This window comes from Salvelinus namaycush, chromosome 3, assembly GCF_016432855.1.
Source record: "Salvelinus namaycush isolate Seneca chromosome 3, SaNama_1.0, whole genome shotgun sequence".
Classification (NCBI taxonomy): domain Eukaryota; kingdom Metazoa; phylum Chordata; class Actinopteri; order Salmoniformes; family Salmonidae; genus Salvelinus; species Salvelinus namaycush.
Window position 1 is genome coordinate 11761412 of NC_052309.1, and position 67745 is coordinate 11829156.

The 67745-nt window shown below is 43.8% G+C and overlaps 2 protein-coding genes and 1 long non-coding RNA gene across 3 annotated transcripts; 1 reads left to right on the plus strand and 2 right to left on the minus strand.

Moving 5' to 3' along the window:
• Nucleotides 1-681: 681 nt before the first annotated feature.
• LOC120044945 (fructose-1,6-bisphosphatase 1-like) lies at nt 682-20851 on the minus strand. Its single transcript, XM_038989695.1, has 7 exons — nt 20560-20851; nt 18740-18902; nt 18569-18661; nt 2514-2654; nt 1972-2109; nt 1675-1794; nt 682-1473 (listed from the first exon to the last, which is right to left on the minus strand). The coding sequence occupies exons 1-7, from the start codon at nt 20727-20729 to the stop codon at nt 1285-1287; spliced, it is 1014 nt and encodes a 337-aa protein (XP_038845623.1). The 5' UTR covers nt 20730-20851; the 3' UTR covers nt 682-1284.
• A 138-nt stretch (nt 20852-20989) lies between these two features.
• LOC120044946 lies at nt 20990-27165 on the plus strand. Its single transcript, XR_005476602.1, has 3 exons — nt 20990-21057; nt 24048-24294; nt 25780-27165. It is a non-coding gene; the product is annotated as an uncharacterized LOC120044946 (long non-coding RNA).
• LOC120044944 (thrombospondin-4-B-like) lies at nt 22780-39457 on the minus strand. The gene is made up of 22 exons (XM_038989694.1): nt 39379-39457; nt 32583-32780; nt 31865-32112; nt 31249-31348; nt 30855-30937; nt 30700-30751; nt 30310-30461; nt 30046-30183; nt 29385-29462; nt 28884-29036; nt 28609-28713; nt 28346-28453; nt 27824-27983; nt 26522-26640; nt 26313-26365; nt 25767-25960; nt 25066-25244; nt 24915-24963; nt 24607-24803; nt 24057-24229; nt 23801-23940; nt 22780-23616 (listed from the first exon to the last, which is right to left on the minus strand). The coding sequence occupies exons 1-22, from the start codon at nt 39455-39457 to the stop codon at nt 23555-23557; spliced, it is 2820 nt and encodes a 939-aa protein (XP_038845622.1). The 3' UTR covers nt 22780-23554.
• Nucleotides 39458-67745: the final 28288 nt, after the last annotated feature.

The following is a 67745-nucleotide window of genomic DNA, read 5'->3' on the forward strand; positions in this document are numbered from 1 at the left end:
TACATGACTAATCACGCTAAAAAGAACACAAGAGAGCACACGCTGTCTTCCTGCTCTTCTACGGTGTCATACTTCCTCTTACTTGACTAGAAAAGGTTTTCCTCTTTTACCTTCCCAGACGCGGGGCTGTATGACCACAACCCCCATCACCTAGGCCCCAGGATGACACGGCTTGGCTTCGGTCAGCTGATGGAGCGTGTAGCATAGTAGAGTGATGTGTGTGTTATATTGTGTAATCTAGAATCATGTGCCAAGCCTTGTCAAGACAAGAAACATCCACTTTTAGTCATCAGTTTCACTTCTTGAAAAATATATATTTTTGGTTTGTTTAACTTTCCTGAACAAATTGCTGTAAATGTACAACATAAAACAATTAAACAAATGTACATGATTGACAACATACACAGCTGTGGTATAATTGTTATTACCTGAGTAGGCCTACTCTACATTTTTCGTTCTTTATAACCTACTGTTTCCTTTTGCACCCACCACAAATTAGTATCGTCTGAGATTGTTTTTGGATAGACAACTGAAGCAAAGAATTACCACTACACCAGCTGGTGTTGATAATATTAGAAACCAGTTTCTCATGGTTTGACACACTGTAATATGCTGTATGCCTATGAAGGAGTACTACATCCCCCTGCTAGTGGGTCAGCAACACAACATGGACAACAAGTGGAGGAATTTTAACATTGGGTTTTATTCAAAACATATTTTAGGTCCACCAGTGCAAATGACACATGGCACAACAACCCTACAATACACTACATAATAAGGCTGAGGTAGGCCTAATATTTGTCCATGAGGGGTCTCTCAGTTCAGGGATCCAAACAGTAAGACGCTGAAGGGTTGCATCCCAATCATCTAAATTGGACTCCTCTCCCCTATCCTGTCTTGCTAGATCAGCACAGTTCTAGAAGGAGAAACAAATAGGGAAAGAAACTTTAAACTATTAAGATGTAGGCCCAGGTCATTGAAAGACTCCTCCCTACTCTCTCCCCCTGAAGTATCTCTGGTCCCAGATCTGGTTGGTCAGATGGTGGAGGTAAAATACTACTCCGCTTGTTCAAAAGGATCAGCCAGAGAAAAGCACTGCCCCAATTATCTGATCAACCAATCACCTCAACTTCTAAACAACTGGGCATGATATATATATTCCATGATATATACTGCATATCCACCGCTCCATTCATATGATACAAAGATTACTAGCTCAGGTCAAAGGTCGACCCTTGTGGACAAGCAGGTCATGGTGGATCCAGAGAAGGCTCCAGCGCAGCATCACATGCGTGTCTTCTTGTAGATGGCGACATACTCCTGGACGTCTTCAGGGGAGCCCAGGACCACAGGAACTCGCTGGTGGATGTTCTCTGGCTTGATGTCCAGGACATTCATCTCCCCCGTGGTGGCCATGCCTCCAGCCTGCTCGATGATGAAAGACATGGGGTTGCACTCATATAGTAGCCTCAGCTACACAGGACGGAGTGGAAGAGAGACGATGGTTAGTCACTTCAATATATAGAGAGAAATGGTCTAGTTCATTCTACCTTTTATCAGTTTTGGTGGGGCACAGCCAGCACTCTACTTTTGGTTACTTGTATGTAACATAGTTGTTTTTTTTCCAAAGTAGATATAACATTTATATGACCTGAGGAGCTCTGTCTCACTCACCTTGCCCTTGGGGCTCTTGACATTGGCAGGGTATAAGAAGATTCCTCCGTACACCAAAGTCCTGTGCACATCAGCCACCATGGAGCCAACATAACGCCCACCATAGGGGGCACTCCCATCCTGGAAACAAAAAGCAATGTACCCAGTGCGACTTACAATAGGTGCATTTAAAAGTAAGTAAGACAACCACGAGGCATATTTCATTAACTGCATTGGTCACTTCATAGTACCTAAAGAGTTAGTTAGTGGCGCAGAATTACAGTTTAAGCCCTTTCAGGTGTATAGTTAGTAAATTACCTCTGGATATTTCTTCTTCTTCAGGTATTCTGTGATGTCTGGGTAGAAGTGCTGAGCATAGCCTTCGTTCAGACTGTAGATCTTCCCTCTCTTCTTGATCTTCACGTCCTTATCTGTCAGGATAAACTCCCCGATAGACTAAAAACATACAGAACAGGGACCTGACTCAGCAACTTCATTGACTTTCTTTCCACTACACGTTACTTCTATTACTTCTGGAAGTTTGTTTGCACAAAAGCTTTGTTTACCATCCAGCATTAACTTATTTTATGTTCTATAGTAATTAATCACAAGATCAAAGAGCACCTCATGGATTAACTATAAATCAATGAAGGGCACCTCTCCTGTGTCTCTTCATTGACTATTGGATTTAGACGTGTTTATATGTTCTTTAACTGCCGTTTCTTATTTGTTTATCTATTCCATTTTATAGTTTTACTGTAGTGTGTTGTTATTTTAAAATACACTTTTACATTTTTAAAGTTTGATTTTACAGGGTTGAGCATGAAGCAGTTCACCCCTAGGTTTGATTTGAAACTTACAGGGTCGAGCATGAAGCAGTTGACCCCTTGACCTGTGGAGAGCACCATCATGGTGGCGCTGCCGTAGAGGGCATAACCGGCAGCAACGATGTGACGTCCAGACTGCAGCGCGTCCTTCTCATTGGGCTCATCATCTGTTGTCTGGGAGACAAACACGTGGATAGTTGTTACCAAACATAACAGAAGAACAGTGAAACAGTAACTAACTACAGTAGAAACTGGCACACTAATCTGACATACTGAAACAAAGTGTCTAAAAACGAAACAAAATGTGTGGAACAGTTACGGAACGTCTGAGACCGAATATAGAATGCCTTTCGGAAATTATTCAGACCCCTTTACTTTTCCCACATTTTGTAACGTTACAGCCTTATTCTAAATGGATTAAATTAAAACAATCCTCAGCAATCTACAAAGAATACCCCATAATGACAAAGTGAAAACAGGTTTTTAGACATTTTTGCAAACTTGGAGTCCACCTGTGGAAAATTCAATTGTTTGGACATGATTTGGAAAGGTCTTTATAAATGTCCCACAGTTGACAGTGCATGTCAGAGCAAAAACCAAGCCATGAGGTCGAAGGAATTGTCCGTAAAGCTCAGAGACATGATTGTGTGGAGGTACAGATCTGGCGAAGGGTACCGAAAACATTCTGCAGCATTGAAGGTCCCCAAGAACACAGTGACCTCCATCATTCTTTAATGGAAGAAGTTTGTAACCACCAAGACTCTTCCTAGAGCTGGCTGCCCGGCCAAATTGAGCAATCGGGGGAGAAGGGCCTTGGTCAGGGAGGTCATCAAGAACTCGATGGTCACTCTGACAGGGCTCTAGAATTCCGCTGTGGAGATGGGATAAACTCTAGACAACCATCTCTGCAGCACTCCACCAATCATGCCTTTATGGTAGGAGTGGCCAGACAGAAGGAGTGGCCCCCCCCCGACAATATTCCTCAGTAAAAAGACACATGACAGCCCGCTTGGAGTTTGCCAAAAGGCACCTAAAGACTCTCAGACCATGGGAAACAAGATTCTCTGGTCTGATGAAATCAAGATTGAACTCTTTGGCCTGAATGCCAAGCGTCACGTCTGGAAGAAACAATGCATCATCCCTACGGTGAAGTATGGTGGTGGCAGCATCATGCTGTGGCAATATTTTTCAGTGGCAGGGACTGGGAGACTAGTCAGGATCGAGGCAAAGATGAACGGAGCAAAGTACAAAGAGATCCTTGATGAAATCTTGCTCCAGAGCGCTCAGGACCTCAGACTTGGGCGAAGGTTCACCTTCCAACAGGACAACGACCCTAAGCACACAGCCAAGACAACGCAGGAGTGGCTTCAGGACAAGTTTATGAATGTCCTTGAGTGGCCCAGACAGAGCCCGATCGAACATCTCTGGAGAGACCTGAAAATAGCTGTACAGCAAAGCTCCCCATCCAACCTGACAGAGCTTGAGAGGATCTGCAGAGAAGAATGGGAGAAACTCCCCAAATACAGATGTGCCAAGCTTGTAGCATCATACCTAAGAAGACTCAAAGCTGTAATCGCTGCCAATGTGCTTCAACAAAGTACTGAGTAAAGGGTCTGAATACTTATGTAAAATGTAATATTTCAGTAATTATTTTGTATAAATTTGCAAACATTTCTAAAAACCTGTCTTTGCTTTGTCATTATGGGGTATTGTGTGTAGATTGATGAGGGAAAATAAACAATTTAATACATTTTAGAATAAGGCTGTAACGTAACAAAATTTGGAAATAGTCAAGGGGTCTGAGTACTTTCCAAAGGCACTGCATGTTATGGGCACGGAGGACTACGGAAGCCCTGTAGCCCAAGGCAATTTTTTTATTTAAATAATGTGACTCTTGGAATTCTTGTTTGAACGACTTTGTATCTTGTTTGAACAATTTTTTTTACTTAGTCGTTCAAACAAGAGTAATTGTTATTTTGTCTAATTAGGCCTCATTTGATATACAGATTGTCAGACCGTGTAATGGTTGCTGCAGCCATTCATTCACTGATTCCATCCATTGATAGGATTGTTCATTGACAGTTCTTTGATAGCCTAAAACAGGGCTGTTTCTGAGTGCCATAGCATGTAAGCGGAGCTTTATACAAAATACATTATCGAAACATTCATACAAATGTTGTTGTCAGTATTGCAAACATAAGCACGACACAGACAGGCAGTCTATCCATTTCATGTTTTTCTTAGCTGTTGAGTTATATGCAGCTATTTCCTCTCGCCACAATATCAGCATATATGGTATCAGGCAATGCAAAATGAACTTGCCTATTGTCAGACTCCTTTTACCGGTCTGGATACATGAACGTTCGGCTGCCCAGAGGTGGAATGCAGCAAGACACAGACATGCAGTCTAATTAGTGATTGAATGTTATTATTTCATCTTAATTACAAACATTGACTAAGCTGCACAGGAGACAGACAGGCAGTCAAGTAGTGTTATTTTACCTGGAACTAAGATATGGCAGCAACTACACTGCTCAAAAAAATAAAGGGAACACTTAAACAACACAATGTAACTCCAAGTCAATCACACTTCTGTGAAATCAAACTGTCCACTTAGGAAGCAACACTGATTGACAATAAATTTCACATGCTGTTGTGCAAATGGAATAGACAACAGGTGGAAATTATAGGCAATTAGCAGGGAGTGCTTCTGCAGGTGGTGACCACAGACCACTTCTCAGTTCCTATGCTTCCTGGCTGATGTTTTGGTCACTTTTGAATGCTGGCGGTGCTTTCACTCTAGTGGTAGCATGAGACGGAGTCTACAACCCTCACAAGTGGCTCAGGTAGTGCAGCTCATCCAGGATGAAACATCAATGCAAGCTGTGGCAAGAAGGTTTGCTGTGTCTGTCAGCGTAGTGTCCAGAGCATGGAGGCGCTACCAGGAGACAGGCCAGTACATCAGGAGACGTGGAGGAGGCCGTAGGAGGGCAACAACCCAGCAGCAGGACCGCTACCTCCGCCTTTGTGCAAGGAGGAGCAGGAGGAGCACTGCCAGAGCCCTGCAAAATGACCTTCAGCAGGCCACAAATGTGCATGTGTCTGCTCAAACGGTCAGAAACAGACTCCACAAGGGTGGTATGAGGGCCTGACGTCCACAGGTGGGGGTTGTGCTTACAGCCCAACACCGTGCAGGACGTTTGGCATTTGCCAGAGAACACCAAGATTGGCAAATTCGCCACTGGTGCCCTGTGCTCTTCACAGATGAAAGCAGGTTCACACTGAGCACATGTGACAGACGTGACAGAGTCTGGAGACGCCGTGGAGAACGTTCTGCTGCCTGCAACATCCTCCAGCATGACCGGTTTGGCGGTGGGTCAGTCATGGTGTGGGGTGGCATTTCTTTGGGGGCCCGCACAGCCCTCCATGTGCTCGCCAGAGGTAGCCTGACTGCCATTAGGTACCGAGATGAGATCCTCAGACCCCTTGTGAGACCATATGCTGGTGCGGTTGGCCCTGGGTTCCTCCTAATGCAAGACAATGCTAGACCTCATGTGGCTGGAGTGTGTCAGCAGTTCCTGCAAGAGGAAGGCATTGATGCTATGGACTGGCCCGCCTGTTCCCCAGACCTGAATCCAATTGAGCACATCTGGGACATCATGTCTCGCTCCATCCACCAACGCCACGTTGCACCACAGACTGTCCAGGAGTTGGCGGATGCTTTAGTCCAGGTCTGGGAGGAGATCCCTCAGGAGACCATCCGCCACCTCATCAGGAGCATGCCCAGGCGTTGTAGGGAGGTCATACAGGCACGTGGAGGCCACACACACTACTGAGCCTCATTTTGACTTGTTTTAAGGACATTACATCAAAGTTGGATCAGCCTGTAGTGTGGTTTTCCACTTTAATTTTGAGTGCGACTCCAAATCCAGACCTCCATGGGTTGATAAATTTGATTTCCATTGATAATTTGTGTGTGATTTTGTTGTCAGCACAAAAAAGTATTTAATAAGAATATTTCATTCATTCAGATCTAGGATGTGTTATTTTAGTGTTCCCTTTATTTTTTTGAGCAGTGTATAAAGATTAGCCTACATCATCACACAAAATGTTCCCAAAGTTTAGGGACTGCATCCTGCTTGTGCAAATGCAATAGACGTTAGACAGAGAAGGTTGTAGCCTTCATAATATATAGTGCCCTCAGAAGGTTTTCATATCCTTTGACTTATTCCACATAGTTGTGTTACAGCCTGAATTACAAATTGACAAAATGTACACAATAAACCCCCCCCCCCCCCCAACAAATCTTCTTCAGGACCGCAGGACGGTTGAGCTAATGTAGGCTAATGTGATTAGCATGAGGTTGTAAGAAACAAAACAAAATCCCAGGACAGACATCTGATATGGGCAGAAAGCTTACATTTTTGTTAATCTAACTGCACTGTCCATTTTACAGTAGCTATTACAGTGAAATAATACCATGCTATTGTTTGAGGAGAGTGTACAATTATGAACAAACCAATTAGGTACATTTGGTTAGTCTTGATACAACATTTTAAATAGATATGCAAGATTTCACTGGATCACTCTAAAACTTTCCACATAGTGCTGCCATCTAGTGGCCAAAGTATAAATTGCGCCTGGGCTAGAATAATTCATTATGCCCTTTCTCTTGCATTTCAAAGACCATGGTACAAAAAAAATAGAAAACTGTTTTTTTTTTCTTTGTATTATCTTTTACCAGATCTAATGTGTTATATTCTCCTACATTCCTTTCACATTTCCACAAACTTCAGTGTTTCCTTTCAAATGGTATCAAGAATATGCATATCCTTGCTTCAGGTCCTGAGCTACAGGCAGTTAGATTTGGGTATGTCATTTTAGGAAGAAATTGAAAAAAAGGGGGCGGATCCTTAAGAGGCAAAAGTGAAAACCTGTTTTTAGAAATGTGCTCAAATGTATTGAAATACAGAAATCTAATTTACATAAGTATTCACACTCCTGAGACAATACATGTTAGAATCACCTTTAGCAGCAATTACAGCTGTGAGTCTTTCTGGGTAAGTCTAAGAGCTTTGCACACCTGGATTGTACAATATTTGCACATTATTCTTTTAAATTCTTCATGCTCTGTCAAGTTGGTTGTTGATCATTGCTACACAGCCACTTTCAAGTCTTGCCAAAGATTTAAGCCAATTTAAGTCAAATGTAACTAGGCCACTCAGGAACATTCAATGTCGTCTTGGGACCTTGTGTTTTAGGTTATTGTACTGCTGAAAGGTGAGTTTGTCTCCCAGTGTCTGTTAGAAAGCAGACTGAACCAGGTTTTCCTCTCGGATTTTGCATGTGCTTAGCTCTATTCCGCTTCTTTTTATATATATATATATATAAGTCCTTACCGATGACAAGCATACCTGTAACACGATGCAGCCACCACCATGCTTGAAAATATGAAGCGTGGTACTCAGTGATGTGTCGTGTTTGCCCCAAACCTAATGCTTTGTATTCAGGATAGAATTAATTTCTTAGCCACATTTTTGGAGTTTTACTTTCTGACTGGGTGTATTGATACACCATCCAATGTGCAATTCATAACTTCACCACGCTCAAAAGGGATATTTAATGTTGGCTTTTTCTCCATTTTCTTTTTTTTTCATCTACCAATAGGTGCCCTTGTTTGCGAGGCATTGGAAAACCTCTGGTCTTTGTTGTTGAATCTGTGTTTGAAATTCACTTCTCGACTGAGGGACCTTATAGGTAATTGTATGTGTGGGGTACAGTGATGAGGTAGCATTCAAAAATAATGTTAACACTATTATTGCACACAGAGTCCATGCAACTTAGTATGTTACTTGCTAAGCACATTTTTACTGCTGAACTTATTTAGGCTTGCCATAAAGGAATTGAATACTTATTGACTCAAGACATTTCAGCGTTTCAATTTTAATTAATTTTTACATTTTTACAATCATAATTCCACTTTGACATAATGGGGTATTGTGTGTAGGCCAGTGACACAAAATCTAAATTTAATACATTTTAAATTCAGAGGCAATTTACAGAATACTTTCTGAATGTTCGTTCAAATCGAGGCAGGGTTTTATTTCAGCTGTTCAGAAATATGAGGCAGAGACATACGCTGCCTCACAGTTCAGAATGGGGTGAGTAAAGAGCAAAACATGAAGGGAGCAGGACTGTGAGCAGCAGTAACATTAGAAAAACAAATGTATGCATAAAATAACACATGCGTAGAATGTAATCCGGATCCTTAGCTTTAAGAAAAAGGTTTATGGAGGGGTGGGCTGGGGCGTATTAATTAGCCCTAGTCGGTTGTAATTATTTAGCCTACCCCACCCAGAGTAACCTATATATACACGGAACAAAAATATAAACACAACATATAAAGTGTTGGTCCCATGTTTCATGAGCTGAAATAAAAGATCCCAGAAATGTTCCATACTCACAAAAATCTTATTTCTCTAAAATGTTGTGCACAAATGTGTTTACATCCCTGTTAGTGAGCATTTCTCCCTTGCCAAGATAATCCATCCACCTGACAGGTGTGGAATATCAAGAAGCTGATAAAACGGCACCATCATTACATAGGTGCACCTTGTGCTGGGGCCAATAAAAGGCCCCTAAAAATGTGCAGTTGTATCACACAACACAATGCCACAGATGTCTCAAGTTGAGGGAGTGTGCAATTGTGCAATTGGCATGCTGACTGCAGGAATGTCCACCAGAGCTGTTGCCAGAGAATTTAACATTCATTTCTCTACCATAAGCCACCTCGTGTCATTTTAGAAAATTTGGCAGTATGTCCAACCGGCCTCACAACCGCAGACCATGTGTATGGCATTGTATAGGCGAGCGGTTTGCTGATGTCAACATTGTGAACAGAGTGCCCCATGGTGGGTTTATGGTATGGGCAGGCATAAGCAACAGACAACGAACACAATTGCATTTTATCAATGTCAATTTGAATGCACAGAGATACCGTGACGCGATCCTGAGGTCCATTGTCGTGCCATTTCATCTGCCGCCATCACCATGTCTCAGCATGATAATGCACTGCCCCATGTCACAATGATCTGTACACAATTCCTGGAAGCTGAAACATGACCCAGTTCTTCCATGGCCTGCATACGAATCAAGCCGTGGCTGTCACCCATTGAGCACGCTTGGGATACTCAACAGTGTGTTCCAGTTCCCGCCAATATCCAGCAACTTTGCACAGCCATTGAAGAGGAGTGGGACAGCATGGCACAATCAACAACCTGATTAACTCTATGCAAAGGAGATATGTTGCGCTGCATGAGGCAAATGGTCACACCAGAGACTGACTGGTTTTCAGATCTGTGACCAACAGATGCATATCTGTATTCCCAGTCATGTAAAATCAATAGATTAGGGCCTAACGAATTTATTTCAATTGACTGATTTCCTTATATGACCTGTAATTTAGTAAAATCTTTGAAATTGTTGCATGTTGCGTTTATATTCTACTTTCTAACATCAGGATATGACATTTATTTTGAAGGACTTTAAATGTATTAACGGATGTTTTAGGTAAGCAATAGATAGGCTACTGTAAAATGTATTTGAATAGAAACATAATATAAATCAATTTAACTAAACTATAATAAATAAATATTAAAGGCCAATATCAGCTTCTTTTCATAAATAATCTCAAACTGCAGCGGTCAAATTATTTGTGCACAGGAGCAGGCACCAACAAGTTTCACATGTGTATTGAGCGTGGGAAATGCACTCCACAAATTAAATATACTGTTTACAGAAAATATATAAATAATACATATAGGAGCAAATCAGACTGACTATCAAGTCACCAAAAGTACAAACATGTTGTATGCACGGAAAGGATACACCCTGGTGGTCATCGTAATGTAATCCATTTATTATCCATCCACATTTAATATGACATTACCTTGAATGCATTCATCAAACTAACTAACTTTCACTCGTTTCCAATGGGCACAATATTGATGTTTACCTCGCCTGTATGCTTGTTATTTCCGCAATTTTCGCACAGTGAAGTACTACCCAAACCAGATCAAACCAGACAGACGTATCTGGTTTCAAGTGGCCAAGTCACGTCATGTGATCTAGTGGACGAACTCGAAATCAGACAAGCTCATATTACATCCGTGAAAAGGTTACGACTTCAGCTTTCTCCTCATATGTATGTATATCATTCCTGTAAGACAAAAAATGTAGTCATGGAACGTTGCACAAGCCCTGCGCTTTTAAAATGGCTGTGTTCCTATGGGAATTTAACCATGTTTAGAGCGCCACCATTACGTAAAAGATATGCCCCCCCAAAAATTCCCTACAACAAATTTTTTTTAATCTTTGGAATGGCAATTGGTGACAAATGCAGAGTTATTCCATAAAGGAAAGAAAGGAAGGCTCCCAACCACTTGTGTATCACAGTTATTTTCTCATTTTGCTCATTTGTAGCTTTGGCAACTGTGTGTTTTCTATCCCTGCTCGCTCCTCTCCCTGCAGGCTTTACAGACGCTCCACACCCCTTGGCTGCAACCCCTTCTAATTTAGTGTACCATGCATGCACAACCCATGTGGAATTCTTGTTCTTCAGCAGCGTTTGGAACTGCTGATCTGTGGTCAAGAACCCAGAGTTCATCTCAGCCTATACTGCCCTTAAGTCCCTTGACTTTTTGGCTCCGACGTTGACATGGATCACCCCAGAGAACACTGCTACTCCAGCTGCTCTCTTCACCTGACTATGTTCTCTCAGTCTGAGAGCATCTGTTCATTGCCGTGGTGGCACAGTGCTGCTGATTTCTCCTAAATGGAAATTCTCTTTACTCCCTCACCTGTCCTTCTCCTTATTTGAATTCCATGCGGTCAATGTCACTTGTCCACTCAAGCTTAACATTGTTGCCATCTAATCGCCCACCAGGTTCCCTTGGAGAGTTCATCAATAAGCTTCACACATTGATAAGCTCATTTCCTGACGTTGGCTCAGCGCTCTTTGTACTGTGCGACTTCAACCTCCTGACGTCTGCCTTCCATTGATTTCTTTCCCTCCTTGCCTCTTTTGACCTCACCCTTTCCACTCAAGGCAGGCAATACGCATGACCTCATCTTTACTTGAGGCTGTTCGCCTACTAATCTCATGCGCCGTCACAATCTTCTCTCCTATCATCTCTCCCTTTTGCTAAATCGCTCCCTTCTGGTTCTGCCTCTTCGAGCCTACCATCCTACCTTTCCACAGCCTATTACTTGCACTGTCCCCTTTCCTCCCGTCCGGCCCTCCCCTCCGTGACTCATTGCAACCTTAAATAACAGGGCTGCAGTCAGCTGAGGAAAACTTAACTTCCGGAAGACCTATCATCCTTCACTCCCTCTCTACCTTCTCTTCCTCTGATAGAAAGTGGCTTTAGCAGCAGATACATTCTGCCTCTAACCCTAGGAAACTCTTCACCTTCTCCTCCCTCCTTAATCCTACACCCCCTCCCGCTCTGCGGACAACTTGGTCAACCACTTTGAAAAGAAGGTTGATGACATCCGCTCAGCCTACTGAATCAACTGGTCCCACTCATACATAACTACCCTACGCCTTGACCTTTTGCTCCCCTCTCACGCCAGAAGAAATCTTACGACTAGTGAAGTCCAGCTGCCCGACAACCTGCACGCTCGACCCCAACTTCAGACCATCTCTGGAGACCTTCCATTCCGCACGTCACTCATCCCTGACCAGTGGCTGCATCCCCTCTGACTTCAAAATGGCCTGAGTCACTCCCCTCCTCAAGAAACAAACACTCAACCCCTCTGATGTCAAACCCCCACACAAAAAATAATTTTGTGAACTAACACTCGCACTTGACTCTTTTCCCTCTTTCTAGCTCTGACTTCGCTGATAGTTACTTCATTGAGATGAATGCACTAAGTAAGTCACTCTGGATAAGAGCGTCTTATAAATGACTCCAATGTGAATGCATTTGATATTTTAGCTTAATTACATGTATTTATATTATAGTGATTCTATTTCAAGGACAACTCAAATACATTTGACAGTAGCCTATGTAGTGCCTACCTAAAACATCTGTTTATATATTTGAAGTCCTTCAAAATAGACACTACATATCCTAATGTTAGAAAGTAGAGTATGCCGTGCCTTGAGCCCTTGACTTTTTCCATATTTAAAATTACATTACAGCCTTATTGTAAAATAATAAAATGTATTAAAACTCTGCAATCTACCCCATAATGACAAAGCAACATTTTAAAATAAAAACTGAAATACCTTTATTTACGTAAGTATTCAGACCCTTTGCTATGAGACAACAAAAAAAAAGCTCAGGTGCATCCTGTTTCCATTGATCATCCTTGATGTTTCTACAACTTGAAGTCCACCTGTGGTAAATTCAATTGATTGGACACGATTTGAAAAGGCACACACCTGTCTATATAAAAAGGTCCCACAGTTGACAGTGCACGTAAGAGCAAAAACCAAGCCATGAGGTCAAAGGAATTGTCCGTCATTCTTAAATGGATGAGGTTTGGAACCACCAAGACTCTTCCTAGAGCTGGCCGCCCGGCCAAACTGAGCAATCGTGGGAGAAGGGACTTGGTCAGGGAGGTGACCAAGAACCCGCTGGTCACTGACAGAGCTCTAGAGTTCCTCTGTGGAGACGGAAGGACAACCATCTGAGGCACACCACCAAATCAGGCCTTTATGGTAGAGTGGCCAGACGGAAGCCACTCCTCAGTAAAAAAGGTACATGACAGCCGGCTTGGAGTTTGCCAAAAAAGGCACCTAAAAGACTATCAGACAATTAGAAACAAGATTCTCTGGTCTGATGAAACCGAAATTGAACTCTTGACTGAATGCCAAGCATCACATCTGGAGGAAACCTGGCACCATCCCTACAGTGAAGCATGGTGGTGGCAGAATCATGCTGTGGGGATGTTTTTCAGCGGCAGGGACTGGGTGACTAGTCAGGATCGAGGCAAAGATGAACAGAGCAAAGTAGAGAGATCCTTGATGAAAACCTGCTCCAGAGCGCTCAGGACCTCAGACTTGGGCGAAGGTTCACCTTCCAACAGGACAACGACCCTAAGCACACAGCCAAGACAACAAGCTTAAGAGGATCTGCAGAGAAGAATGGGAAAAGCTCCCCAAATACAGGCGTGCCAAGCTTGTAGCGTCATACCCAAGACACATTGCTGTAATGGCTGCCAAAGGTGCTTCAAAGTACTGAGTAAAGGGTCTGAATACTTATGTAAAGTTTTATTTTTTATAAATTAGCAAACATTTCTAAAAACCTGTTTTGCTTTGTCATTGTGTAGATTGAGGAAAAAATGTTTAAAGACATTTTAGAATAAGGCCGTAAAGTAACAAAATGTGGAAAAAGTCGAGGTCTGATTTACCTTCCGAAGGCACTGTAAACCAGTGGTGGAAAAAGTACCCAATTGTCATACCTGAGTAAAAGTAAAGATACCTTAATAGAAAATGACCCTAGTAAAAGTGAAAGTCACCCAGCAAAATCCTACTTGAGTAAAAGTCTAAGTATTTGGTAGTATCGAAAGTAAGCATGCTCCAACACACAATTTACAAACGAAGCATGTCTTTAGTGAGTCCGCTAGATCAGATGCAGTAGGGATAACCAGGGATGTTCTCTTGATAAGTGTGTGAATTAGACAATTTTCCTGTCCTGCTAAGCATTCAAAATGTAACGATTTAATATATAAAAAAGGAAAGTACAGACACCCCCAAAAACTATTTTAGTACTTAAGTATTTTTTACTTAAGTACTTTATCTAGATTACAGCAGTGGTGTATAGGCTACTGTGGATATGGTCCCAGTAAGAAGTGATAAAGAACAAAAAATGCTAGGCAGAACATGCCCAGAACTTGTGGCTGAGCAGTACCAGAGCAAAATTGGAGCAGGAGAGGGATTGAATTACACTCTGCTCCTCACTTAAAAGTTATGGCATTCAGAAGCAGCCCTGCTTTAGGTTATCAAAGAACAGTCAATGAATAATCCTGGATTCAGTGATGTGTTGTGAAATCTGTTGAGAATGTATTATGTTTTTAAAGTTGTATAACTGCTAATGGGGCATCCATAATAAATACAAATGAATGGCTGCAGCAACCATTACACGGTCTGACAAGCTGCGTAACAAGTTATGCTTAGAGAAAAGACCAATTAAATCAAAGTTTGTCACGTGCGCCGAATACAACAGGTGTAGACCTTAGTGAAATGCTTACTTACAGGCTCTAACCAACAGTTCAAAAAAGGTATTAGGTGAACAATAAAGAAATAAAAACAAGTTAAAAAGACAGTGAAAAATAAACCGTAGCGAGGCTACATACAGTAGCGAGGCTACATACAGTAGCGAGGCTACATACAGTAGCGAGGCTGCATACAGGCACCGGTTAGTTGGGCTGATTGAGGTAGTATGTACATGTAGATATGGTTAAAGTGACTATGCATATATGATGAACAGAGAGTAGCAGTAGCGTAAAAGAGGGGTTGGCGGGTGGTGGGTTGCGGGACACAATGCAGATAGCCAGGTTAGCCAATGTGCGGGGGCACTGGTTGGTCGGGCCAATTGAGGTAGTATGTACATGAATGTATAGTTAAAGTGACTATGCATATATGATAAACAGAGTAGCAGCAGCGTAAAAGAGGGGTTGGGGGGCACAAAATGCAAATAGTCCGGGTAGCCATTTGATTACCTGTTCGGGTAATGGCTTGGGGGTAAAACTGTTGAGAAGCCTTTTTGTCCTAGACTTGGCACTCCGGTACTGCTTGCCATGCGATAGTAGAGAGAACAGTCTATGACTGGGGTGGCTGGGGTCTTTGACAATTTTTAGGGCCTTCTTTTGACACCGCCTGGTGTAGAGGTCCTGGATGGCAGGCAGCTTAGCCCCAGTGATGTAATGGGCCGTACGCACTACCCTCTGTAGTGCCTTGCGGTCGGAGGCCGAGCAGTTGCCGTTCCAGGCAGTGATGCAACCAGTCAGGATGCTCTCGATGTTGCAGCTGTAGAACCTTTTGAAGATCTGAGTACCCATTCCAAATCTTTTTAGTTCCCTGAGGGGGAATAGGCTTTGTCGTGCCCTCTTCACGACTGTCTTGGTGTGTTTGGACCATTCTAGTTTGTTGGTGATGTGGACACCAAGGAACTTGAAGCTCTCAACCTGCTCCACTGCAGCTCCGTCGATGAGAATGGTGGCGTGTTCGGTCCTCCTTTTCCTGTAGTCCACAATCATCTCCTTTGTCTAGGTCACGTTGAGGGATAGGTTAATATTCTGGCACCACCCGGCCAGGTCTCTGATCTCCTCCCTATAGGCGGTATCGTCGTTGTCGGTGATCAGGCCTACCACTGTTGTGTCATCTGCAAACTTAATGGTATTGGAGTCGTGCCTAGCCATGCAGTTGTGGGTGAACAGGGAGTACAGGAGAGGACTGAGCATACACCCCTGGGGGGCTCCAGTGTTGAGGATCAGCGTGGCAGATGTGTTGTTACCTACCCTCACCACCTGGGAGCAGCCCGTCAGGAAGTCCAGGATCCAGTTGCAGAGGGATGCGTTTTGTTCCAGGATCCTTAGCTTAGTGATGAGCTTTGAGGGTACTATGGTGTTGAACACTGAGCTGTAGTCAATGAATAGCATTCTCACATAGGTGTTCCTTTTGTCCAGGTGGGAAAGGGCAGTGTGGAGTGCAATAGAGATTGCATCATCTGTAGATCTGTTTGAGCTGTATGCAAATTGGAGTGGGTCTAGGGTTTCTGGGATAATGGTGTTGATGTGAGCCATTACCAGCCTTTCAAAGCACTTCATGGCTACGGACGTGAGTGCTACGGGTTTGTAGTCATTTAGGCAGGTTGCCTTCGTGTTCTTGGCCACAGGGACTATGGTGGTCTGCTTGAAACATGTTGGTATTACAGACTCAATCAGGGACATGTTGAAAACGTCAGTGAAGACACCTGCCAGTTGGTCAGTAAATGCCCGGAGCACACATCCTGGTAATCCATCTGGCCCCGCAGCCTTGTGAATGTGGACCTGTTTAAAGGTGTTACTCACGTTGGCTACGGAGAGTGTGATCACTGTCGTCCGGAACAGCTGATGCTCTCATGCATGCCTCAGTGTTGCTTGCCTTGAAGCGAGCATAGAAGTGACTTAGCTTGTCTGGTAGGCTCGTGTCACTGGGAAGCTCGCGGCTGTGCTTCCCTTTGTAGTCTGTAATAGTTTGCAAGCCCTGCCACACAAGACGAGCGTCGGAGCCTGTGTAGTACGATTCAATCTTAGCCCTGTATTGAAGCTTTGCCTGTTCGATGGTTCATCGCAGGGCATAGCAGAATTTCTTATTAGAGTCCCGCACCTTGAAAGCGGCGGCTCTACCCTTTAGCTCAGTGCGAATGTTGCCTGAAATCAATGGCTTCTGTTTGGGGTATGTACGTACAGTCACTGTGGGGACAACGTCCTCAATGCACTTATTGATAAAGCCAGTGACTGATGTGGTGTACTCCTCAATGGCATCGGAAGAATCTCGAAACATGTTCCAGTCTGATAGTAAAGTAGTCCTGTAGTTTAGCATCTGCTTCATCTGACCACTTTTTTATAGACCGAGTCACTGGTGCTTCCTGCTTTAATTTTTGCTTGTAAGCAGGAATCAGGAGGATAGAGTTGTGGTTGGATTTACCAAATGGAGGGAGAGCTTTGTCTCTGTGTGTGGAGTACAGGTGATCTAGAATTCTTTCCCCCTCTGGTTGCACATTAACCTCACTAGGATACGTGGGACGCTAGTGTCCCATTTGGCCAACATCCAGTGAAATTGCAGAGCGCCAAATTAAAAAACAGAAATACTCATTATAAAAATTAATAAATCATACAAGTGTTATACATCGGTTTAAAGATGAACTTCTTGTTAATCCAACCACGGTGTCAGATTTCAAAAAGGCTTTACGGCGAAAGCATACCATGCGATTATCTGAAAACAGCGCCCAGCAGACAAATCATTACAAACATTTACCAGCCAAGTAGAGGAGTTACACAAGTCAGAAATAGCGATAAAATGTATCACTTACCTTTGATGATCTTCATATGGTTGCACTCAGAAGACTCCCATTTACTCAATAAATGTTTGTTTTGTTCGATAAAGTCCCTGTTTATATCCAAAAACCACTGTTTTGTTTGCGCGTTTTGTTCAGTAATCCACAGGCTCAAACGCAGTCACAACAGGCAGACAAAAAATCCAAATAGTATCCGTGAAGTTCGTAGAAACATGTCAAACGATGTTTATAATCAATCCTCAGGTTGTTTTTAGCTTAAATAATCGATAATATTTCAACCGGACAATAACGTTGTCAATATAAAAAGGTAAACAAGAAAGGCGCGCGCTCTCGGTCGTGCGCATGAAAAACCTCTGGGACACTGTAGGGTCCACTCATTCAGAGTGGTCTTACTCTCTCATTTTTCAGAATACAAGCCTGAAACAATTCCTAAAGACTGTTGACATCTAGTGGAAGCCATAGGAAGTGCAATTTGAGTCCTAAGTCAATGGATACTGTAATGGCATTCAATAGAAAAACTACAAACCTAAAAAAATCCCACTTCCTGGATAGATTTTTTTCAGGTTTTCGCCTTCCGAATCAGTTCTGTTATACTCAGACATTATGTTAACAGTTTTGGAAACTTTAGAGTATTTTCTATGCATATCCTAGCTTCTGGGCCTGAGTAGCAGGCAGTTTACTTTGGGCAAGCTTTTCATCCGGAGGTAAAAATAGTGCCCCCTACCCTAGTGAAGTTAAACATGTTGATGGAAATTAGGTAGAACTGATTTAAGTTTCCCTGCATTAAAGTCTTTGGCAACTAGGAGCGCCGCCTCTGGGTGGGTGAGTGGTTTCCTGTTTGCTTATTTCCGTATACAGCTGAGTCATTCATACGAGATCACCTGTTCAAACGACTTAGTAACTTTTTTGAACAACAATATCTCATTTGAACAACTTAGTAAACATTTTTTATTTTTTACATTTTTTTTGCCTAGGGCCTAAGGGGTTCCGTAGAGGAATAATAACAAAAGAGTCACCAACCTTTCTGTAGATGGCAAAAATGGTTCCAATTGATACAAGACAGTCAATGTTTGACGAGCCATCCAGTGGGTCGAAGCACACAATATATTTTCCCTGTGAAAAAAAAGGACATTGTCACATTGATGTTATAAGACATACCTCAACTTCCATCTGGACCACACACACATCTACCTGTTTCTCTGGCTCCACAATGAGGGCCCTCTCGTTCTCCTCTGACACCAGGACACAGGAGGTGAAAGAGGACTTGATCATGTTGATGACCAAGTCATTGGACAGAACATCCAGCTTCTTCACCTGGTCACCGGTCACGTTGGTGCTCCCAGCAATGCCATAGCTGGAGGGGAGGGAGAGAAAGGAGGAGAGAGAAAGGAGGAAGGGATAGAGAGATGGGCAGGGGGCAGACATGTGAGTAGTAATATCACCACAGTAGGCCTATTTCTGTCACAATTGGAAGGAGGGAGGGACAAGGGTAAAGTGTTTCTATGATGGCTCTGTGACAGTGGGCATGCAGTGTCTGGTTCAACTCACAGGGCACAGAGAGTGATACCATCTGTTGGCCTTCATTGACTGTCAGTCATAAAGGAAATTCCTGACAATGGAGGACTGTAAAGAAATTCCTGATAAATAGGTAATAGGCCTATACTTCCTCCTAATGAAGACAATAGACATGTCTCAAGAGGAAATAAATGAATGATTTGGGAGTAGCCTATTCCATTACAATAGCTCTGGCTTGCATTTATGAAAACATTGAGTCCAAAGAAAGAAACGGATGAACATTGACCCGAGTCGAAGTTGACAACAGTATTACCTGATTAGCTGGATTGTCAGACTCATGCATAATATCCGACTAGGTAAATATTTGATTTAGTCTCCCTACCCGGCATATGGTTGGTTGGTTGGACGGTCCCTGCTATTGATATAATCATTCACTTATTGCCAGTGCTTTGTGATTACCATATAGCACAGAGGGGATAAGAATCCACAACTCACATTTTCTGCAGCATCACTTTGTTGATCAGACGATCAGTATCGTTTTACTGCGCTCAGTTGATAAATGTGACACATGATGCAACAAAAATGATCACTGACTGACCATATCACTAGCTAGTTTTCCATCCAATGTGACAGATTTTTATGCAAATATTCAAAAATCTGAGATGTTATTTTCATTAAAACAGACTGTTTAAAATGCTGTGCGTGATGACGTAATGCACATACAAATAACTTTGCCTTTAAATTCCCATGTACCAAAAGAAAAATAAGTTAACTGGGTGTCCATCACATTTTAAACTCTACTGATGGTTGTCACAAAAACAGTTTCATTATATAGAAAATGTGCCCATTCTGGTCTTGGCCCATGCACTTTAACCAACAGCTCACTGATACAGTGCAGGTAGGCTACCTACATTATGAGATTAATATAGATAAGAGCAATATTATTTTTATTTGTCAAACGGCAGCCAAGCACTGACCATCATGCCACCAGAATAAGACCCTCTATTTATTGGAAAGGAGCATCAAGCTCATCCCCTTGTACATCCACCACCCTGTGAAGTTTAATAAACTGCATGCTTTCCCAAGTTGTAGTGGGAGGACCACAACATATCATGTAAATCCAAATTTATTTAGATAGGATGGTTATTATATCAATATTTGCACATTAAGGAGTTTACCACTATTTTTGGGTAGCCTACATGGCAATTCAACCGCAATATGTATTGTATGTGCACTACGTCATCACGCACAGCCTTTTATCAACAACAAGTCAATTTGATGGAAACACATCTCTGGTGGGAGAATAAACATTATTTTCATGTGGCTTTTTAAATATTCTCATGTAAATCTGTCGCCATTTTACATTGTCATTTAACGTACATTCCTACTTTACCCTGTGAGGACCGAACCAACAACGCGCCATGCTCTACCAACTGAGTCACACGGGACCAATTGAATGGACACCAAGACTTTCACATGCATACACAGAAACGTACAGGTTGGCAATCCCAGCTTTTCTGACCGCGGTGGAGATAGCTTTAACGGCTGTGCAGATAGAGTTGAGGAGGGTGGTCAGTTCTCCCGTTCCCTTCGCCTTCCTTCCCTCCTCCTGCACGAATCTCGTGAGGGTAACGACATTAGTATCGAACGCGCCTCGTTCGGACATGGTAACGAACTGTACTGGTTCTTTGAGCTTGTTTGCCGCGCGACGTATTCCTGCTGATTGGGGTACCGGGACAGGTGAGTTCCTCAAAGCCTCACCCTAAAGTTAAAATAGAACTAAAGAGTCGAGAGGGTGTGCAGGTGTTTGAACTAAAGGGTGTGCAGGTGTTTGAACCAATCACAGTTGGCCTTTCACCGGGAGGGGCGTGGTTGAGCACTGGCTGAGAGGTATAAACAGGTTAGCAAAAATGTTGACCTGGTTCCAAACTGTCCATTTACTCCACCCATTCTCTCTCTAACCCGTTTGGGGGATTTCACATCTGAAAGGACTGGTAAGCAATATGTTGATGGCCGCACCTGGCCAATGGCCATTCAATATTGTTGCTTTCACCTATCCACATTTGCATTTGGCTTTCAAATTAGTGAACAATTCAGTAGTAAAGGGATGATGCTGGCTGAAATGGAACGAGACTTGTCAGCATGCTATATAGGCCATCCATTGGATAGGCCTACATGATCCATAAATGGAGAATGCAGATAGTGTGCAGTTAGATACATTTTGAATGAGAGAACTAGTTTTAGTGTCAGCCATGAATTACATTTACGTGGGATTATGTACTGTAGGCCTAGCCTACAATGCAATGGGAGGCTATGAATCCAATACTTGTACGAGTGTTATGAGAGAAACCATTCTGTAGCTGGTTTCAGATATTCAGTGTCTCTGGTGTCTGGTGGGGTCTTATATGTAATTTAGTGTTGGGAAACCAGTCTGACAAGTGATGAAAGGTACCAGAGACACTCCACAGAAACCGGGTGCAAAATCTGTCAGGATGAAATTACATACAGGTCAGCACATTGGTATAATAGCCTAGATGATCATAAATCATTCATTATTGAAAATATAAATCAATCATTTTCCATACAACTATTTTATGAGCTGCTGGCTATCATCCCAGTAAGGTAAGCATGCATTCTGTGCATGCTCCTGAGAAAAGCTGAGTCTAAAGTACAGGGCATAGGTCAATCCAATGTGTTCTTTTTGTCGCTGCTCCACTTTTTAAAGATGTTTATCCTGTGTGTCTGAAATGGTACCCTAATCCCTACATAGTTCTCTACTTTTGAGCCGTATGGGCCATGATCAAAAGTAGTGCACTATATAGGGAATAGGTTTCCATTTCATTCAGACACAAACCCTGTGTGTGAAAAGCAATGATGAAAGCTAATGACTAACACAGTCAGGTAAGATCAGTTCATTCGGGTAGGGTTACATGGTTTTATTACGCAAGTTTGGACAAAATGTCTGAGAGGGGCTTTCGCAACAAGAGTTTGATTTGAACTTTGTGATGGAGCCGCAGGTGACAGCTGAGAGCCAATAGCGTGCAAGGATCAAAGACCAGATTCTAGTGGAGTATCTGAACTGTTTTCAAACCACCTTTGTGTTGCTTTTTCTGTTGTTGACAAAGCCTTCAGAAGAAATATATTCTCGTGTAGTTTTGAGTCTCATGAAAAGGGTTGTACAGCAAGGGCAAGAATGTAAGAGCAGCAATGCTGGGGTGAAACTTTTTTTCAATGGTAGAAAGTGAATCCTTAAAAATACAATCTTAAATCCATTTTAAACACTTTCCTGAATAGTCTTTTTAGGATCTTAAGTGACACATTTGGTGAAGGCCTATCAATATACAGTACATTCCCACATTAGGCCACATAATGTCACTCAGGACTTTGTTATCACTGAAGTTCTATAGCCCAATAACTTGTCATACATCCCAAACCACCACATCGCCCCTACCAACTCGCTCGGAGGCATGACCAAAATATGAGGGTGACTATGGAACGAGATTAGATTAGTTTTTAAAATATATTAGCATACCTTATGGATGCCCGTGCCGCACGGTCACCGGCAATAATAATACTAGGTTAACAGGTCAATATTCTTGTTTCCTCATTGCTCTTTATTCTTTCGGCCACATGAACTGAGAGACTGGCCGATGAAAATCTGGACAAACACATTCAATAAGGCTGATAAATAAGACCAAAAAAAACACAATACAATATCACATTTTTTATTTGAAATTCTCTTGTCGATAGCATTATACTTATAAAATAATCAACATGAATTTCAAACTTACAAACACTTAAGTCTAAGACTTAAACCAGGCAGAAAGTGGAGTTTATTTGGGAATCATTTTCAAATTGCTTTCTATTGGCCTCTAGAGAGTTGTGTTAAGGAGCTGTGATATTCACTGATAACAAAACTCTTGGTCAAGACTAGGCCTCCGGGGAGGATTGAGGTCACAGGGCCAAGACAGTTGGCCTGGTCCCAGATTTGTTTGTGCTGTCTTTCCAACAGGACAAGACAGCACAAACAGATCTGGTACCAGGGTATAAGACAATGGAATATGCTCAAGTCCCCATGGTCTGATTCCTCTCCTGTGTTTGCTCTCATGTCCATATTGTGTGATGACATTGTGTGGGGCTGGTATCACACTGGGAATCAAAGCTCTGAGAGAGGGAGAGAGAAGGAAGCTTATATCAATGGCTGATGTTTCTGTTTGTGGATGTTATTGCAAAATGAGCTCAAATAATAAAATCTTAAGTTTGAAATGTGAATTTTATTTTACTCTAGTAGTCCTAATTTAGACCACTGAGGACACTGATTATAACACTCATGAAGACAAGTTGATAACATTTTTGGTGGGGAAGTGGGTAGACATGGAAACAGGCCACGTACATACAGTATTGCCACTGTGTACAAACGCACACACCACATACAGTACATTCTAAACACAGCTGGAGAAACGGTCTCTCTTTCAGTTTTTCTCTGTATGCTTAGAGACCGTCGACGACGCCGTGCTGCATGCTGAACTCCTGGAAGTCCCCAGGGATGGTATCTGTGTAGGTTAGAGGTCAAAGTCAAGTTCTACCAAGAGTCAGTTTAATTAAGGATGCCACTTTGGTTGATGAATTTGACTAATTTGAGTTCAAAGCAATTGTAAAAAAAAATTTTTTTAAAATCCAGCACTGAGATGCAGTGCCTAAGACTGCTGCGACACTCAAATAAAGCATGCTGCTTACCATTGCAGCGGTACTTTAGGTTGGACCAGATGATGTTTTCCTGAGAGAAACAGAACACGCCCAGTCGGCCTCCTCTCATGGTGGTGTCGATGGTCACACCAGAGTCAGCCACCAGCTCTGTCCCCTCATAGAAACGGGCCCTGTCCAAACACCCAACATACATTAGCCATTGTTGTACTCCATTGTGTATTAGATGAAGCGATGACATCACACACACACACACTCTCTCTCTCTATTTTTCTCTCAGCTGTCTTACCTGATGTATCCGACCTGGGGTCGGTGCTGCAGGTACCAACGGTAGGAAACCTTGTCCTTCCAGCCCACGTTCCTGGGGTCCTTCCACAGCAGACGCACCTGGTCGTTGGTGTCCCCTGTGTGCCACAGGGAGTTCCTCAGGTGCTCCCCTGGACCTGACTTAGACTTCACAGCCTGGGGATGGGGAGGGAGAGCGAGATGGAGAGAGGAGATAGCGAGGGAGAGAAGATAATTAAGAAGTAAGTACAAAGAGACAAAGACAGATTTGGCTTAGGGTGGCTCATAATAATGGCAGGAATGGAGCAAATGGAATGGCATCAAACACATGGATGTCATGATATCATTCCACCCATTCCGCTGCAGCCATTACCACAAGCCTGTCCTCCCCAATTAAGGTGCCACCAACCTCCTGTGCTCTCCATAGCACACGTGTGTGTGTGTGTGTGTGTGTTAAATTGTACAGAGCCAACCTAAATACAATCTATCTTTGTCTTTTGTACTTACTTCAAAAACACAATCCCCCACACACACACACACACATACACACACACCTTGAGCTGGATGCCAGGCTCGGCCACTGCTCTAAAGGGTGTGGCCTGCCAGTAGGTCTGCTCAGTCTGTTTCCACATGACCACGTAGAAGGAGGAGGAGTCCTGGTAGCCAAAGATGAAGCCTGCGTAGTCATCGTCAGTCACCGTGTTAACATGGAATGTCCCCTCAAAGTCCACTCCACTGAACGCAGTGTAACCTAGGGAGCAATACACAACAAAAATGTTGCGATAAAATAGGATATGACTTTATACAATACCATATGAGAACATGGTTCGATACCGGATAACGATTTGGAAGTCTTTCTTACCGACAGCAAGTCCAGGGTCACTGTTCATGGTCTGAACAATCTCCATTCCCTGTTTGAGAGATTAAATGTCAGTTATGTTGACAAAGTCAAAGCATTTCTGCCATGTTGAACTTATTGTTTTGTAAGTCCATCCAGTAAATGACCATCTGACCTGATTAAGTACCACCCAGTTGGGGTCAATCTGGGCATCGCCCTCCGGGTCCAGCACCACCGTCTGATAGGCTCTGAAGTCTGTCAGAGTGACCTCAGCGTTCTCTGGACAGTTGTCTATCCTGTCTATCACCTTGTCCTGGTCAAAGTCTGACTCACACACATCTCCAACACCATCATCTGGGAGGAGAGAATACACAAAGGCTTAGAAATGATGCCCAGTAAGGTTCTAAGCATAGACAATACACTGGTAGAGTGGAGAGTTACATTTGAGTCATTTAGCAGACACTCTTATCCAGAGCAACATACAGGAGCTATTAAGGTTAAGTACCTTGCTCAAGGGCACATCGTCAGATTATTCACCTAGTTGGCTCAGATTTGAACCAGCAACCTTTCAATTACTGGCCCAACACTCTTAGTGCATAGGTGCTCACTTTCTTGTGTTTTACTTTCACTTAAAATGTAGTCTGATCCCATACTGTTGGTGTAGTCAACTCTTCTACAGTTGTCACACCATTTACTGTCTGTTTGGCAGGACACAAACTAACACAGAGAGGTGTTGGCCAAAGCACAAACAGACTGGATCACCAGGCAATAGGTTTTAGGTGATGACTCAATAATTCACATTCAGATTGTCCCGTTGCTAGGCAATTTGTTTGAAGCAGTAAAGTAAATTATTTGAAAGAAATATTAAAGACTGACTGTTCTCATCCAGCTGGTCGGGGTTGGGCACCAGTCTGCAGTTGTCGGGTCCCGGTGCCAGGAAGTCAGGGATGCTGTCGTTGTCGTCGTCATCGTCACACTCATCCCCCAGGCCGTCTTTGTCTGTGTCCAGCTGGGAGCTGTTGATCACGTTGGGACAGTTGTCCTTGGTGTCCTGGTGACCGTCGCCATCACTACAGACCAGGGGGTGACACACAGGGAGGAGGGACAGAAAAGATAGGGTCAGGTCATCACATGAATGGATTTAGCCTGAGTGTTGCTGACAGCAATGGAGTTAACATCATAAACAGATCTGGGACTCAGGCTAGTAGGGAATGGCTGGCAGTTAAGTAACATTGGACTGGCAACCTAATTTATGCACTGTATACTAAAATATACAGTAAAATAGGAATATTTGTCAAAATAAAGGGATATATTGACTACTGCAATCATGAATTGACTAAAATAAATTAAATCATAAAGTGGATATTTTAAGAGCATACTTTTTCTCAAGTCAAATACTTTTAAAATATGTTTTTCTTGTACCTGTCTTGATTTGTGTCACAAGAATCCCCAACCAGGTCATGGTCAATGTCGGACTAAAATTAGAGCACAGATTTGTTAAAACACTTTTTGACCACTCAGTATAATATTTATCACAGGGTAGGACAGTTCAGTTGCTCCATATCCCATTTTATATCTGTAAACTGAACAGGTCTCAGAACCCTAATGGACGCCTGTGGAAGCAGTCTGACCTGGTTAGGATTAGGGATATCAGGGCAGCTGTCACAGGCATCTCCCACTCCATCTCCATCCCGGTCCAACTGGTCCCGGTTCACCACCCGCTGGCAGTTATCAAGGAAGTTCTTCAAGCCTGGAGACCAATTCAATTTGAGTTTGTCAAGTTTGAGTTTGTAAAGTTATCTGACCAATAGTATCCCACCACTCTGCAGAAGTGTTGGTGAAATACATGAGTGCTTCAGCTTCAAGTGGACTCCTTTAGGAGCACTGCTTTGTGACATATGAACACCAGCGATGGCTGTTCTAGATATTTCACATTTAGAACATGTGTGAATCTCTGTTGGATACAAGCAAAAAGTGAACTTTAAGTGTGGCCCATGAGAAAATCATAAAACATGAATTGTATGATTGACAGCTTAACCACTGACGTTGAATCAATGCATTGGGATTTAAAAGCAAACTGCACGTGGTTGATTCTATTTCCATTGATATGCTGTTTCTAATAGTTCACTAGTTGTGCCACAGGGAGGCACTGTTGCATTTGTCATCTGAGTGAACTGTTGAAATATGGTGTGTGTGTCATTTCTCATTTATCTCCGGAAAGCAACAGTACTGTGGCTGTAGCATAAAGGTCAAGCCATCTGTAGACAGGGTCTATAAAAAGAAACCGACAGTCATCTACATTATTAAAGAGTGAGGATGATAAAGGCATACTGTATGTTTCTGTTAACTTGAGAGGGGATTTTAGTAATGGGGTCAGGGCAATTATGTATATAAACCCTGGATTGCTGATGCTACTCTATGTACTGGCCAGTGAGAGGCTTTGAAGCCACAAATCGGGCATATTGACACCCCCCAGAAGAAGCAGTCCTCCATAGGAATGAATGGAACTCTACAGTATTTCAATTAAATGTGTCAAGGACAAAATTACATGTATTTAAAAAATATATTTTAGTGGGGACAGTAACATTAGAATTGTAAAAAAAATAATTATAGATATTTTTCATGTTAAGCTCACATTCTATAATTTAAAAGTATGCATTAAGGTGTCTGTAATATAATTAACGTGGAAATTAATTAATGAATTTCTATAGCTTCCAAAATCTTTTTTTACTCTAGTGGGGGAATGCCAAGATGGAGGTGCGGTGGCTTCAAAACAGCGCCCCCTGTCAATCATCTAGTATATAAATCATTGGGTCAGGGTAGGGTTGGTGCTTGGTGGTACTGTATGTTCAAGGATTCTAGACAAGCGGCTGTTGGAACATACTACTGTGACGGACTGTAGCTACGTGGTAGTGATGTGTCGCTGTACGTACCGTCTCCATCCATGTCATCATCGCAGGCGTCTCCTTTCCCATCACTGTCAGTGTCCCTCTGATCAGGGTTCTCCACCGTGCGACAGTTGTCACAGGCGTCACCATGGCTGTCCTTGTCACTGTTCCTCTGGTCCACGTTAGGCTTCAGCCAGCAGTTATCCTGCACGGGAGAGGGGCACAGAGGGAATAGGGTCAGTCTGTCCTATCTGGTGAAATCTCCTGTCTTAACTGGTGTCCTGTGTGAATTTAAGTATGCTCCTTCAAATTCTCAGCACAGCACAACCAGAAGAGGACTGACCACCCCTCAGAGCCTGGTTCCTCTCTAGGTTTCTTCCTAGGTTCCTGCCTTTCTAGGGAGTTTTTTCTAGCCACTGTGGTTCTACATCTGCATTGCATACTGTTTGGAGTTTTAGGCAGGGTTTCTAAATAAGCATTTTGTGACAACTGCTGATGTAAATAGGTCTTTATAAATACATTTGATTTAATTTAATGTGTGTGTGTGTATAGAGGTATAAGGTCTACCTGTTCATTCAGAATACCGTCACCATCAGCGTCGGTGTCACAAGCGTCTCCTTGTCCGTCCTTGTCAGCATCCTCTTGGCCAGAGTTAGGAACGCGCATGCAGTTATCCTGAAAACAGACAGATGTATTTATTGACCGATTTATGGTGATCACTTTAACAGACACACCATAAAAAGAAGATGGAGGGAGGGGCAAAGGGAGAGGAGGGGGGGGGGGGGGTGTTTATCCCAGGATAGTTGTATTTCTTGTGTTGTCATGGTTACCTTTTTACAGAGCATATCCTTGCACTTGAGTTTCTCATCAGGGTATCCATCAATGTCTGTATCCTTTCCACATAGGTAGCCATTACCAGCCCAGCCAATCCCACACTGACAGGAGAAAGAAGAGAGAACACTTAAGAGGCAGTGCGTGGGTGTGTGTGCGTGTTTGTGTGTGTTTGCGTGTGTATGTTTGCGTGCGTGTGTGTATGTGCGTGTGTTTGTGTGTGTGAGAGAGAGTTCTGTCAATGGAGGCCAGTTTGTGATCCATAGGACCCCACCTGACAGGTGATGGAGCCGTCTCTTTCTTGGAAACACTGGGCGTTGACATCACAGGGGTTGGTCAAACTGTTACCACAGCTCCTCTCTGGCTTACAGCCCTTCACCTGGTCCCCTGTGTAGCCTGTCTTACAGCCCCCACAGACATAAGAACCCTACAGGGATAATGTAGGGTAATAGGCAATGAGAGACATAAGAATAAATGTAGTACTTGTAGCAGGCAGTCAGATATTTGGAATCCAGTTAACATTGTTCCCTCCTTGCATTATTGTTTAAATTGAGCGATATTCCGTTTTTTATTCCAGGCTACATCTGTTTGTGCTTCAAGCAATTTCTGTTGTATGAAAACGAAGGTCAGGAGTTGGCTGAAGCAACAAACCGGTCTAGTCGACCACCAGGCTATCAGACAGACAGACACTCAGGCCTTACCGCAGATTTATGACAGAGTAACACACTCAGGCCTTACCGCAGATTTATGACAGAGTAACACACTCAGGCCTTACCGCAGAGTTGTGACAGAGAGAGTTGGCGGTGCACTGTCCATTGTTGGGTTCTTTGCACTCGTCAATGTCATCACAGACCTAAGAGGCCGTATAAAGTACAAAACCGGAGATGATTATTATGATACATATCTTGAAAAGGTGTTCCATGATTAGTTATCCTAATAACAATGTCACCGGGTGGGTAGGAGTACATTTCATTAAAATGAATCTTCTGGAATTGTCCATTGACTGAATTGAAACGTTCCTGTCGAAACGTTGGTGAATAAATTATTACAACAGACCTACTAGTGTTTGCAGCTTTTTCTTTTACCCAATTAAAAGGGAGACCTTGACTGTATTTGGTGATGTTGACTGACCTGGAGACCTTGACTGTATTTGGTGATGTTGACTGACCTGGAGACCTTGACTGTATTTGGTGATGTTGACTGACCTGGAGACCTTGACTGTATTTGGTGATGTTGACTGACCTGGAGACCTTGACTGTATTTGGTGTTGTTGACTGACCTGGAGACCTTGACTGTATTTGGTGATGCTGACTGACCTGGAGACCTTGACTGTATTTGGTGATGCTGACTGACCTGGAGACCTTGACTGTATTTGGTGATGCTGACTGACCTGGAGACCTTGACTGTATTTGGTGATGTTGGTTATGTTAACTGACCTGTTTGTTTGTCTGTGCGTAGACCACTCCCACCCCTTCCACAGCCAGACCAGAGTAGCCCAGAGGACAGGCGTCACAGCGGAACCCTGGAGCCGTGTTCACACACTTCACCCCGGGGAAGCATGGGTTAAATTGACACTGGAGAGAGAGAGAGAGATGGAAGAAGACGCTTGGTTAGTGTTTCAGAATTATTACAACCATATAAATTCATACAGTAAACACACATGCACCTGAATATAACATACACACACAAACACACCCTACCTCATCCACATCATCACAGCTGAAGCCGTCCCCAGTGTATCCATCAGGGCAGGGTCCACACTCAACCCCGTCCTCCGTCTCAATACACATGTCGCCGCGGAAACAAACGCCTGGGGCACACTTCTGCTTCATGACTTCGCTTCCACCCAGTCCTTCAAAGACACCCAGAGGAAATATATTTTTATGACACTCGTTTCCACAATACCAGTGGTTTCTCATGTATTAGTAATGAATGTGTTACAAGCGAACATACTTCAAACTAGTTTTATTACTAAGGTCCAGTGATTTTCCTCATGGTCAGGAAAAAGCTATTGGTTCAATCTATAAACAACATATAACAGAACTTTAATACATAATTTGTAATATAATGGTGATGGTGGATGTTCTTACCACAAGCCTGGCACTCAGAGATGGTATTTCTGAGAAAAGATGTCTCTTTGACCTTTAGAAAGCAACATAGACATGTTTTGAGTTTTTATGGACTCAGTGGGTCAGGAGGTACAGTTTATTAATAGCTCCCAGATGAGCTTGAGCACTATAGTTACCTGCTGAATGAGGACATCTTTCAGCTCATTTATCACCTTGGTGAGATCAAGCATTTGATTGGACAGCTGCTTTGTGTTGACCCCTGCACGGGAGAGCAGCATTGGAAAATAACATTGGTCATACCAACAGACTTCAGAGGGGGTTCTTGTTCAACCTCAATCTACAGTAACTGTTGTTTTTGTGTGAATTCGAAAGTAGAGACATAGAATACTTATATATATATATATATATATATATCACCATTTATTTGCTTCCTGAAAAACAGTTGAGCGACGTTCAAGATAAAGCCTTTCCTCAAAATGTTTTTGTCTGTGTAAACTAGACAGTACTAGGGAACACACAGGAATAGGAGTTGGTTTATTTTTTGGTTTATTTTTTGTCATAAACCCTTACCCAGAGTCTGCACTGAGTCTCCTTGTTGGTGGCAGTTTTGAAGAGAAGCTACATTCTCAAACGTGTCTCCCACCACTAGTTTCAGCTCCTCCAGCTCTTCCTGTTTATGAAGAAGTCCAACAACAGGGACACATTAGTTGGAATCAGTGCTGAATGCTGATGGATGGGTTTGATTAGATTAGGACAAGGTGGTTACCAAATTTGTTTCCAGATTTTTACCTGCTGTAGCCAACTCTAATTTTTGATGGACAAGGATTTGGCCAAAGAAGAAACAGACTATCTGGCACCCAGGCTAGGGGGTTATGGTCATTTGAATTTGGAAGGAGGATCTAGGAGTAAATAAGTGACATCACTCATAGTTTCCCTGAGTACAAAGTCAACAAAAGCAATGGTTTGGGGAGTGTCTGGGTAGCTCTGGTCAAATGGCTTAAACGGAAACAGACGGACAACCAATCCTCGGTTGAAGGTTCTGTGATTTTGTCTGGATCTATGAGTAAATAATAACTCTATTCCATATGATGCACTACATTTGAACTGCACCCAATTTGACAATGGTCTAAATAAGTGCTCTATAAAAGCAATAGGTTGCCATTTGAAACAAATCTAATAACATCACCTCTGCTTTGCCCTGCATGCTCTTCAGCTCCACCACACCGTAGCCTGCAGGCAGACCCTGAAACACGGAGGGGAGGTCCCGGACCGTCTCCACCAGCCTGCAGTCCAGGTGTAGCTCCACCCCCCCGGGTCCCTGCTGCATGCCCTTCAGGTGGAAGAGGAGGCGGTGGCGCTGACCGTCTGCCAGCTGGATGTTGTTGAAGGTCACGGAGCTCATCCTCCGATCACTCCTCAGGTAACGCAGCACGGCTGGGAGAGAGGAAGGGAAAGAAAAAGAGTTAAAGGAAAAGGACATGAGATGGAAAGGGAATCACAGCAAATGCCTCAATGAAATGAATACATGATGAATACATTAATGTAGAAGCAGAGAGCGAAAATAATGATTTTTAAACACAAATTAGATTAAAAGAGAGAGAGAACTAAGACTCTTTTCACTGTTAGTCTACACCTGTTGTTTACCAAGCGTGTGACAATTAAAATGTTATTTAATTTGACATCGTACAGAAAAGTGCATTCAGCAAGACCAATGTATCATACATCCCTCTCCCCTGAGGCGTTGTGCACCTCATTTCTTTGAGGGGCAAAGGTGGCCAGAAATCGATATCTTTGAATTAATAATGAGTAAAAGAAACAATATCTTCTATATTTTCAGTGTACAAGTGGAAAAACCACCGGTTTCAATGGGCCTGACGCCCCTGCCTCTCCTTCCTACCCCTTACCTCTGTTGAGTTTCCCCAGCACGGTGAACTCAAAGTACTTGCTGTTGTCCCGGGGGTTGTACAGGCCGAACACTGTGGTGCCAGTCTTGGGCTGCAGCTTGAAGGTGGTGAGGATGAAAGCCTCATTCACGCCCTGCTCCACTAAGCCGCCCTGCAGCAGGTCTGGCAGACAGTCCGGGGAATTGAGGAGGTCATACACTACAGGGGAAAAAATAAAGTTAAATGACTGTAAAGGGAAATGTAAAGTAAAAATAAATGTAAAGCGAAACAAAGTATAGTAAAATTACTGTAAAAGGAAACATAAAGTAAAGTGAAATACCTGTGAAGGGAAACATAAAATAGAGTAAAATAACTGTAAAAAGAAACAAACTAAAGTAAAATAAAGTAATCTTTGAGGGGAAATAAAGTAAAGTAACAAAGTAAAGTTCTGCTGCTCAGTACAGCGAGAATAAAGACACCTGAGTAGATGAATAGGATGGTTATTGAGCAAGGTGTTTTGGATGTATCGGGGGGAAAGTGTACATCACTGCTTTATAGACTAAACTGGGCTGGAACATCACAGTGAGTTTGGCTAGCTGGGGAGAAGTGTTACATTGCCTGCCCTGTAGTATCCACTTGACCACATTGACCTGAATGGTGAGGATTGCTGAGCTAGAGGTTTTAAAGTGCTGAGAAGATGCTGGTTGTCACGAGAGAGTAGGCTTGTTGTTGATGAGGCAGAATATGAGTTTGGGGTAAAACATTTTCCCTTTTATCAGAATGTATGGTATTTTGATCATTCTTGAGCTAGTAGTTTTGATGTCCCGAGACAATACTTTACGTCAGTAGACTAGGATGGGCTGGAAGATCAAGATCAGAATGAGTTTGTCTCGGTGCAAATAACATAGTGGGTCTTTTGCTTGACCACTTTTACCACACAAATATGGATAGACTGTACTGAGTGCTCAGGGAGTGAAATGTAGAAGCCACTGAAGAGTTTTGGTATTTTATTAGGATCCCCATTAGCTGTTGCAAAAGCAGCAGCTACTCTTCCCGGGGTCCACACAAAACATAAAACATGACATAATACAAAACATTAATAGGCAAGAACACCTCAAGGACAGAACTACATCAATAAAAAAATATTTTTAACAAGGCACAGGTTGTCTATATATCAATACCAATACATACACACAAACTATCTAGGTCAAATAGTGGCGCAGAGGTCTAAGGCACTGCATCTCAGTGCAAGAGCCATCACTACAGTCCCTGGTTCGAATCCAGGCTGTATCACATCTGGCCGTGAATGGGAGTCCCACAGGGCGGCGCACAATTGGCCCAGCATCGTCCGGGTTTGGCCGGTGTAGGCTGTCATTGTAAATAAGAATATGTTCTTAACTGACTTGTCTAGTTAAATAAAGGTTAAATCAAATTTTTAAAAAATAGAGGAGGCGTTGTGCTGTGAGGTGTTGGTTTATCTGTTTGTTTAAACCAGCTTTGCTGTTCATTTGAACAAAATGAGATGGAATGGAGTTCCATGCAATAATGGCTCTATATAATACTGTACGCTTTTTTGAATTTGTTCTGGATTTGGGGACTGTGAAAAGACCCCTGGTGGCATGTCTGGTGGGTGTGTGTGTCAGAGCTGTGTGTAAGTTGACTATGCAAAGAAATTGGGATTTTCAACACATTGTTTCTTATAAAAAGAAGAAGTGATGCAGTCAGTCTCTCCTCAACTCTTAGCCAAGAGAGACTGCCATGCATAGTATTGATATCAGCCCTCTGATTACAATGAAGAGCAAGACGTGCCACTCTGTTCTGGGCTAGCTGCAGCTTAACTAGGTATTTCCTTGCAGCACTCAACCACACGACTGGACAATAATCAAGATAAGACAAAACTATTGCCTGCAGGACTTGCTTTTTGGAATGTGATGTCACAAAAGCAGAGCATCTCTTTATTACGGACAGACCTCTCCCCATCTCTTTACAACCATTGAATATACAGTGGGGAGAACAAGTATTTGATACACTGCCGATTTTGCAGGTTTTCCTACTTACAAACCATGTAGAGGTCTGTAATTTTTATCATAGGTACACTTCAACTGTGAGAGACGGAATCTAAAATCAAAAAAATCAAAAATCCAGAAAATCACATTGTATGATTTTTAAGCAATTAATTTGCATTTTATTGCATGACATAAGTATTTTTGGTCTAAACTCCACTCGCCGTGTTTGGAGGAAGAAGAAGGATGAGTACAACCCCAAGAACACCATCCCAACCGTGAAGCATCATCCTTTGGGGATGCTTTTCTGCAAAGGGGACAGGACGACTGCTCCGTATTGAGGAGAGGATGGATGGGGCCATGTATCGCGAGATCTTGGCCAACAACCTCCTTCCCTCAGTAAGAGCATTGAAGATGGGTCGTGGCTGGGTCTTCCAGCATGACAACGACCCGAAACACACAGCCAGGGCAACTAAGGAGTGGCTCCGTAAGAAGCATCTCAAGGTCCTGGAGTGGCCTGGCCAGTCTCCAGACCTGAACCCTATAGAAAATCTTTGGAGGGAGCTGAAAGTCCGTATTGCCCAGCGACAGCCCCGAAACCTGAAGGATCTGGAGAAGGTCTGTATGGAGGAGTGGGCCAAAATCCCTGCTGCAGTGTGTGCAAACCTGATCAAGAACTACAGGAAACGTATGATCTCTGTAATTGCAAACAAAGGTTTCTGTACCAAATATTAAGTTCTGCTTTTCTGATGTATCAAATACTTATGTCATGCAATAAAATGCAAATTAATTACTTAAAAATCATACAATGTGATTTTCTGGGTTTTTGTTTTAGATTCCGTCTCTCACAGTTGAAGTGTACCTATGATAAAAATTACAGACCTCTACATGCTTTGTAATTAAGAAAACCTGCAAAATCGGCTGGGTATCAAATACTTGTTCTCCCCACTGTATATGTTTGGACCATGACAGTTTACAATCTAAGGTAACGCCAAGTAATTTATTATCCTCAACTTGTTCAACAGCAACACCATTCATTACCAGATTCAGCTGAGGTCTACTATTTCTACCAAATACAATGCTCTTAGTTTTAGAGATGTTCAGGACCAGTTTATTACTGGCCACCCATTCCAAAACAGACTGCAACTCTTTGTTAAGGGTTTCAGTGACTTCATTAGCTGTGGTTGCTGATGCGTATGTGGTTGAATAATCAGCATACACGAATGCACATGCTTTGTTTAATGCCAGAGGACGGTCATTGGTAAAAAAAAAAAAAAAAAGAGTAGAGGGCCTAGATAGCTGCCCTGCGGTACACCACACTTTACATGTTTGACATTAGAGAAGCTTTGTGTCAGTGCAGTACATGTTGAGTGTCATTTTCTATAACCATGCTGTAAGACTGTTGTTCATTTGTTTCCAGAGATATAGCGTTGTATTTGGTCAAACACAATTCTTTCCAACAGTTTGCTAAGAGCTGGCAGCAAGTTTATAGGTCTGCTGTTAGAACCAGTAAAGGCTGCTTTACCACTCTTGGGTAGCGGAATTACTTTGGCTTCCCTCCAGGCCTGACGACAAATATTTTCCTCTAGGCTCAGATTAAATATGACAGGAGTGGCTGTAGAGTCAGCTACCATCCTCAGTAGCTTTTCATCTAAGTTGTCAATGCCAGGAGGTTTGTCATTATTGATCGTTAACAATGATTTTTCCACCTCTCCCACACTAACTTTACAAAATTCAAACTTGCAATGCTTTTCTTTCATTATTTGTTTTTTTTATGCATGAATACGATGGCTCATTGTTCATTGTTGGCATTTCCTTCCTATGTTTGCCCACTTTGCCAATGAAGTAATCATTAAAATAATTTGCAACATCAAATGGTTTTGTGATGAATAAGCCTCTGATTCGATAAAATATGGAGTTGAATTTGTCTTTCTGCCCATAATTTAATTTAATGTACTCAAGTTCTTTCCCATGATTCTTTATATCATTGATCTTGGCTTCATAATACAGTTTCTTATTTTTTGTTGTTGAGTTTAGTCTCATCATTTCTCAATTTGCAGTAAGTCAGCCAGTCAGATGTGCAGCCAGACTTATTAGCCACTCCTTTTGCTCCATCTCTTTCAGCCAGTCAGTTTTTAATTTCCTCATCAATCCATGGAGCCGTAACAGTTCTAACAGTCAGTTTCTTAACAGGTGCATGTTTATCAATAATTGGAAGAAGCAATTTCATAAATTCATCAAGTGCAGTGTCTGGATGCTCCTTATTAATCACATCAGACCAACAAATATTTTTAACATCATCCACATAAGAGTCACAGCAAAATATTTTGTATGATCTCTTATACACAATTTTAGGCCCAGATTTGGGAACTTTGGCCTTCCTGGGTATAGCCACAATATTGTGATCACTGCACCCAATGGGTATGGATACAAGTTCTACACTATTAGTTAAAATGTGATCGATACATGTGGATAATCTTGTCCCTGTAGTGTTTATAAACAACCTAGTAGGTTGATTAATAACCTGAACCAGATTACAGGCACTGGTTACAGTGAGGAGCTTTCTCTTGAGTGGACAGTTAAGCTCAAGATTACAATTCTATTCCAATAAAGTCCCTCCGGGACACAGCAGGCCTCGGGAGGATGTGCCTTGAATCCCTCCCCGCCAGTCTGAGACCGTACATGAATACACAAGTGCCCTAGCAGCCGTCTACAAGGCACACTGTCATGAGGGCACGCACCAAATTGCTCCCAAATGCTTCCAGAAAATTGCTCTCATCTTCTCTCTTCTGTGTGTGTGTGTGTGTGTGCGTTTCCATCTGTGTCTGTCAGCTTCAGACATCTTTCTTATTTTCTCCTGCCTCTAGTCTTTTCTCCCGATCCCCCTGCCTGGCCTCAATCTGCTCCAGCTCACCAGGGAGCAGCACGGGTGCTTTTAAAGGTGTGTGGTTAAACGTGACTGGAGCCTCCTTTTCATGCCTTTTCCTGCACTCAATCTCACCTTTACAAACACACTGAGGCCTGGTTTGCGAAAGGCTTCAGCATCACTATTGTCCCGTCACCTGAGGAGGGAGGTTAGGCAAACACTAACAGATAGATCTCTGTATGGTTCAACGTGACTTGGCCTGCAAACTGGGACTGGGGGTGCACCAATAAAACAGTCTAAACAAACCAACTCTTTTTCTATTCTCATCTGTCTGGTTAGACACACTATACACACTCTCTCTCTTCCATCTGTGTTTCAGACTCAGGGCCATGTGTGTGTCAGGATCTCCTCACAAAGTGCCATGAGAAAGGGTTAGATTTCATCCCCAGAGCCACCGCTTGTCGTCTCATGATCTGTTAAGCTACACAAAACCAAATCCACCTCAAATCCACCTGAACAGCTCACATACAGTATGACACATGTGACATGATCTACCACATAAAGTCAATTGAAGTCATAAAGTGACAGTAAAATCACCTAGTTGCAGTAGATAATAAACAACTGCATTATTGTTGTCTGATATATATATTGTGCCTTAATAGGTAAATAATCCATTTAAGTCCTGTATGGCTCAGTTGGTAGAGCGTGGTGCCAGGGTTGTGGGTTCGATTCCATACATGACTAAGTTGCTTTGGATAAAAGTGTCTGCAAAATTGTATATATTGTATTATTATAAGTCATAACAAAGTTGTACTGTAAACACAAGGCATATGATTTACAATTTACTTAATAAATCCAAACTTTTGTTTGTTTATAGTGAAACCTCATGCAATAATTGCCAATAATTTATATTTGTATGAACTGCTAATGAGTCAAATGTTTACTATTTATCAACGGTGACAACTATGTGCAGTACAGCTGTGAATATATTTTGTAAAATAATATCTCTCACACTCAGTGACAGTTATGGCCTGTACCTCAGTGTAGATGCCATTTTAAAGGCCTGTGTGTTGTGGTGCGTGTGTGTGTTTTCAGACTCCAATATTGCATGCAGACCATTAGTGATTATTCCCATGTGTGTGCTATAGCTGGTACTTTAAATCAGATCCAGACTCCAGACCCCCCCCCTCTCAGAGTCACAGAGATACCAGTGAACCAAGTCAGTCAGTTCGGGCAGTACACTAAACACACGCACACACACACACTCAATTAATACAGCGGTCACATCTCAGTCATCACCTCTTACTCTTCCTCAGTCTAAAGTCAGTACACAACATTCTTATGAAGCATGTCTTTTCAATCTTCTCACCACACAGGACACAGAGGACTATTTATCAGAACATTTATTCTTACCCAACAGAGTATCAAATGTCATGTCTAGCCCTCTGTGTATATTGGCTTGAGTGTGAATGAATATGATATTCTCGTTTTACAAAGTAAAAAAACAACTGTACAATGGTGATTGCAATCTAAATAAGAGCAATATAGATTTTTGTGTTTACTGATTTTGTTACCTTAAACTTTTTTGGGAAAATGTATATGATATTCTCAATCACAGTGTCTGTTAGATCAATCATTACCTCAGAGCTTCATGGTTCTTGATTGGAATCCTCTGAGGTAGAGTGCTGAGCTTTAGTAGACTGATAAAAGACATCTGAAGATGACATCACAGTCGGTCTGTATGTCAACTTAAACTGTATGTCTTTGGCTAAGATCAAATTGTTTAATTTTTACTTTTAGTGGTTGTGTCCTGTGATTACAAAGCAATACCTTAAAAGTACTTTGTGGTGCAATTGCATGGTTTCAATAGACTTTAATGACCACATCAAGATCATATTGGCATCACATTCAGTAATAATTTAAGAAAGTCATTGTCAGCTACACTCACCTGAGCCCTGGGCTCCCACTTCCGAACACAGGTTCAAGATCAGCTGCGAAGCCACGATCAGCGTCGTCCACAGCCCCATTCTGTCCTCTCACTGTTCCCAGACCTGTTTCTCTGGAGTGACTGATCCTTATCAGGCAGAGTGGTGCTCTTGGTCCTCCTGTACTGTTTATTGCCTGGGATGTGTGTGGTGTGTGTAGTGTGTATGGCTCACAGTAGAGACAGAGGTGAGGCTAGGCTGTCATAGTGAGGCACGGAACAGCTGCTGTGTGTGTGTGGCTGACTGGGGGAGGACAGGAGGCTGACTGAGGGAGGAGGAGCAGGGCCGGAGATGGTTTAAGCTTTTTTCAGACAGCCACATGCAGAGGAGTGACCAAAACATTCTCCACCGTATTGGCTCCCATTAATTTGTGTGTGTGTGTGTAGGGGTTCTTCCATGGTTCACGACCTCGTTGTGGGCAGTGAACATTCTGTACTTACAGTAAGCCAGACTAAACAATGTGCAACTTTTTGATCTGTGCCACTCTTCAGACTTTAGCGGGAAAAAACGTGTGTTAATAATACAGCAATAAAGTCGGACTCCTGGCAGTCAGGAGGCATTTTATTGGCACACCTCCTCCTCCCAAACACTGTTAGGGATTCTTTCAGGTTTCAGATGTAACACCTTTCCTCTGCATCCCGGCTTCCTTTTAATCTACAGGCTTTTGACAGGAAATGAGCGATCTGAAACCCAAATCCGAAATTCATTTTTTCAGGAAAAAGGCAGCCCCGCCACTTGGTTTTACTATTAAGCTCAGGGATGGGACTGGAGAAATGTAATGAGCTACAGTACCAGTGAAAAGTTTGGACACACCTACTCATTCAAGGGTTTTTCTTCATTTTTACATTTTTTTTACATTGTACAGTGGTGGCCAAAAGTTTTGAGAATGACACAAATATTAATTTTCACAAAGTCTGCTGCCTCAGTTTGTATGATGGCAATTTGCATATACTCCAGAATGTTATGAAGAGTGGTCTGATGAATTGCAAAGTCCCTCTTTGCCATGCAGATGAACTGAATCCTCCAAAAACATTTCCACTGCATTTCAGCCCTGCCACAAAAGGACCAGCAGACATCATGTCAGTGATTCTCTCGTTAACACAGGTGTGAGTGTTGACAAGGACAAGGCTGAAGATCACTCTGTCATGCGGACTGAGTTCGAATAACAGACTGGAAGCTTCAAAAGGAGGGTGGTGCTTGGAATCATTGTTCTTCTTCTGTCAACCATAGTTACCTGCAAGGAAATACATGCCGTCATCATTGCTTTGCACAAAAAGGTCTTCACAGGCAAGGATATTGCTGCCAGTAAGATTGCACCTGAATCAACCATTTATCGGATCATCAAGAACTTCAAGGAGAGTGGTTCAATTGTTGTGAAGAAGGCTTCAGGGCGCCCAAGAAAGCAAGCGCCAGGACCGTCTCCTAAAGTTGATTCAGCTGCAGGATCGGGGCACCACCAGTACAGAGTTTGCTCAGGAATGGCAGCAGGCAGGTGTGAGTGCATCTGCACGCACAGTGAGGCGAAGACTTTTGGAGGATGGCCTGGTGTCAAGAAGGGCAGCAAAGAGCCACTTCTCTCCAGGAAAAACATCAGGGACAGACTGATATTCTGCAAAAGGTACAGGGATTGGACTGCTGAGGACTGGGGTAAAGTCATTTTCTCGGATGAATGCCCTTTCCGATTGTTTGGGGCATCTGGAAAAAAACTTGCCCGGAGAAGACAAGGTGAGCGCTACCATCAGTCCTGTGTCATTCCAACAGTAAAGCATCCTGAGACCATTCATTTTGGGGTTTCTTCTCAGCCAAGGGAGTCGGCTCACTCACAATTTTGCCTAAGAACACAGCCATGAATAAAGAATGGTATCAACACATCCTCAGAGCAACTTCTCCCAACCATCCAGGAACAGTTTGGTTACGAGCAATGCCTTTTCCAGCATGACGGAGCACCTTGCCATAAGGCAAAAGTGATAACTAAGTGGCTCGCGGAACAAAACATCGATATTTTGGGTCCATGGCCAGGAAACTCCCCAGACCTTAATCCCATTGAGAACTTGTGGTTAATGCTCAAGAGGCGGGTGGACAAACAAAACCCCACAAATTCTGACAAACTCCAAGCATTGATTATGCAAGAATGGGCTGCCATCAGTCAGGATGTGGCCCAGAAGTTAACCCCGTTCCGCTAGCGGAAACCCTCGCCAACAGCCAATGAAATTGCAGGGCGCCAAATTCAATCAACAGAAATCTCGTAATTCAGTTTTCTCAAACATACAAGTATTAGACACCATTTTAAAGATAAAATTCTCGTTAATCCAACCACAGTGTCAGATTTCAAAAAAGCTTTTCGGCGAAAGCAGAACATATTTACATTTCATTATGTTAGGTCAGCAACTAGTCACAGAAAGCATACAGCGATTTTCCAACCAAAGAGAGGAGTCATAAAAAGCAGAAATATTGATAAAATTAATCACTAACCTTTGATATTCTTCGTCAGATGACACTCCCGGGACAACATGTTACACAATACATGTATGTCTTGTTCGATCAAGTTCATATTTATATCCAAAAACCTCAGTTTATATTTGGCTTTGCCTCAAACTTCCCGTGAATTTGCACAGAGCCACATGAAATCACAGAAATACTCATAATAAACATTAATTAAAGATACAAGTGTTATTCACAGATTTAAAGATATACCTCTCCTTAATGCAACCGTTGTGTCAGATTTTTTAAAAACCTTACGGAAAAAGCAAACCATGCAATAATCTGAGTACGGCGCTTAAGAGACCAACACAACCCAAGAAGATATCCGCCATGTTGGAGTCAACATAAGTCAGAAATAGCATTATAAATATTCACTTACCTTTGATGATCTTCATCAGAATGCACTCCCAGGAATCCCAGTTCCACAATAAATGTTTGATTTGTTCCATAATTTATGTCCAAATTCCACCTTGTTGTTCGCGCGTTCAGTACACAATCTAAACTCAAGACGCGCGGGCAGGTCCAGGCAAAAGTTCAGACGAAAAGTCATATTACAGTCCGTAGAAACATGTCAAACGAAGTATATAATCAGTCTTTAGGATGTTTTTAACATAAATCTTCAATAATGTTCCAACCGGAGAATTCCTTTGTCTGTAGAAAAGCACTGGAACAGAGCTCGCTCTCACGTGAACGAGCGTCACGAGCTCAAAGCATTCTGCCAGACCTCTGACTCATTCCCCTCTCATTCGGCCCCAGTTCACAGTAGAAGCATCAGACAAGGTTCTAAAGACTGTTGACATCTAGTGGAAGCCTTAGGAAGTGCAACATGACCCATATCCCACTGTATCTTCAATGGGGAATGAGTTGAAAAACGACCAACCTCAGATTTCCCACTTCCTGGTTGGATTTTTTCTCAGGTTTTTGCCTGCCATCTGAGTTATGTTATACTCCCAGACATCATTCAAACAGTTTTAGAAACTTCAGAGTGTTTTATATCCAAATCTACTAATAATATGCATATATTAGCAACTGGGACTGAGTAGCAGGCAGTTTACTCTGGGCTCGCTTTTCATCCAAATGTGAAAATGCTGCCCCCTATCCATAACAAGTTAATTGACAGCATGCCAGGGCGGATTGCAGAGGTCTTGAAAAAGAAGGGTCAACACTGCAAATATTGACTCTTTGCATCAACTTCATGTAATTGTCAATAAAAGCCTTTGACACTTATGAAATGTTTGTAATTATACTTCAGTATTCCATAGTAACATCTGACAAAAATATCTAAAGACACTGAAGCAGCAAACTTTGTGAAAATGTACATTTGTGTCATTTTCAAAACTTTTGGCCACAACTGTAGAATAATAGTGAAGACATCAAAACTATGAAATAACACATGTGGAATCATGTAGTAACCAAAAAAGTGTTTAACAAATCAAAATATATTTTATATTTAAGACTCTTCCAAGTAGACACCCTTTGCCTTGATGACAGCTTTGCACACTCTTGGCAGTGATTTCAAGTCTATGTAAATAGGCAGCAGTCTCTGTGTGCTAGTGTTGGCTATTTAATAGTCTGATGGCCTTGAGATAGAAGCTGTTTTTCAGTCTCTCTGTCCCAGCTTTGATGCACCTGTACTGACCTCGCCTTCTGGATGATAGTGGGGTGAACAGGCAGTGGCTCGTGTGGTTGTTGTCCTTGATTATTTTTTTGGCCTTCCTGTGACATCGGGTGTTGTAGGTGTCCTGGTGGGCAGGTAGTTTGCCCCTGGTGATGCGTTGGGCAGACCGCACCACCCTCTGGAGAGCCCTGCAGTTGCAAGCGGTGCAGTTGCCGTATCAATCGGTGATACAGCCCTACAGGATGCTCTCAATTGTGCATCTGTAAAAGTTTGTGAGGGTTTTAGGTGCCAAGCCAAAGTTCTTCAGCCTCCTGAGGTTGAAGAGGCGCTGTTGCACCTTCTTCACCACACTTTCTATGTGGACCATTTCAGTTTGTCAGTGATGTGTACGCTGAGGAACTTGTTTTGTTGACGTTGAGTGAGAGGTTCTTTTCCTGGCACCACACTCCCAGAGCCCTCACCTCCTCCCTGTAGGCTGTCTCGTCATTGTTGGTAATCAAGCCTACTACTGTTGTGTTGTCTGCAAACTTGATGATTGAATTGGAGGCGTGCTTGGCCACGCAGTCATGGGTGAACAGGGAGTACAGGAGGGGACTGAGCACGCACCCTTGTGGGGCCCCAGTGTTGAGATTCAGCGAAGTGGAGTTGTTGTTTCCAACCTTCACCACCTGGAGGCGGCCCGTCAGGACGTCCAGGATCCAGTTGCTTAGGGCGAGTTTCAGACCCAGGGCCTCCAAGTTGATGATGAGCTTGGAGGGTACTATGGTGTTGAATGCTGAGCTATAGTCAATGAACATCATTCTTACATAGGTATTCCTCTCGTCCAGATGGGATAGGGCAGTGTGCAGTGTGATGGCGATTGCATCGTCTGTGGATCTATTGGGGAGGTAAGCAAATTGAAGTGGGTCTAGGGTGACAGGTAAGATAGAGGTGATATGATCCTTGACTCGTCTCTCAAAGCACTTCATGATGACAGAAGTGAGTGCCACGGGGCGATAGTCATTTAGTTCAGTTACTTTTGCTTTCTTGGGTACAGGAACAATGGTGGCCATCTTGAAGCATGTGGGGACAGCTGACTGGGATAGGGACTGATTGAATATGTCTGTAAACACACCAGCCAGCTGGTCTGTGCATGCTCTGAGGATGCGTCTAGGGATGCCGTCTGGGCCGGCAGCCTTGCGAGGTTTAACACCCTTAAATGTCTTACTCAAGTTGGCCATGGAGAAGGAAAGCCCACAGTCCTCAAAGCGAGCAAAGAAGGTATTTAGCTTGTCCGGAAGCAAGACGTCGATGTCCACGACGTGACTGGTATTCCTTTTTGTAATCCGTGATTGTCTGTAGACCCTGCCACATATGTCTTGTGTATGAGCCATTGAGTTGCGTCTCCACTTTGTCTCTATACTGACGTTTTGCCTGTTTGATTGCCTTGCGGTGGGAATAACTACACTGTTTGTATTCTGCCATATTCCCAGTCACCTTGCCATGGTTAAATGCGGTGGTTTCTGTTTGAGTTTCTGCCTATAGGAAGGGAGGAGCAAAATAGAGTCGTGGTCAGATTTGCCGAAAGGAGGGCGGGGGAAGGCCTTGTAGGCATCGCGGAAGTTGGAGTAACAGTGGTCGAGTGTTTTAGCAGCGCGAGTACTACAGTCGATATGTTGATAGAACTTCGGGCAGCCTTTTCCTGAAATTTGCTTTGTTAAAATTCCCAGCTACAATAAATGCAGCCTCAGGATATGTGGTTTCCAGTTTGCATAAAGTCCAGTGAAGTTCTTTGAGGGCCGTCGTGGTATCGGCTTGAAGGGGGATATACACGGCCATGACTATAATCAAAGAAAATTATCTTGGGAGATAATACGGTCGGCATTTTATTGTGAGGTATTCTATGTCAGGTAAACAGAAGGACATGAGTACCTACCTGTATGTTGTCACAATTACACCATGAGTCGTTAATCATGAAACATACACCCCCGCCCTACTTCTTCCCGGAGAGATATTTATTCCTGTCTGCGTGATGAACTGGGAACCCAACCGGCTGTACCGACTCAGACAGTATATCCCGAGAGAGCCATGTTTCCGTGAAACAGAGTGTGTTACAATCCCTGATGTCTTTCTTGAAAGAAACCCTTGCCCTGAGCTCGTCAACTTTATTATCCAGAGAGTAAACATTAGCGAGTAATATACTCGGAAGTGGTGGGTGGGGTGCGCACCGCAAGTTGGACTAGAAGACCACTCCGAGTATCTCTCCTCCGCCGGCGTTGTTTTTGGTTGGCTTCTGGAATCAGTTCAATTGCCCTGGGGCGTGCGAACAAAGGATCTGCTTTGGGAAAGTTGTATTCCTGGTTGTAATACTGGTAGTACTGGTGAGTTACCGCCGCTCTGATATCCAATAGTTCTTTCCGGCTGTATGTAATAACACAAAAGAAATTCTGGACTGACAATGTAAGAAATAATACATAAAAAACGAAATACTGCATAGTTTACCAAGAGCTAGAAGCAAGGCAGCCCTCTCTGGCGGGATAAGACAGTTTTACTGAGCTCATGAAGTTCTTTCTTCAATTATCAATGTTTATATATCATTCATTGAAATGCTGGGCTGTATTGGGCTGAAATGCTGGGCTTTAACAAGCCCAGCACGGTCACCGGGGCCAACAGTCACTGGGCCCAACACAGTCACTGGTGCCAACATACCGCAAGATAGTCTGGAACACACAGCCGGAGGTCGTCACACTATCTGGCACCAAACTACTTGTCACATTTGGCAGAGATGAACAAACCGGAGGCTTAATCATGTTTGTTTTTCTCATTTTTTGTGTTTTTTGTGACTTAAGAGCATGGAGGCTTGTTACATTTTGAGATTTCAAGGCATATGTGGTTTCCAAGTACTCCGCTAGTCCAGACTCCCGCAGTGAACACCTAGCTAGCCGCTGAAGAAACTCATGACTAAGAGTTGTAGCACAGATGGAGATAGGAAACCAGGAAATGTATCTATAAGAAGTTGTAGGTTGTACTGCTGCTGTGTTGCATAACAAGAAGCTAGATGTGTGGTCAGGAGTGCATTCTTCATTGATTCAGTCTTAAACTGAAGTCTGCTCAAGATGTCTGCAGCAGTGCAAAGCTGCTCGATTTTTTTTATATAAATATGAACTTTATCGAACAAAACATACATGTATTGTGTAACATGAAGTCCTATGAGTGTCATCTGATGAAGATCATCAAAGGTTAGTGATTCATTTTATCTCTATTTCTGCTTTTTGTGACTCTTCTCTTTGGCTGGAAAAATGGCTGTGTTTTTCTGTGAATAGGCACTCACCTAACATAATCGTTTGTGGTGCTTTCGCCGTAAAGCCTATTTGAAATCGGACACTGTGGGATTAACAAGAAGTGTATCTTTAAAATGGTGTAAAATATTTGTATGTTTGAGGAATTTTAATTATGAGATTTCTGTTGTTTGAATTTGGCGCCCTGCACTTTCACTGGCTGTTATTGATCCCGTTAGTTGGATCTCAGCCATAAGAAGTTAAATGGACAAACAGAAGGAGCTAGATAGAAGCTTCATCAGCAGACAGCATTGAGAAAGTGAGACATAGTTTCTGTACTCAGATACCGCATGTGTTTTGTGTGGTCACTTGCATGTCTCTTCAGTCTTTTGGTGTTTTCGGTGTGGACTCCATCTAAGTAGTTGACAGAGATTCTGTAGGACACCCACAGACTAAACCCTCCTCTGATTGGTTGAGTTATCACAAAGGCCTTCCACAGAAGTGAGGTTCTGGATCAGCGAAAGGCACCAGTGTGATAGGCTAAGCATAGAATTAATTATTGGACAGCCCACATCCGTTTGCTGGAGACCCTGGACTGAGTCACGTCATAGTGTGGTTGGTGAGCTCAGACTGAACCCGGTAACTGGGTTTGTATCAACCCAAACCCCAGAGACAGACAGGCTGCTGCTATTCTTAGACTGGAGACAGATGTGAAATTGTGTAGCTCAGGTTTTCTCATCCCTAAACCCCTTTTCTTATCCCTACAGTATGTCCCTTTTTATCAAGCGTTAGCCTACACACATATACACACACACACAGTACAGTACGTCTTGCTGCTATTGTACTGTATAGTGTCATTACTCTGTGATGTGCTGCGTTGTGATGTGATGTTGTGCTGTGTTGTGTTGTTGTGCTGTGATGTTGTGTTGTGATGGGGATGTTCTCAAATGAATGAAGTTGCACAATTGTATTCAGTAGCAGTGAGGAGAGTTTATTCATCTTCTAATTAGACTAAGACATGTATCAGAGCTTAGGCTGGTCCAGTGGAGGGAAGGCAACTCCAAACCCCAAATTACAGCCTCCACATTGGGCTTTTCTCCGTCATTAGACTCAGCTCTGAAGCCAAAGGCTTAATAATCCTCCCACATCCTATGATGGGATTGTGGGTATTTGTCTTTAAACATATGAGCCAATTTGTTTCTAGAATGATCTTCTAAGGCAGTCCAGGTAAGAATAGAAGTTGACTTACTTGAGTTAAGCCCCTAGGTGCTATGGTGAGGAGGATCTCATCCATCTTACTCTGTCTGTTTAGGTTCCAAGTTTTTCCAGGTCGTACCAGTCGAAAGTATGAATTATACAAAGCTTAATTTTTTTGAGGGTCAAAAGAAGACTGGAAAATATATTCTCAGCCAATGTATGTAAATTAGGATTTTAAAATGTAATGCATTCGGTATTACTGATGCAGATTTATTCCATCTTTTGCTGTAATTTTAGGAGGCTGTCTGAGAAAAAGGCTAGTGTAACCTGAGAATAAACCTACCTAACCTGAGGCAGGTCTGCTCTTAGCCAAGGATAGGACACATTCCAGACAGACAATTTATCCTTTATATGTAGGTGACCTGACCAGGAAAAACTCTGGAAAAACTCTGGGTCTTAGTTATAGCCTAGAGTTTTTCCTGCACTGATTACATGGTCAGGAAACATGTCTGGTCCTACATGATTGCTTTATGTCCTGTAAGAGACCAATAGGACTCAGTTTAGATAATTAGTATGCTGTCATACCCACACCTTTTCCATTTGCTTGGCCATAAAGTCTATCTACCAATCAATGAAGTTGTCTGTGAAATCACTCAAAATGTTCTCCACTGTGGACAAGTGGAGAAATTATACTTTTCCTGGACGCGTAATTATTGCACAAGGTGTACCTACCAAGGTACTCTCAAAACAACTACAGGACATGTGAGGGGAAATGTATAATTTCTAAAACAACACAGCCTTTTAGTGCCCACTGAAATTCTCAGTAAGGATTGTCCAAGACTAGCTAATGGAGGCCCCCTCAGTGGTAAGAGGACCCAGGTAATGCTCTTACCAGATGGACCCATCCAGTCAGTCAGCCCACAGACTAGCCAGCAGCTGTTCCACTAACTTCACACAGGCACCATTCAGCACTTACATCACTTTCCACCACCCTCGACCCACTCACCCACTCTCTCTCTCTCTCTCTCTCTCTCTCTCTCTCTCTCTCTCTCTATCTCTCTCTTTCTGTCTTCCTACCATCTTGTTGTCTTTCTGTGTATTTCTCTCTCTTGGCCATCTCTCTCTCTCAATTTCAATTTAAGGGACTTTATTGGCATGGGAAACATATGTTTGCATTGCCAAAGGAAGTGAAATAGATAATGAACAAAAGTGAAACAAACGATAAAAAAATGAACAGTAAACATTACACTCACAGAAGTCCCAAAAGAATAAAGACATTTCAAATGTAGAATTATGTCAATATACAGTGTTGTAACGATGTGCAAATAGTTAAAGTATAAAAGGGGAAAAAATAAACATAAATATGGGTTGTATTTACAATGGTGTTTGGTCTTCACTGGTTGTCCTTTTCTTGTGGCAACAGGTAACAAATCTTGCTGCTGTGATGGCACACTGGTATTTCACCCAGTAGATACGGGAGTTTATCAAAATTCGATTTGTTTTCGAATTCTTTGTGGGTCTGTGTAATCTGAGGGTAATACGTGTCTCTAATATGGTCACATTTGGCAGGAGGATAGGAAGTGCAGCTCAGTTTCCACCTCATTTTGTGGGCGGTGTGCACATAGCCTGACTTCTCTTGAGAGGCAGGTCTGTTTGTGTTTGTGAACAGAGCCCCAGGACCAGCTTGCTTAGGGGACTCTTCTCCAGGTTAATCTCTCTGTAGGTGATGGCTTTGTTATGGAAGGTTTGGGAATCACTTCCTTTTAGGTGGTTGTAGAATTTAACGGCTCTTTTCTGGATTTTGATCATTAGCGGGTAGCAGCCTAATTCTGCTCTGCATGCATTATTTGGTGTTTTACGTTGTACATGGAGGATATTTTTCGCAGAAATCTGCATGCAGAGTCTCAATTTGGGGTTTGTCGCTTTTTGTGAAATCTTTGTTGGTGATCGGCACCCAGACCTCATAACCATAAAGGGAAATGGGTTCTATAACTGATTCAAGTATTTTTTGCCAGATTCTAATTGGTGTGTCAAATGTTATGTTCCTTTTGATGACATAGAAGGTCCTTCTTGCCTTATCTCTCAGATCGTTCACAGCTTTGTGGTAGTTACCTGTGGCGCTGATGTTTAGGCTTTGGTGTGTATAGTTTGTGTGCAATTGTATTTGTGGTCCTGGTGACTGGACCTTTTTTGGGACACCATTTTATTTTTGTCTTATTGAGATTTACTGTCAGGGCCCAGGTCAGACAGAATCTGTGCAGAAGATCTAGGTGCTGCTGTAGACCCTCCTTGGTTGAGGACAGAAGCACCAGATCATCAGCAAATAGTAGACATTTGACTTCAGATTCTAGTTTTGGTGAGGCCGGGGTCTACAGACTCTACTAGTGCCCTCACCAATTCGTTGATATATATGTTGAAGAGGGTGGGGCTTAAGCTGCATCCCTGTCTCAGCACAAAGACAGGTGAAACAGATCAGGGCGTGACAATGCTATTTATTGGGGTCAAATCTTTTTCCACTTTTGTGCATTGGGGTGATCAGTCCTTGGTTCCAAATATTGGGGAAGATGCCAGAGCTAAGAATGAAGTTGAAGAGTTTATGTATAGCCAATTGGAATTTGTGGTCTGTATATTTTATAATTTCATTCAGGATACCATCAACACCACAGGCATTTTTGGGTTGGAGGGTTTGTATTTTGTCATGTATTATTCAGTGTAATTGGAGAATCCAGTGGGTTCCGCTAGTCTTTAATAGTTGATTCTAAGATTTGTATTTGCTCATGTATATGTTTTTGCTGTTTGTTATTTGTTAAAGGGACAAAACTGAGATGGCGCCGGAGGGGATGGCTGACGTTTTATGGGCTCCTAACCAACCGTGCTATTTAGTTTTTTCCCCCCTCATTGTTTGTAACTTATTTTGTACATAATGTTGCTTCTACCGTCTCACATGACCGAAAATAGCTTCTGGACATCAGAACAGCGATTACTCACCTTGAACTGGACGAAGAATTGTTCTGTAATGAGTCGGACGAGAGGGATTTACTCCAGACACCCATCAAGGCACTCATCCCCATCACCCAGGAGAAAGAGACAGAGATATCGCGGAAGAGGGTTCGGGTGCCTTGTAAGGATCCGGCGACGAGTGGCTAATCTGCCTTTACCATCGGTACTATTGGCCAACGTACAATCATTGGATAATAAAGTGGACAAACTACAAGCACGTATATCCTAGCAACAGGACATTAAAAACTGTAATATCTTATGATTTACTGAGTCGTGGCTGAACAACAACATGAATAACATACAGCTGGTGTGTTATACACCGTATCGGCAGGATAGAACATCAGCCTCTGGTAAGACAAGGGGTGGCGATCTATGTATATTTGTAAACAACAGCTGGTGCACGATATCGAAGTCTCAATGTTTTACTTGCCTGAGGTAGAGTATCTCATGATAAGCTGTAGACCACACTATCTAACTAGATAGTTTTCATCTGTATTTTTCGTAGCTGTCTACATACCACCACAGACCGATGCTGGCACTAAGAGCTGTATACCGCCATAAGCAAATAGGAAAACGCTCATCCAGAGGTGCCGCTCCTAGTGGCTGGGGACTTTAATGCAGGGAAACTTAAATCTGTTTTACCTAATTTCTACCAACATGATAAATGTGCAACCAGAGGGGAAAAAACTCTAGACCACCGTTACTCCACACACAGAGACCTTTACTCCACATACAAAGCTCTCCCTAGCCCTCGATTTGGCACATCTGACCATAATTCTATCCTCCTGATTACTGCTTACAAGCAACAATTAAAGCAGGAAGTACCAGTGACTCGGTCAATAAAAGTGGTCTGATGAAGCAGATGCTAAGCTACAGGACTTTTTGCTAGCACTTCAAAAGACTGGAATATGTTCTGGGATTCTTCCGATCAGTCACTGACTTCATCAACGTGTTGTTAACTACCCTTACCACCTAGGGGCGGCCCGTCAGGAAGTCCAGGATCCAGTTGCAGAGGGAGGTGTTTAGTCCCAGGGTCCTTAGCTTAGTGATGAGCTTTGAGGGCACTATGGTGTTGAACGCTGAGCTGTAGTCAATGAATAGCATTCTCACAGGTGTTACTTTTGTCCAGTTGTGAAAGGGCAGTGTGGAGTGCAATAGAGATTGCATCATCTGTGAATCTGTTGGGGCGGTATGCAAATTGGAGTGGGTTTAGGGTTTCTGGGATAATGGTATTGAAGTGAGCCATGACCAGCCTTTCAAAGCACTTCATGGCTACAGACGTGAGTGCTACTGGTCGGTAGTCATTTAGGCAGGTTACCTTAGTGTTCTTGACCAACAAAATAGCACAGTTGGTTAAGAGCCCAAAAAACATCAGCCATCCCCTCCGGCGCTATCTTTTTCGTCGTAGATTGTTCTCTCTGCTACGGTACCGGAGCGCCAAGTCTAGGTCCAAGAGGCTTCTAAACAGCTTCTACCCCCAAGCTATAAGACACCTGAACAGCTAATCAAATGGCTACCCAAACTATTTGCATGTCCCCCCCCCTCTTTTACGCTGCTGCTACTCTGTTTATTATCTATGCATAGTCACTTTAATAACTCTACCTACATGTACATATTACCTCAATTACCTCGACTAACCGGTCCCCCGCACATTGACTCTGCACCGGTACCCCCTGTATATGGCCTCGCTATGGTTATTTTACTGCTGCTCTTTCATTATTTGTTACTTTTATTTATTTATTATTTCTTTTTATTTCTTAGTGTTTTCCAATTTTCCCAGAAGTGCTTAGATTCTATGGATTCTTCAATTACATTGAGCTGATTTCTGACGTGCTGTTCCTCCTTTCTCCGTAGTGTATTTCTGTATTGTTTTAGTTATTCACCATAGTGAAGGCTCAGATTTTCTTGGTCTCTGTTTTTGGTTGGATAGGTTTCTTAATTTCTTTCTTAGGTTTTTGCATTCTTCATCAAACCATTTGTCACATGGATGACGCTGGAGAGATGAAGCAGGCACGGGGAGTCAAACATTAAATAAAGAACGGACATGGAACGAGACAGGAACAGCGTCAGCAAACAGGTAACACAAACAAAGAACAGTCAATGCAGCAACAGGGAACAGAGCAGGGGAACTGACAAATATAGGGGAGGAAATAAACAGGTGAGGAATGAGTCCAGGTGAGTCCAATATCGCTGATGCACGTGACGAGGGAAAGCAGATGTGCGTAATGGATGATAGGAGTGCGTGATGCAGAGCAGCCTGGCGCCCTCAAGCGCCAGGGGGGGAAGAACGGGAGCAGACGTGACACCATTTGTCATTTTAATTTTCTTAGGTGGTCTGCTTGAAATGTTTAGATTTGATAGGAAAGCTGAGAGGTCAAATATCCTATTTAGGTTTTCTCCTACCAAGTTTACGCCTTCACTATTGCAGTGAAACATTTTGTTGAGGAAGTTGTCTAAAAAGGTTTGAATTTGTTGTTGCCTAATTGTTTTTTGGTAGGTTTCCACACTACTTTCCTTCAATCTATTGTAAAACTCAGCAAAAACAGAAATGTCCCTTTTTCAGAACCCTGTCTTTCAAAGATAATTCGTAAAAATCCAAATAACTTCACAGATCTTCATTGTAAAGGGTTTTAACACTGTTTCCCATGCTTGTTCAATGAACCATAAACAATTACCGAACATGCACCTATGGAACGGTCGTTAAGACACTAACAGCTTACAGACTGTAGGTAATTAAGGTCACAGTTATGGAAACTGACTCTGAAAAACACCAAAAGAAAAATGCCCAGGGTCCCTGCCCATCTGCGTGAAAGTGCCTTAGGCATGCTGCAAGGAGGCATGAGGACTGCAGATGTGGCCAGGGCAATAAATTGCAATGTCTCTACTGAGAGATGCCTAAGATAGGGCTACAGGGAGACAGGACGGACAGCTGATCGTCCACGCAGTGGCAGACCACGTGTAGCAACACCTGCACAGGATCGGTACATCCAAACATCACACCTGCGGGACAGGTACAGGATGGCAACAACAACTGCCCGAGTTACACCAGGAACGCACAATCCCTCCATCAGTGCTCAGACTGTCCGCAATAGGCTGAGAGAGGCTGAACTGAGGGCTTGTAGGCCTGTTGTAAGGCAGGTCCTCACCAGACATCACTGGCAACAACGTTGCCTATGGACACCAGCCCACCGTCGCTGGACCAGACAGGACTGGCAAAAAGAGCTCTTCACTGACGAGTCGCGGTTTTGTCTCACCAGGGGTGATGGTCGGATTCGCGTTTATCGTCGAAGGAATGAGCGTTACACCAAGGCCTGTACTCTGGAGCGGGATCGATTTGGAGGTGGAGGGTCCGTCATGGTCTGGAGCGGTGTGTCACAGCATCATCAGACTGAGCTTGTTGTCATTGCAGGCAATCTCAACACTGTGCGTTACAGGGAAGACATCCTCCTCCCTCATGAGGTACCCTTCCTGCAGGCTCATCTTGACATGACCCTCCAGCATGACAATGCCACTAGCCATACTGCTCGTTCTGTGCGTGATTTCCTGCAAGACAGGAATGTCAGTGTTCTGCCATGGCCAGTGAAGAGCTCGGATCTCAATCCCATTGAGCACGTCTGAGACCTGTTGGATCGGAGGGTGAGGGCCAGGGCCATTCCCCCCAGAAATGTCCGGGAACTTGCAGGTGCCTTGGTGGAAGAGTGGGGTAAAATCTCACAGCAAGAACTGGCAAATCTGGTGCAGTCCATGAGGAGGAGATGCACTGCAGTACTTAATGCAGCTGGTAGCCACACCAGATACTGACTGTTACTTTAGATTTTGACCCCCCCTTTGTTCAGGGACACATTATTCTATTTATTTTAGTCACATGTCTTTGGAACTTGTTCAGTTTGTCTGTTGTTGAATCTTGTCATGTTCATACAAATATTTACACATGTTAAGTTTGCTGAAAATAAACGCAGTTGACAGTGAGAGGACGTTTCTTTTTTTGCTGAGTTTATTTCTATTATTCATTTCCTTTGGCTTTGATGCCCCATGATTCAGTATTGCTCTGTTCAAGTAGACTGTGGTTTTTCTGTGATCTCATAGGTGTGTCAGTGGATGCTCTGGTGAATGCTCTGGGAGACTCTGGGTTGAGGTCAGTGATAAAGTAGTCTACAGTACTACTGCCAAGAGATGAGCTATAGGTGTACCTACCGTAGGAGTCCCCTCAAAGCCTACCATTGACTATGTACATGCCCAGCGTGCGACAGAGCTGCAGGTATTGTTACCCATTTTTGTTATGTTGTTGTAGTTGTGCCAAGGGGGGCATATGGGGGAGGGAATGCTGTCACCTCCAGGTAGGTGTTTGTCCCCCTATGTGCTGAGGGTGTCAGGTTCTTGTCCAGTTCTGGCATTTAGGTTGCCACAGACTAGTACATGTCCCTGGGCCTGAAAATGATTGATTTCCCCCTCCAGGATGGAGAAGCTGTCTTCATTCAAGTATGGGGATTCTAGTGGGGGGATATAGGTAGCACACAGGAGGACATTTTTCTCTGAGATAATTTCCTTTTGAATTTCTAGACACATGTAAAATGTTCCTGTTTTGATTAATTTAATAGAGTGAGTTAGGTCTGCTTCATACAAAATTAGCATACACCTTGATTCCCTTCCCTGTTTCACACCTGGTAGTTTGGTGGATGGGACTACCAGCTCCCTGTAACCTAGAGGGCAACCAGTGGGTCCATCTCCTCTACACCATGTTTATTGTAGGATGACAATGTCTGTATTAATAATTTCTTTGGTGAAGTCCAGGTTCCTGCTCTTTAGGCCAAAGGCCGATGACCTCAGTCCTGGGATATTCCAGGATGAGATAGTGAAGGCTTTGTGTTCCATAAAGTGTCCAATGTTGTTAGTTGTGTGGTTTGGCCTCCACAGTAAGTGTGAGCAGAGCCTGCTAAGCATCTGATACATGTCTCTCTCTCTCTCTCTTGTTCCAAAAAATCATCTTTCATTCTGTTCTTTGCATAGATTAAAGCTAGAGTCCTTAATTGAAACAATAACAAAGCGCACACCAAACCTCTGTTTCGGTAAAAGGCTGAGGGATGGGCCTGGAGAAATGTAGCCACACTCAAATTCATAGCGAGAGCTATGGATGCAAGGACTGATCATCCATGATATCAAAATTATAGTTTTAACCATGTTTTATACAGTCTTTGTTTACATATACGTTGTTTACAAATATTTGTGTAAAAACAGCTTATTTCGGGTTCTGGTGGGGTACGACAGTTGAACTAAGCTCACAATGCATTTCTAAGTTATATTCCTCAAGAATAAATGGGTAAATATTATTAATTTATAAGTCCAAAAAGTTATGTAGCAATGAAGGATTCTAGCTTTAAGGCCTACGTCAAAGAATTGTATTTGGCCCAAGATGTGAGGACAAAACACACCTTTGCTTACCTGCCATTACTTCCTTACAGTACTGTACATTGTCTTACAGTGTATGTGTGTTTGTGTGTGTGCGTGCGTGCGTGCGTTTGTGTGTGTCTCCATCCCATCATTCATTCTAAGCCTATGATGAATAATGTCTCATTGAGCCAAGCATGTCTGGGCTGGATGGGTTTAGTCCACCAATGAATTCAAATGGGAAATGGCACAGTAGTACACTGTAGTCCTTGTCAGTCCACAGGGCATATGACTGACTACTGCTGGGAAGAGAGTGGAAATAGGAGGAGAGAGTAGACGCCATATGGAAACTATTATGACGTTGGTTTCACAATCTGGCTCTGATACACACACACACACACACACACACACACACACACACACACACACACACACACACACACACACACACACACACACACACACACACACACACACACACACACACACACACACACACACACACACCATTTTGACACTGGTTAATCGGTCCACAATCTGGCAAAGCTGTCTTCACGTGTTTGGTTGCATGTCGGGGGGAAAACCACACACCAGAACAACCCAGTAGCAACACGAAGGAATCTCTTTCATCCTTATGTTCACCTTGGTGTGCTGACTGGGAACAGTCTCTGCTGTGATCAAAAGAAACTTAGTCAAACGTGTGGGGGAAGGTTGGTGTTGATGTGAGTTAGAGAGTCATAATGGTGTGTTGTCATGACATCCACCAGTGTGCTGAAGGCTGGTATCACTAAGGTGTTGGTTGTCTCTCTGGGTAGACCATATTCAGTTTGACATGTTATTCAGGATTCAGGACAGTGTTTTATAGTGTGTGTAGTAGGGATTATATTGTGTGTTGGGGTGGAATTAGTGTGGACGCGTGGGACATGATGTTGTTTCCATAGAGTTCACAAAGTTAAATCATTTGAATTCAAGGATTTTACTAGAATCTAGGATTCCCAGAAGTACTCCCAGAAGTACTCCCCCAATGTGAAGTTGATAGTTTGTGAAGCCGTGCGTGGGAGTGAGGTCGGTTGCATATCAGACAGTGTGTTATTGTGCTTTGGCTGCTTGTGTAGTATGAGTGTGATGGTGCTATGAAGTATATCGTTCCTTATGATAAATTATTATGTATATTGTTATTTATGATAAATGATGAGGTATATTGTTCCTTATGATAAATTATGAGGTATATTTAAGCTATAAGGCCCGAGGAGGTGTGGTATATGGCCAAAATCCCAAAGCTAAGGGCTGTTCTTATGCAGGACGCAACGTGGAGTGCCTGGATACAACCTTTAGCCATGGTATATTGGCTATATACCACAAATCCCTGAGGTGCCCTATTGCTATTATAAACTGGTTACCAACGTAATTAGAACAGTAAAAGTAATGTTTTGTCATACACATTGTATACGGTTTGATATATCACGGCTGTCACGACTCTCCTTGTTCGGGCGGCGATCGATGTCACCGGCTTTCTAGCCATCGCCGCTCCATTTTTCATATATCCATTTGTCTTGTCTTGTTTCCATACACACCGGGTTTTCATTTCCCCAATTAAGCTACTTGTATTTAACCCTCTGTTTCCCATGTTTTGTGTGTAATTGTTTCATGTTGCTGTGGTGTCTTTTTATGAGCTTTTCTTTTGTTATGTTCTGTGTTTTTTGAGCGCATTTGATTTATGTTGTGCTCTCGTTTTGGAACTTTAATAAAGTGCGCCTGTTTACATCACGCTACTCTCCAGCACCTGACTTCGCCTCTTTTACACACACTGACAGAATTACACACCTTCAATGGAGTCAGCAGGAGCAGGTACCCCGGTTAGAGCAGTCGAGGAGCGCGTCCAGGAACATTCGGCCATGTTACAACATCTTTGTGCCATGATGGATCGCGTTGTCCAGACCATGGACAGCTGGGAGAGACAGGAAGTCTTTCCAGTGCCTCGACCAGCACAACCGGGGTTGTCTTCATCCGTAGATGGGATGCATCTCTCCCTTCCCAGGGAGTATGATGGGACGGCAGCACAGTGCCAGGGATTCCTGTTACAACTGGACCTCTACCTGGCCACTGTGCACCCAGCTCCCTCAGGAGGGGAGAGAGTGGCCTCTCTTGTCTCACAGGAAGAGCGCTGGAGTGGGCAAACGCCGTGTGGAGAGAAGGAGACACGGCTCCAGACTACTTCGAGGAGTTCACCCGTCACTTCAGGGCCGTCTTCGACCATCCACCTGAGGGCAGAGCGGCGGGGGAGAGGCTCTTCCATTTGAGACAGGGGACGAGGAGTGCCCAGGACTTCGCCCTGGAATTCCGGACCTTGGCCGCCGGAGCAGGCTGGAACGACAGGGCCCTCATTGACCATTATCGATGCAGCCTACGAGAGGACGTCCGACGTGAGCTGGCCTGCAGGGATGCCACCATTTCCTTCGACCAACTGGTTAATTTGTCCATCCGGTTGGATAACCTGCTGGTCACCCACGGACATCCAGAGGGGGCTCTGTTGGTTCCATCGTCCAGCACCCCCACTCCGGTGCCCATGGAGTTAGGAGGGGCTGCTCATAGGGAGACTGGAGGAGGAGCCATCACGTGCGCCATCTGTGGCCGCAGAGGACACACTGCCGGTCGATGCCGTGTTGGTTCCTCTGGGAGTCGAGGCAACAGGCAGGGCACTCTGGCGTCACCCCAGGTGAGTTTGCACCACACTCATCCAGAGTCCTCTGTTGATCAACTGTTTGTGCCTGTTTGTTTCCTTGAGTTTTCCCCACATTTCCAGCATAAGGCGCTCGTCGATTCAGACGCAGCGGGGAATTTTATCGACAGAGCATTAGCCATTAGGTTAGGATCCCTATTTTTCCCATAGTTAGACCCTTCCCGGTACACGCTCTAGATAGTCGACCATTAGGGTCCGGGCTAATCAAGGAGGCCACCATCTCCTTGGCCATGGTTATGCAGGGGAGTCATGAGGAGATAATCAGTCTCTTTCTCATTGACTCTCCTGCGTTTCCTGTGGTACTAGGCCTTCCTTGGTTGGCTCTGCATAACCCCACTATTTCCTGGCAACAGAGGGCTCTCACGGGGTGGTTGCGAGAGTGCTCAGGGAGGTGTGTAGGGGTTTCTGTTGGTGCTACCACGGTGGAAAGTCCAGACCAGGTCTCCACCGTGCACATCCCCCCAGAATATGCCGATTTGGCTCTCGCCTTCTGTAAAAAGCAGGCGACTAAATTACCACCTCATCGACGGGGGGATTGTGCGATAAATCTCCTGGCAGACGCTGCGCTTCCCAGGAGTCACGTGTATCCCCTGTCGCAAGCGGAGACGGTGGCTATGGATACATATGTCTCTGAATCCCTGCGTCAGGGGTACATTCGGCCCTCTACTTCAACCGCCTCCTCGAGTTTCTTTTTTGTGATGAAGAAGGATGGAGGTTTACGCCCGTGCATTGACTAGAGGTCTCAATCAAATCACAGTGAAGTACAGTTATCCGCTACCTCTTATCGCCACAGCGATTGAGTCAATTTATGGGGCGCACTTCTTCACGAAACTGGATCTCAGGAGTGCGTATAACCTGGCGCGTATCCGGGAGGGAGACGAGTGGAAGACAGCGTTTAGTACCACCACAGGGCATTATGAGTACCTCGTCATGCCGTACGGGTTGATGAATGCTCCATCAGTTTTCCAATCCTTTGTAGAAGAGATTTTCAGGGACCTGCACGGGCAGGGTGTAGTGGTGTATATCGATGACATTCTGATTTACTCCGCTACACGCGCCGAGCATGTGTCCTTGGTGCGCAAGGTACTTGGACGACTGTTGGAGCATGACCTGTAGGTCAAGGCTGAGAAATGCTTGCTCTTTCAGCAGGCCGTCTCCTTCCTAGGGTATCGCATTTCCACATCAGGGGTGGAGATGGAAAGTGACCGCATTGCAGCCGTGCGTAATTGGCCGACTCCCACCACGGTAAAGGAGGTGCAGCGATTTTTAGGGTTTGCCAATTACAACCGGAGATTTATCTGGGGTTTTGGCCAGGTTTCTGCGCCCATTACCTCACTGCTGAAGGGGGGTCCCGTAAGGTTGCAGTGGTCGGCTGAGGCGGACAGGGCTTTTGGGCAACTAAGAGTTCTGTTTACTTCGGCTCCAGTGCTGGCCCATCCGGATCCCTCTTTGGCATTCATAGTGGAGGTGGATGCGTCCGAGCCTGGGATAGGAGCCGTGCTCTCACAGCGCTCGGGCACGCCACCGAAACTCCGCCCCTGTGCTTTCTTCTTGAAGAAGCTCAGCCCAGCTGAGCGTAACTATGATGTGGGGGACCGGGAGTTGTTGGCTGTGGTTAAAGCGTTGAAAGCGTGGAGACATTGGCTTGAGGGGGCTAAACACCCTTTCCTCATCTGGACTGACCACCGCAACCTGGAGTACATCCGGGCAGCGAGGAGACTGAATCCTCGTCAGGCAAGGTGGGCCATGTTCTTTACCCGTTTTGTGTTTACCCTATCCTACAGACCAGGTTCCCAGAATAAGGCGGCAGACGCACTGTCCCGGCTGTATGACACAGAGGAGCGGCCCATGGATCAGACTCCCATACTCCCGGCCTCCTGCCTGGTAGCGCCGGTCGTGTGTGATCTGGATGCGGACATTGAGCAGGCGTTGCGTACAGAGCCCGCTCCCCTCCAGTGTCCCGTTGGGCGTGTGTACGTTCCGTCTGCTGTCCTTGACCAGTTGATCTCTTGGGCCCACACGTCTCCCTCCTCTGGTCATCCGGGGATCGGTCGGACGGTGCGCTGTCTGACTGGGAAGTACTGGTGGCCCACTTTGGCTAAGGACGTGAGGGTTTATGTCTCCTCCTGCTCTGTGTGTGCCCAGTGTAAGGCTCCGAGACACCTGCACAGAGGTAAGTTACATCCCTATGTCAATGTATTTCCTAACGGATCTTCCTCCCTCACAGGGAAATACCACGATCCTGGTCGTTGTGGATCGTTTTTCTAAGTCTGAGGATATAGTGTCGAATCGAGGTCCCCAGTTCACGTCGAGAGTTTGGAAGGCGTTCATGGAACGTCTGGGGGTCTCGATTAGCCTTACCTCAGGTTTTCACCCCGAGAGTAACGGGCATGTAGAGAGTCAACCAGGATGTGAGCATGTATCTGCGGTCCTATTGCCAGGACCGGCCGGGGGAGTGGGCAGCATTTGTGCCCTGGGCCGAGATGGCACAGAACTCGCTTCGCCACTCCTCCACTAACCTCTCCCCCTTTCAGTGCGTATTGGGGTACCAGCCGGTTCTGGCACCGTGGCATCAGGGTCAGACCGAGACTCCTGCGGTGGACGACTGGTTTAGGCGTGCGGAGGAGACATGGGAGGCCGCCTGTGCCCATCTCCAGCGAGCCGCGCATTGCCAGAAATCCAGCGCGGGCCATCACTGCAGTGCGAACACCGGGGGACCGGGTCTGGCTCTCGACCCGTAACCTGCCCTTCCGCCTGCCCTGCCGGAAGCTGGGTCCGCGGTTTGTGGGGCCATTTAAAGTCCTGAGGAGGGTGAACGAGGTATGTTATAGATTACAGCTTCCCTCTGATTATCGTATTAACCCCTCATTCCATGTGTCTCTCCTCAGGCCGGTGGTGGCTGGTCCGCTCCAGGAATCTGAGATGCGGGAGGTCCCTCCGCCCCCTTTGGACATCGAGGGGGCCCCGGCATACATCGTTCGTTCCATCCTGAATTCGAGGCGTCGGGTGGGGGGCCTTCAGTACCTCGTGGAGTGGGAGGGGTACGGGCCGGAGGAGAGGTGCTGGGTTCCGGTTGCAGATGTTTTGGATCCTGAACTGCTGCGGGAGTTTCAACGTCGCCGGCCGGATCGCCCTGCGCCTCTTCCTCGAGGCCGGTGTCAAGGGGGGGGTACTGTCACGACTTCCGCCGAAGTCGGCTCCTCTCCTTGTTCGGGCGGCGTTCGGCGATCGACGTCACCGGCTTTCTAGCCATCGCCACTCCATTTTTCATATATCCATTTGTCTTGTCTTGTTTCCATACACACCTGGTTTTCATTTCCCCAATTAAGCTACTTGTATTTAACCCTCTGTTTCCCATCATGTTTTGTGTGTAATTGTTTCATGTTGCTGTGGTGTCTTTTTACATTTTACATTTTACATTTTAGTCATTTAGCAGACGCTCTTATCCAGAGCGACTTACAGTAGAGTGCATACATTTTATTACATTTTTTTTTTTTACATACTGAGACAAGGATATCCCTACCGGCCAAACCCTCCCTAACCCGGACGACGCTATGCCAATTGTGCGTCGCCCCACGGACCTCCCGGTTGCGGCCGGCTGCGACAGAGCCTGGGCGCGAACCCAGCCCAGCCTGGGCGCGAACCCAGAGACTCTGGTGGCGCAGCTAGCACTGCGATGCAGTGCCCTAGACCACTGCGCCACCCGGGAGGCCCCCCTTTACGCGCTTTACTTTTGTTATGTTCCGTGTTTTTTGAGCGCATTTGATTTATGTTGTGCTCTCGTTTTGGAACTTTAATAAAGTGCGCCTGTTTACATCACGCTACTCTCCTGCACCTGACTTCGCATCTTTTACACACGCTGACAACGGCTTTTAGCTAATCAGAATTCAAGGTTCATACTACCCGGTTTATAATGTTCCTTATAATAAATGATGAGGTATATTGTTCCTTATGATAAATGATGAGGTATATTGTTCCTTATGATAAATGATGAGGTATATTGTTCCTTATGATAAATGATGAGGTATATTGTTCCTTATAATAAATAATGAGGCATGTTGTTTCTTATGATAAGGTAAATTGTTCATTACAATAAATGGATCACAGAGAGGAAAAGTGAAGGAACCAGGGGTTGGAACCGGTTCAGGGAACAAAACCGTACTTTTTCAAGGGACGAAAAATGGAACCTGGAACAAAAGTGATTCAAACTGTTCCCGGATAAAAACTGTTATTTTAAAGCATGGGAACCGCTTAATAACGTTATTTTAAGTTCCAGGCATTTTTTTCTAGTTCCACAACAAAGCACCTATGCAAAGCCCTCACTCTGTCACTCACAAACTTTTTCCAGTGTCTGCCTGTAAGCTGAAAATCTTTACTTGTGTGTGTTTAGGCTACCTGCCCCTCCCCCTCTGAAGCATAGGCTACTGTACTGACGTTACAAGCTTGATTCAGAAGATAGGGAGAGACACAAGCTTGATTCAGAAGATAGGGAGAGACATTTTGAATTAGAGAAGAATGGATAACATTTTTCAATGCTAGCTAAGGATACTATAGGCCTAGTTATCACGTTTGACATTGGATTTATTAACTAAAAAAAGCTAAGACCTGTTTTTAATTCTGGTGCTGCTTTGCACACACAAGCACGTTAGCTAGCTAGCTCAAAGGACATTCAAAGTTTCTCCATAGAAGCCACTCTTCCTAGGTATAATTATGTGGACCTATTTCACATAATGCATGTCATAACAAGATGCCCTGCGCTTCAAGCCTCCTCCTGAACCCTCTCTTGATCTCTCCCCACCTGCAAAATTTCAGTCGCATCTTGCGCCATAGGCTACACTTCTCTGTCCATCACGCATGTAAACAACTAGCTTTCCTGCTCTATCCGCACTGATTGGTGAAGTCATTTCATGAGCTAAATGTAAACGACTGTTAATTTCACAGGTTAAAAAGGAACAATGTAAACCTGTACTTTTTGGGGTTCTAACCATTTCAGAACATTATTTTTCTGGTCGGAGCAGTGGAACGAAACCAAAAAAATGGTGGTTCTGTACAGAACGAAACGATTGGAAAATAATTTGGGTTCCAACCCTTTGAATGAACACGTGGGGAAATGCAATTCCTTGAGCGGAGCTTGGTGTAATCTGGTCACCTTGTTTGAATGTTAAGTCATGGATATGACATGCCAATTTAAATGCATTCCTTCGTTCGGCCCAGGCCGTATGAAACTGGAGTCTCTATTTCCTGTTTGGCGGGAAAGAGAGGCTGAAAGATAATGCCTTTTACAGAGAGACAGACTTCCCACTCTTTCTGAAGTGGAGGTTCAGGAAATGAATGGATTTCTTCCAGGGAGGGAGGGTGGTGGGGGGGGGGGGGTAGGGGGTTCTCTGTACCACCTGTGGGAGCCAGATTCTTGCTGTGTGAACTGGTTTTGGGTGAGAGGGGTACAGGGTGGATCACTGTAGAAGATGGCAGGTAGCCTAGGGGTTAAGAGCATTGGGCTACTTAACGACAGATCCCTGGTTCGAATCACCAAGCCGATTACGTGAAAAATATGTTGATGTGCACTTGAGCAAGGCACTTAACCCCAATTGCTCCTGTAAGACTCTGGATAAGAGCATCTGCTAAATGACATGAATGTAAACATAAGAATCTGCATAGACCTCCCCTTCAAATCCACTCGTGTTTCTATAACATTACTTAACCTAAATTGACCAATTACAATCAACCTAGCGCTTGTTCTTTAATGCATGTGTAAAATGTTGTGTAAAAACAGTGCAGTACAGAACACAAGGCATGCCGTGTGTTTGTGTGTGTAAACATATGTGTTTAACCATGTGGCCATGTGTGTCTGCATGTGTCTGTTTGAGAATGGAAACCAGGTGTTTTTGTGCTCTTCCAACAGCAGTATGTACAATAGCGGTTGCACTGTCAGCTAGCAGTGTGACCCCAGCAGGAGCCTTCACATCAAACACCCTGCTGATGGATGAAAAACCCATTTAGTTGGGCCAGGGCTCAGAGCAAATGGGAGCAATTTACCCCAGGCAGTAAAATAGCACTCCACTCCCCCGGCCCGGCCCAGCCAAGCCCCGTTATTTTATATGAGATGTTAAATGGGGTAAGGGGGCATGCGTTACACATGGTCGGTGTTCGGTTCATGGGAAAGCTGCAAGTGTAAAAGTCTTGACTGATTTCATGACAGCACACGTTAAAAAAAAAAAGAATAAAAAAAAGAGTTAAGGTCTGAAGGGATGTCCGGGGGACTGAGACAATAAAAGGGTTAAGGTCTGAAGGGATGTCCGGGGGACTGAGACAATAAAAGGGTTAAGGTCTGAAGGGATGTCCGGGGGACTGAGACAATAAAAGGGTTAAGGTCTGAAGGGATGTCCGGGGGACTGAGACAATAAAAGGGTTAAGGTCTGAAGGGATGTCCGGGGGACTGAGACAATAAAAGGGTTAAGGTCTGAAGGGATGTCCGGGGGACTGAGACAATAAAAGGGTTAAGGTCTGAAGGGATGTCCGGGGGACTGAGAAAATAAAAGGGTTAAGGTCTGAAGGGATGTCCGGGGGACTGAGACAATAAAAGGGTTAAGGTCTGAAGGGATGTCCGGGGGACTGAGACAATAAAAGGGTTAAGGTCTGAAGGGATGTCCGGGGGACTGAGACAATAAAAGGGTTAAGGTCTGAAGGGATGTCCGGGGGACTGAGAAAATAAAAGGTTTAAGGTCTGAAGGGATGTCCGGGGGACTGAGAAAATAAAAGGTTTAAGGTCTGAAGGGATGTCCGGGGGACTGAGAAAATAAAAGGTTTAAGGTCTGAAGGGATGTCCGGGGGACTGAGAAAATAAAAGGTTTAAGGTCTGAAGGGATGTCCCGGGGGACTGAGAAAATAAAAGGTTTAAGGTCTGAAGGGATGTCCGGGGGACTGAGAAAATATAAGGTTTAAGGTCTGAATTGGGGGGGGGGGGGGGGGGAAATACACACGGATACATTATGGTGTTGATGATGTCACTGCATTCCTGTAAAACCTTCAGAGTGTGTGTGTGTAGCTGAGTGTGTAGCTGAGTGTGTTCTGGATATAGTCTCAACACGCACAAGAAATCCAGAAGTAGCAAGGTAAACTTATTTACCATATAAACACTTTGATGCGCAACGATTCACCTCCCATGGAAAAGCTGTAAAATGGCCAACAGATGTTGCAGTTTACGGTACAGAAAATGACTTCCCAACACTCGCATTACTGAAGTAGCCTGTTCCTCCACTGATGTATGACTAAATGAGAATATATTGCGGTGACACAATGGCTTGACACAAACAAATCTGACAGATAATTGAATGAGGATCAGGGCTAACTTATACAAATGTCTGAGTTTTGATATACAGTACCAGTCAAAATAACCTACTCATTCAAAGTTTTTTCTTTATTTTGTACTATTTTCTACATTGTAGAATAATAGTGAAGACATCAAAACTATGAAATAACACATATGCAATCATGTAGTAACTAAAAAAGTGTTAAACAAATCATAATAGATTTTAGATTTTAGATTCTTCAAAGAAAACACCCTTTGCCTTGATGACAGCTTTGCACACTCTTGGCATTCTCTCAACCAGCTTCACCTGGTGTGCTTTTCCAACATTCTTGAAGGAGTTCCCACATATGCTGAGCACTTGTTGACTGCTTTTCCTTCACTCTGTGGTCCAACTCATCCCAAACCATCTCAATTGGGTTGAGGTTGGGTGATTGTGGAGGCCAGGTAATCTGATGCAGCACTCCATCACTCTCCTTCTTGGTCAAATAGTCCTTACACAGCCTGGAGGTGTGTTTTGGGTCATTGTAATGTGGAAAACAATTGATAGTCTCACTAAGCGCAAACCAGATGGGATGGCATATTGCTGCAGAATGCTGTGGTAGGCATGCTGGTTAAGTGTGCCTTGAATTCTAAATAAATCACAGACAGTGTCACCAGCAAAGCACCCCCACACCATCACACCTCCTCCTCCATGCTTGATGGTGGGAACCACACATGCGGTGATCATCCCGTTCACCTACTCATCGTCTAACAAAGACACGACAGTTGGAACCAAAAATCTCAAATTTGGACTCATCAGACCAAAGGACAGATTTCCACCGGTTTAATGTCCATTGCTCGTGTTTCTTGGCCCAAGCAAGTCTATTCTTCTTATTGTTGTCCTTTAGTAGTAGTTTCTTTGCAGCAAATCAACCATGAAGGCCAGATTCACACAGTCTCCTCTGAACAGTTGAGATGTGTCTGTTACTTGAACTCTGTGAAGCATTTATTTGGACTGCAATTTCTGAGGCTGGTAACTCTAATGAACTTATCCTCTACAGCAGAGGTAACTCTGAGACTTCCTTTCCTGTGGCGGTCCTCATGAGAGCCAGTTTCATCATAGGGCTTGATGGTTTTTACGACTGCACTTGAAGAAACTTTCAAAGTTCTTTACATTTTCCGTGTTGACTGACCTTCATGTCTTAAAGTAATGATGGACTGTCGTTTCTCTTTGATTATTTGAGCTGTTCTTGCCATAATATGGACTTGGTCTTTTACCAAATAGGGCTATCTTCTGTATACCACCCCTACCTTGTCACAACACAACTGATGGTCTCAAACGCATTAAGGGAAGACATTCCACA

Excerpts from the sequence above, each read along its gene's own strand:
- LOC120044945 (XM_038989695.1), bottom strand. The coding sequence starts at position 20,729 with ATGTCCGAACGAGGCGCGTTCGATACTAATGTCGTTACCCTCACGAGA. Across the intron at positions 18,903-20,559 it reads AAAGCTGGGATTGCCAACCT|CTATGGCATTGCTGGGAGCA; the intron begins GTACGTTTCTGT and ends CCTCCCCTCCAG. Across the intron at positions 2,655-18,568 it reads TTTTTGCCATCTACAGAAAG|ACAACAGATGATGAGCCCAA; the intron begins GTTGGTGACTCT and ends TTTGTCTCCCAG.
- LOC120044944 (XM_038989694.1), bottom strand. The coding sequence starts at position 39,457 with ATGGGGCTGTGGACGACGCTGATCGTGGCTTCGCAGCTGATCTTGAAC. Across the intron at positions 27,984-28,345 it reads ACGGTATTCTGAATGAACAG|GATAACTGCTGGCTGAAGCC; the intron begins GTAGACCTTATA and ends TCTCCCGTGCAG. Across the intron at positions 24,964-25,065 it reads ACTGGGTGGTACTTAATCAG|GGAATGGAGATTGTTCAGAC; the intron begins GTCAGATGGTCA and ends TCTCTCAAACAG.